Raw genomic sequence first — 72,089 nt, 5'->3', positions numbered from 1 at the left:
AAGTACATAACCTTCATCAAAAAAGCATTCTTATCCTCTGAATCATTATCACTTTCATCCTTAACCCCATTCTCACCACCTTCACTGATAGTAACATCAACCCCCTTCTCACCACCTCCACCACTTTCACCATCTTCACTGACATCAACATCATTACCCTCCCCGCCTAAACCTTCAGCATCCTCACCACCCTCCCCAACACCCTGACCCTCAACCCCCTCACCATATTTACTACTAGCAACCTTACCACCCTTTCCCTCACCCTCACCACATTTATTGCCAACAACCTCACCACCTTTACCACCCTCGCCACTTTCATTACCATCACCATCAAATTGCAAACATGCTACAACTAAATTGATTCATTATCGATAAAAAAAAACAACGTTAATCCCATGCTCTACATATAAGTCTTTCTCTCCAAGCTTAACCCAGTAGTTTACCATGTCAATAGTGCTACTGTCATTCCACAAAACTTTAAGGTTGTCCTGTAAAGTCCTACTATCAGGTGAAAGGAAATAAATTTGTTGTATTGAATTAAACCCTAAACCATCTTTAACTATTTTACACAACTCAAAATACGATATCATATCTGGATCCTCTTTAAGCCTCACCACCTAAATACCTAACATGGGGACCACGTACAAATTTACCCCTAACATTCAAGTTGATGTAGTATTCCTCCTCTACAGATATCTATAGTTTAAAGAATAATAAGAAAAAAACATAAGCATAATGACAAACAATGTGCAGCCAAAAAATGTATATACAAACAAATTATTAAATAATATAAATCACAAAAATTTCATATAAAGTTAAATGATTTAATAATTATATATATGTCATAACAACACAACAATAAAACATGGAGGGACCACTTCTATTTCTCGTACAATGAAAAATTAGAATAAACGGAGTAAGCTTATATAGAGCTTAGTAAGTTCATAGATGAAATTCAAATCAACTTACCTCAATTAATAATGTAAAAACTAATATAGCTTAGGTTAATTTAACTTGATAGTCATGTATGAGAATTCACACAATTAGTACAGAGTTAGTTCCTCAAATAATTCATGCTTATTAACGGTGTAACCAAAACCTTCTTATACATAACATAGGCATTTCATTTCATCAGTACCAAATGAAATATTCAAACATGATATTACTTTAATACAAACCTTTTAATGGATATTCATTGGAAATAACAAGTCATTTTAAGATTAACCATAGTTTTCATAGCCCTATGAATTATAGCAACATGACTTGGATACACGGGATTTCCTGAAACACTCTAGAGAGCATCGAAATGCTAATAGAGGCACTAAAGTGTAATCTCGTACAAGCACGAGTTTTAACCCTATAGGCATGCCAATCGTATCCTAATCATTTACTACGTTCAAATGGGCACTTTTAATCGTATCATCACATTTAAAATTCGGAGGCACTTCTCAAAATACTTTCATACACATGCTATCAATCAATCATATCCATTTCAATATCACATAACCCTATTTTCCAAATATTTAATAATAACCAAACACTCACTTTCTCACATGTATTTAATTGTAAACATTTTATATTTTTAATTTAATATCAACATTCAACCCAATCATTATTAAAACAAATTATAATAGAAAAAGTTATAAATATATAGACATATATTCATCTATACTATGAACTTACATAGGATATCCTATCGGTTGACACTATTTTCCTTTTTCCCCGATTATCCTTCGGACGGTTCTATCCTTGATCTATATAATGATTAAATTTAATTGACCAAATTCAAAAACATTATCAAACTCATTTCTATGCATGTGAACTTTAAATTTTATTTTACAATTTTTTTGAACTTTTACACTTTGTTCAATTTAGTGCCTAAAATCATAACTATTACAATTTTCACATTTAACCCTTAATACCCAAAACCAAATTTAATAGAATCTCTATACAACCTTTAATCATTAAAAATTTATAAGTTAGTATGCTAAAGTTTTACAAAATTTTATATTGGTCCTGAAGTTTAAAACTATAAAAAAATTCATTTACAAAATAGTCCTAAACAACAACGAAGATTACAAATATTTCAATTAAGTTCAAGAAAAACTAAAATTCATCAATGAAAAGTTTCAAAATCTTTAACATTTTTATGAAATAGTCCCTGAGTTTGCTAGATTAAGTTACAACGATCTCAAAAACAAAAATTTTACAAGAAACAGGAGGAAAATTCACTTACATGCACAAAAACAAGCTTGGTCGAATGTTGAATATGGCTATGATGGTTTTCTTTCTAATTTCTAGTGGAAACAAAGCCAAGGAAGATGATGATAGTGTTATTTTTATTTTGTTTAACTTTTGTTTACTTATTTACAAATTTACCCTTTAATAAAACATGCATCATAACTTAAACCCAATACCATCCATCTAAACTTGTTATGGTTTAAATGCCATATAAGTCCTCCCTCATTTAGTACTTAAGCCATTTAATCATTAAAATTAAGTAGCGATTAAGGTTTATGTCATTTACGATTTAATCCTTTTTCTTTAATTAACTAATCAAAAAATAAAATTTCGAGCCGAACCTTCATGTACCAGTATATAACTTTGTAAATATTTATAAACTTGGTTTATAGAAATGTGATCCTGATATTTCATTTTCCGAAACAACTTGACTTTCGAGACAAACCACTTATACTTAACTATTTGTTCAATTAGCAAAATTTAATCAAATTATAATTCATTATAAACTATATTTAAATGTAACACCCAAACCCGACCTAAACGTTATGGCCGAATCTAGTGATGTCGTAAGGAATGAGTTTTGAAAATGGTGTTGACTTGATAAACCATTTAATCTTTATACCTCGTGTTCGTCCATAATTACACTGAAAACATTATTTGTTTAATTTGTTTGCCAAAACACTTACTATAGTGGAATTTTAGTAAATGCAATAAATTTTAGAAACCCGGTTCGTGTTTTATAAAAAAACCTCTTTTTGCGTAAAAATCGTCAATTCCATAAAACAATTTAATCAAGCATGCAGAATATCAACAAACCAAAAATCAACAGTCCAAAACAATAAAGTCCAGAGAGTCCCAGAAATAACAACTCTTAGAATAAAACCAAAATCGTAAATAAAGCCAAAAATTAAAGACTTTAAATAGTTTACGGTTAAGTGGTCACCACTAAGTCTCTGCTGCACCGATCCACTTAAGTCTGTAAACTATCTGAAAAAACAAACAACAGATGTGAGTTTACGAAAACACAGTATGTAACCCAACAGAATTAAGCAAGTAAACATATAGAATTAAATACACAATCAGAAACAAATACAATTTTAGATTCAAAATCAGATCCAAATTCAGATTACAGAAGTATATATGCATAAATCCTACCCCCATCCTCTACACACCATTTCCGACGATCCCATCACACCATGTAGGGTTTAAAACACCCACCCATCCCTACACAATACATTGCGCCCTTAAGATACATATCAGAATATATATGTAGCTAAGCTGCCAAAATAGAGGCGATTAACGCTGAACAGAATACTTCCTCCCCATATACAAATTTCACCCCAATAACAGATGCAAAAATCAGATACAAATGTGACAGATTTAACATGCTCAACATGCATATATACAGATATCAGTTATACATATAGCAGTATAGTCAGGCATACATTCAGTATTCTACTCAGAGCAGACTATCAGAATATCAAAGCATACAAATTAGAGTTTAATTAGTCATTACCGACTGTATAGTAGGCCCATAGTCGATCAGAATGACCAGTGTAACCCTAGGGAAAATTTTAGAATTATGGGCCCAAATGCCTATATCCCAGAAACCTACACACCTATGTGGGCCTACATGCCCAACTTGGCCTGGCCTGTATGGCCCACACGACCGCACTACATCCACCACACGATCGTCTGCTGCACACGGTCATGCCTTCATCGACCACAAAGCCGTGTCTCGCACACGACTAACCACACAGGTGACAACATGCCCATGTGGCATCGACAGAACCATTTTTTGGCTTTTACCCAAGTCTTATTTTCTGCATTTAAGGTACACACTTGGTATTGTTTCGACGCACAAACTCTCTTGAGACCTTCAGAACCTAAAATCAATAAAATCATTCCCCCAAAATAGTATTAATCCTTAATTAAATTGACCTAATAACAAGCGACCACGAAGACACCAAGTGATCGATACTTACCCAACTTCTCGAACTAAGCCGACTACGATTCTGCAAGTGAAGAAATCCGTTCGTTACGATTCGCTGCCAACATCCCAAAACATATCACCAACAGAAAAGAGTTGAAGTGATTTAGAACAATTAAAAAGAGAAGAACAACTCCTTAACCTACAAACGAAAACTACACTTTACACTTACCAAAACGTCTCGCAACACCAAAAGAAAACCAAAACACCGAGGTAAAATGACAAAAATCGTGATAGAAAGTAGGAAGCAAGGGAAAGATGGGATTTTCCAATTGACAGAAAAGAAACGTCAATTTTTCTTAATAGAAATTTCTTAGAGGAGAGAGAAAAAAGAGATAACAACAAAATAAGATAAAATCAGGAAAAAATCCCACATATCTCTAAATTCACTCTCCCACAAGCCCACTAACCACTCAGAATTCCTGTTAAACCAAAACTCTAACCAATATCTAAGCAAAACTTAAAACCTACGTGCTCACACAAGGATTAAAACATATGGCCTCCAACACCCTAACTCCTTACCACTTGAACCAGCAGGCTCATTATGATATGAATTTACAGACAATTTAATATAAGTCTATTCAACAAGAGTAAGGCTTGGATCCAAAAATAACAAAATTGACAGAAATGGGTCTTGAACCCAAGACCTCACACACACTCCCAAAACACTCAGTCATTGAAGCAAATACACATTTATGTCAAATAGTTGCAAAATCATAAATAAATTATTCAGGGCATTACGTTAACCCATATAAATAAAATAATAAGAATTACGGACTCATTAGTCAGATTTGTGGTTTCGACACCATTGTTTCCTACATCACTGAAAATAGGTTGTTACCAAAATAACTAGGGTTAACTGCCCCTCTCTCTCCTAATTCAGTTAGAGGACTTTTTTCTGTTAAATAAATGTTATTTGTATTCTACTAGTTTAACTAGGGTTTCTTTTTCTCTTACTATAAATAGATGTTATCAATATAACTAAAAACACAACACAAGAACATATGTTATGCATAAGTTTTCAATATTGTTAATATTCGAAAATAGTTAGAATTTATTTCTAAGCATAAATTCTATTTTTGAGAATAGCAATTCTATTGATTTCTATAAGAGAGAGATCTGTTTTCCTGTTGAAAGTAATTTTTTTTGGGTTTTTTGTTTGATTCGAAATTGTTCAAGCTCACACTCTAAGTAGTTCATGGTATGAGAATAGCGAAAAATATCGTTTGGTTAAAAGTTAGGAAAGTATAGTATCCATTTCGCTCAAAGCACATTATTATTTCTGGAAAAAGTTTATTGTTACAAATATCATAAAACAACTTAATTTTCAAAATTTTTATTTTTTCATTGTGCTAGAAACCCATTTCTAAATCAAAATTTTCCAACATTTGGCATCAAAATCAATTTGTGCTATGTTTATAGTATAAACCTATACCGAAATTTTCTCTCTTCTTCATATGATTAATTTTTTTTGATAAAATGTGACATTCTTGTAATTATTAGCATATTTTTGGGTTATGTATATGAATGAATGTATTTTAATTATTCTATTATTTACATGATAAAATGATTTTGCAAAAATGTGATTCCTAAAAATTTGGTTGTAATTATTATTGATTTTTGGATATGTAATTAAACCATGGACTATCATCTCCACGTTGGAATTATTATTTATTTCTTTAGAATAATTCATGTGAGCCGGAAATGGACATAAGTATAATCAATTTTTTTGATGTATTCCAGATTGGTTGAGACAACACAAACCCGATCTAGCCAACCAACAAAAGACTGACAGAAGTCTAACAATGAAGGATACCAGTGGTTTAACGGTGGTGGTTGGTGGCGACCCAATAATGATCGACAGTGGTGATGATAGCGGTCCGACGAAAATGACGATGTCAACTGTGGCAATAATGAAAACCCGTGGTGGCAATAATAGTCCTTCAAGTCATTTATGATTTTGAGAAAAATCCCACAATTCAAGATATTTGGCTTTCAACCAGAAGTCTCAAAGTTTTGATTGGGGTAACCATTGTAATTTTATTTTTATTTTTTGTAGGATGAAATCATGAAAACTTTGGCTGGTCAGAGTAATTTAATATTATGTTTTTCTGTGATAGCTTGTTGATATTTAAATCGACTGCTAAAGTATGTTCATGTATATGTACAGTGATCATGTCATATAGTTTAGAAAAAGAATGCCACATGTACTTGTCATGCATTTATTAATCATTCATGATTGAAACCAAACTTAAAAACCTTGCTTGTTTTTAAAAGATTAAGTAGGAGAAAGTCTCTAAACAAGACCTACGGCTTCCATCAATAGTCTCTTGTAACGGTATGACAATTTAACTACCCCATGGTAGGATTGTCATGTGAATTTCACTGAGGAAATTTCCTAAAGGAGAGAAGAATTATTTTATAATTGTATGATAATTAGCTAGCCACGTTGTAGGTATTATCATGCGATATAACAAGAAGTTTTTTCTTTAAAGAGGATAACTAGTCACAGCATGTTACTCTGTGAGATTGTCCCATGATGACTCATTTGTGGTACATGATGTGATAGGTATTGTGTTGATGGTTATACACTTAAGATCTTCTAGTTAAGTAACTTTCCATAAAGCTCTACTTAAGTTAGAATGATGGTTAAAAGTTAAACAATTATTAGTACGTGTGAATGCTTAACGAATTAGGTTCATGTATAATTGGATGGAAATTCATGTTCTTACTAGTTGATTAATATTACCCCACAATGCAAACAAAATAACAAATATAGAAATCTCACCATGAATGACCACTACGACTTGGCACCATGTAAATTAAATAAGAAATAATACCAATGATTTGTTGATATAGTTCAGTTTCCTTACGTCTATAGAGCCTATATACGTGAGAAATTTCACTATCCTTTAGTCAACAATACAACAAGTTATTTACACTATATAACTCTCCAAGTATTGAGATCTCACTTTGTACCTAAAGACTAGAACACTCACCTCCAAATCCTTCCCCTAAGAACTTGGGTAGTAAACACTCAACAATGTTTATAATAATAGTTTTTACTTTCTCACGAAGTAGTTCCTCAACGACAAATTAGAATGCACTTAATAAGCTCTAGTTATATAACCTATACAAGCCTTGCAACATTTATTCATTTTGGCTTGCTAACATAGAATCTAAGTGAATACAAAGTAACACCTAGAAAATATCTATTACAATCACAATAATTAAAGTACAATCAATCGAAGATCTGATTTCCAAGATAGTTACATAGTCTTCATATATTTTTCATGTTTCAATGGTTGATTTGATTTATTCAAATCCAATACAATATTTAGATTATTAACGATGAGTTTCCTTAAATGGACCAAAGTATCTGCAATATAATAATACATAACTAGGTCCAAAGCTTTTCTTCATTAAATTGTCAAACCAAATATGAAAATTTTTTAACCACCTCAGTGGCAGTCTACAGTTGGCACTGCCAAGTGCCACTCAGCAACTCTCAACTCATTTTGCCTCAACACTTTTTATGATTTTCTAACCATATACTCTAATTTTTTTATTAAATAACTTTAATGTTTTTTTTTCTAAAAGATGATTTTATAGGTAATTGTTACGTGTAAATGTGTAATGCGAATGTTCAAGTATACATGTCAAATCAAGTAATAAAGTGATAGGTGAGTATTGTCTCCACAGCGATCGGAATTGATTAAAATAATCGATTATGCTATTATTATGAAATTGACTAATTAAACTGTGAAAGAAACATGTGACTAATTGATAAAGAAATGTAATGAATGAATTAATAAAATCAATTATGAATGAAAATATGCTGGGGCAATTAAAATCCTGTGGCAATTCTCAATGAATAAGTGGGAAAGAGTTTGTACTGTTGAATGATAAATATTGGAATTACTCGGACTTATTTTTATAACATAATAATGTCATGGCAAAATTTTGACCATTCTACTGCTCAGAGACTCACTACTGCAGTCTGCTTCTTTCGAAAGCCAGACCTTGAACTATCATTCAGAATTTTTGTATGTTTAAAGAACTCAAGAATGATATCCAGATTTTTTTCCCTGTCCCTGTACAAATTGCAACTTCTAAATCTAGAGTGCTTCAAATATTCTTTCGAATACTTACCTGTATCAACCGATTATAATCCAATCTAATTAATCTTTCTAGAATTAAATTAACATACCATACAGTTATCTACGTCTAGACCTTGCATGCATGCATTTAAAATAATCACAAATAGAATGAAACAGTATTCTACTCAAAATCAAACCATGGGCATTATAGATAAAAAAAAATTCACACAAATAATTCCAACCCAATGGGAATTAGCTCATAGATTGAACATTCAAATCCATAACAAAACCATTCAACATCATTGTTTAAATCCAGGAATCACAAAGTTCAAATTAGAAAATAAAGGCAAAACTGCAGGAAGCTTTCGCTACTCTAACTTTTACTCTAATAATGAGATTTGATACAAAACCCAAGGTAGATTTCTCTTCCCCTTTCTTGTGTCTGCAACTCTTCTGCTCTCTAAGCTGCTACCCTCTCCACTCTTTCTTTGAGATTTCGCAAGAACTTGATGCAGAGAGAAAAAACTATTTTCTAATTCTTCTCTTTCTCTAGATTTTTTTTCCTCTTTTCTTTTTCCTTCTTTATAGGGTAGGTCCGTCCCTCTCAGCACGCACATTTTCCTTCCTCTTTTTTAGGATGGTTTATCTAGTACAAGTACAGCTGGTTTAGGGTGATGTGGTCTGAGTGCTGTGTCATCTTCCTAGAATTGCCGTGGCATTCGTGTTGGCAATCTAACCAACATTTTGTCATGGCGATATTTCACTTCCTTCATTTTCCTACTCTTTTTTCTCTTCTCTTCTCTTTCTCTTCCTTGCACCTACTGCCAACCACAAACAACACCTTTCTTCTCCAATAATAGAAGTAAAAAATAATAAGATTTCTAGCACAATCCAAGCTTTGTTATGTAATGTTCGAAAAATATCTAAAATTGCAAACATATTTACTTAATTATAAACAATTAATTCAATCTAAATGCTTGAAGTATAACTCTTTTTACGAGTTATTAGTAATGATCACACCAAAAAGAAAGATCCATAAAGACTCCTACTTTCTTAATCAAAACCTCGTGTTTTGTCAAAAATAAAATTCTTGAGTTTCCCAATTTCTCAAGCTATTTTGTTTTTAAGAAATGGTTTTGACAAACATGTTTAAAATTTAATCACATGTTTTAGATATGCTCCACATCAAATTCAATCTAGCATTTAATGTCTCGATTAACGATTAACCTGATGAAAGCACTTGAATGATACAATGTTAATACTTTAAAGAGTCAATTAAAATATTTGAAGTTTAAAATTAAGGTATTGTATGATAAATTAGAATTTGAAGTGCTAAAAAAATTAAGTAAAAATTACATAATTTATATTACAAAATTGTTTGGCATATTAGTAAAAAATGTACTAAATATAATTTTTATTTGATAGTAAAAATTTGATCATTGAAATCCATTTTAAATAAGGTTAATCTTATTAATATAGTATTTTATATTAGTTTTGGATAAAAAGAAATCTAAAACTCAAGAAATAAAATAATTGTGGATCAAATTATAAGTTTACAAATAAAAATTGTAAGATAAAAATCTCATAGAATTCAGATAGTAAAGGATTGAATTTTAATGTATTCTTTTTAGTCATTAAAATTAATTTTTTTAAAAAGATAATGATGAGATATTCTAAATAATAACAAAAAAATTAATAATCCAAATTCAAATTTTATTATGAATTGTTTCTTCAAAATTGTTTGATTTCAAAAGTAGAAGATTAAGTTAATTAAAACAATTTCAACGAATATTAGAAGATTAAGTTAATAATTCAAATTTATTAAAGTATGAAATTTTAAATTTGGGATAAGTATTTGAATTTAAGTAGGTTTAAATATAAATTAGAAGTTTTAGATAATTATTTTAAAATAAATAAAAATCCACGTAGGCGTCAATACTAGTTTTGCTTATGAAGTCAGTATGTATTCCTTCTATGATTAATATATTTGATTTTTTTTTGACGAATAATACATAGATTTTAAATTTGTTAAAATTATAATTAGCATCTGATGTCCAAGTAAAAAATTATTAAAATAAAATAAAACAGTGGAAGAAATAGTTTAGTTGAAGTATTAAAATTTTAGTTCAAATTTTATTATAAATAATTATTTATTTATGTATAAAATATGAAAGATAACAATCATTTTTAATAATATAATTTATATTACAAAATGAATAATTTATTATTATTATTTTCCAATTAAATTGATGTCTAATTAATTTATTATGTCAACTCAATTAAAAACTTAAATAATAGTATAAGTTTTTATTATTATAATATTTAAACTTACATAATAAATTAACAATTTTAATTTTTATCACATGTATAGTTTCATTAAAAATATTATTTACGTGAAATAAAAATTCGGTAAAGTCTGTTGAATAGCACGTTTTCTCTGTTTGTTGAATTGCACAAAGTATCAAAATATTAGGGTTTTGTGGCGGCTTCAAATCCTGCAAAAGTTGAAGAAAAAACCGATAAGTGTTAAAAACGATGGATGAAGTGTTAGAATTTATAAAATAAATCTACAATATAACTTAATAAACCAGGATCTGTCATGTCAAATCATTAAGAATAAATCAAGAACAAAACTAGACGCGGAAGCGTACCTGAATCCATGGATTCCTTGAAACTTTCTGGAACTTGGGGATTTGATCTTCCAAATTAGCATACAAGAAACTCAGAGAATATCTGCTCTTTCTTTCCGAATGATGGGATATTAGAAAAGATATATTGTGTATAATTTGGGGGACCATAACCCTAATATTTATAACCTTAGCATATTAGTTCTAATCAAATTCTAATTAGCCCATCATTAATTAGAATTTGATTAGAAGAGTATCTACACATATTTGACCCATACTTTATTTATTTAATAATTAAAAGCCCAATAAAATTCTAACCAAATTAGATCACTTTTAATTTGGGCTAATCTATCATGATAGTAAATAATAACATGTAATTATCCTTATTATATATGTGATATCCAAATTTTCCAACAATCTCCCACTTGGACCACATATATATAATAATTACTTTATAATTACATGTCATTATATAACCTTATGAGCTCAAAATTTTTACTATCATATCCAAAAGGCATTCCGTACAATCTCGTCCATTAATTATGTTTACATAGAACCAAGGCGACTTTCGTTACAAATATCGTAACTAAATCCATCCATGATCACTTATATTAACACAACCAAATGACATAGATCAAGTATGGATGTGTAGCATGGAAATTGCATGCAATATGATCTAAACATGTCTATTTCCAACTGGTCCTTCCTTAAACTTAAGTGAGGTCAATTTCAAAATAATAAACAGAGTGAATAAACTGAATACTTTATTTCTGATCAGAAAATAACTAAATACATAAATGTTTGAAATATAAACTCCCACTAAATCATGATATCCTCAAACAATGTAACACCCATGTGAGCAGTGTGCTCATGAAAGACCTTGGGTGGTAAACCTTTTGTGAGCGGATCCACTATCATGGAGTTTGTCCCAATGTGCTCTATAGAGATTTGACCATTTTGCACTATTTCTTTTACAACTAGGAACTTTATGTCAATATGCTTTGACTTAGATGAACTCCTGTTGTTATTGGAATACAGCACTGCTGACTTATTGTCACAAAATAATTTGAGTAGTCTTTTTACATTCTCTAAAATACGCAGCCCTGTGACAAAGTTCCGCAACCATATTCCATGGTTTGATGCCTCATAGCATGCTACAAACTCTGCTGTCATAGTGGACGAAGCTACAAGTGTCTGTTTGACACTTTTCCAAGATATAGCACCTCCGGCTAACAGGTAAATATAGCCTGATGTAGATTTCCTACTATCTTGGCATCCAGCGAAATCAGGATCAGAATACCCTATGACCTCCAAAATATTTGATCTCTTATAAGTAAGCATGTAATATTTTGTTCTCTGAAGATATCCCATAACCCTTTTGGCTGCTATCCAATGGTCTATACCAAGGTTGCTTAAATATCTGCCTAACATCCCAACAATGTACGCAATGTCCGGATGCGTACATACTTAAGCATACATTAAACTCCCAACAGCTGATGCATAGGGAATCTTTTGCATTTCATGAATTTCAAGGTTACTTTTAGGGCATTGAGTAAGACTAAATTTGTCTCCTTTAGCGACAGGGGTGTCACCTGGTCTACAATTCTGCATGCCAAACCTTTTGAGTACTTTATCGATATAGCTCTTTTGTGATAATCCAAGAATACCTCGAGATCGATCTCGATGTATCTGAATTCCTAAAACAGAAGAGGCGTCCCCAAGATCTTTCATCTCAAAATGCTTGGATAAAAATCTCTTGGTTTCGTGCAATAAACCTATATCATTAGTGGTAAGCAAAATGTTATCAACATATAGAACCAGACATATGTACTTACTCCCATTGAATTTGTGATACACACAATCATCAACAATATTCATTTCAAAACCGAACGAAATAATTATTTGATGAAACTTGTGGTACCATTAACGGGAAGCTTGTTTGAGTCCATAGATGGATTTTGTCAATTTGCAAACCATATTCTTTGAGTCTTTCGACTCAAAATTTTCTGGTTGCACCATATAAATTGTTTCTTCAATGTCGCCATTAAGAAACGCAGTCTTAACATCCATCTAATGTAACTCAAGATCAAAATGAGCAACAAGTGCCATGATTATCCTAAAGGAGTCTTTCGATGAAACTGGAGAGAAGGTCTATGTAAAATCAATGCTTTTTTTCTGAGTATATCCTTTAGCTACAAGACGTGCCTTATACCTTTCCACATCACCATTTGCATCCCTCTTGGTTTTAAATATCCATTTACAACCAATTGGTTTTACACCTTCAGGTAATGGGACAAGTTCCCAAACTTTATTGTCTTACATAGATTTATACTCATCTTTCATGGCATCAATCCACTTTTGAGAATTAGAACTTTTCATGGCCTGATGAAAGTTGATTGGATCATCTTCCATCATTCCATTATCATCCTCATGTTCTTGGAGAAATACAATATAATCATCTGGAATAGCATTTCTCCTTTCTCTTCTGGACCTTCTTAATGGCACTTGTTCTTGAGGTTGTTGAGTTTGTTCTTCTGAAACAATTACCTCATTTTGAATGGGGAGTTGTTCAACATTGTCTTGTAGAGGTTCTAGATTCACTTCTTGATCAATGATAGGTATAAGAACCTGAACATCATCAAAAGTGATAGTAGGAATTGAGTTAGAATCTAATTCCTCCTCAAAAGCAATGTCTTTAACCTTATTTTGGTATCAGAGCAAAAATTGGGTGATTTTCATATTAAAATTGGGTAATATTATTTGATACCTACGTTTTTAAGTTTTATTTGAAAATATTACGATTCAGGTTCTGTGTATTTACAAGGCATGTGATTATTATTATTTTAATCCATATGACATTTAATATATATATATATATATATATATATAGAAATTGATTCATATCTATGTTTTGTTTGTTTATATAAATATATAAAATATGCATGCTTTGATTGGTTTAATGTTTTGGAAAATAATATAAATATATATTTATGTTTTATCTTTTAATTTGATTGAAAGATGAAATTAAGGTAAATATTTTGGAACAAATAAATTCAGATTTTGGCTTTTAATTAAGGATATCTAATATTTTAAATAAATTAGTTGAAACAAAATGCCGCCAAAGTGACCTCTTTTATGTAGATTAGTTTATTTGAAATATTAAGATGGTTATATGTTTTTGTGATTCATGCGTTTATTGATTGACCCAAAGGTAAGTTAATATTTGGCAGAATTACAACCACATCTGTGGTGATAAATGTGTGACAATTATAAGGTATAAGTAAGCAATAAGTTAGTCTAAAGATTAATTCATTGCTTGACATAATTTATTGTCACTGTTTGATTGCTACAACAAGAGTACCGTTTACTATTAATATTACTGTCCAAAGACTTGATATTAATGTAGTGTTTGGTATCTTGAGATGAGATTAGCCATTATATTGAATTTATTGTTTACTTATGAATATTGATTTAAGCTTGTTTTTGTTCTCTATTCAGCTAATTCATCTTCAGTTGCTACAATATCTGCTAATATAAATTCTATACCCATGCTTAATGGAACTAATTTTAAGGAATGGAAAAGACACTTACTTATAGTGCTTGGCTGTATGGACATAAACCTTGCACTAAGGGAAGAACAACCTGCACCTCTCACTGCAGAAAGCACCCCTGATATTAAGAGGGACTTTGAGAGGTGGGATCGTTCAAATCGCATGAGTATAATGATCATGAAACACAGCATTCCAGAAGCCTTTAGGGGCACAGAATCTGAAGAGATTACTCAGGCCAAAGGTTTCCTTGATGAAATTGAGAAACATTTTGCTAAAAACGATAAGGTTGAGATGACATCACTTCTGACTTCTTTGATGTCTATGAAGTATAAAAGTCAAGGAAACATAAGGGAGTACATTATGGAGATGTTCCATACTACTTCAAGACTTAAGGCACTTAAGATCGAGCTTTCTGAGGAATTGCTTGTTCTTACGGTTTTGGTATCGCTTCCTGCACAGTTTAACCAATTTAAAATTAGTTATAACTGTCAAAAAGAGAGATGGACCCTAAATGAGCTCATTTCTCATTATGTGTAAGAGGAAGAAAGGTTGAAGCGTGATAAGTCTAAAAGTGCTCATTTGGCCAATTCCCCTAAGGACAAGGGCAAGAAAAAAAATATCAGAATAAAGCTACTAAGGGTCCAGCCCAAAAGAAACAACAACAAGCTACAGAGAGTTGTTTTTTTTGTAATAAGTCTGAACACGTAAAGAAAGATTGTACCAAATATCATGCTTGGCGTGTAAAGAAAGGTATAATTCTTAATTTGGTCTGTTCTGAGATTAATTTAGCTTCAATACCTAGAAACACTTGGTGGATAGATTTCGGTGCTACTACTCACATAAGTGTTTCTATGCAGGGTTGCCTGAGTTACCGAAAGCCAAGTGATGGTGAAAGACACATCTTTGTGGGCTATGGAAAATCGGTAGAAGTGGAAGTAATTGGGCATTTTAGGTTGTTATTAGGAACTGGTTTTTATTTGGATTTAAAAGACACTTTTGTTGTACCGTCATTTAGACGGAATTTAGTTTCTGTTTCTTCGTTGGACAAATTTAGATAGTATTGTTCATTCGAAAACAATCAATTTAATTTGCCTTTAAATTCAAATGTTATTGGAATTGGTTATTTAAATACTTATGACAACCTTTATTTGCTAGAAACAGTTGTATCCTATAATGAAACCTTGCATGTGGAATCACGGGGTATTAAACGCCAATTAAATAAGAAAAATTCAGCATCATTATGGCATAGGCGCTTAGGTCATATCTCAAAAGTTAGAATTGAACGCCTTATGTCTGATGGTATTTTAAAGTCCCTTGACTTCACAAACTTTGATGTTTGTGTCGATTGTATCAAGGGAAAACAGACCAAAACCAAGAGATTGGGTGCCAATAGATCTTCAGACGTCTTAAAATTAATTCATACAGATATTTGTGGGCCATTCCCTACGGCATCATGGAATGGTCAACAATATTTCATAACATTTATAGACGATTACTTACGTTATGGGTACCTATATCTCATTCATGAGAAATCTCAGTCTTTGGACGTGTTCAAAACTCATAAAGCTGAAGTTGAGAATCAACTCAACAAAAGGATTAAAAACGTTAGATCTGATCATGGTGGTGAGTACTACGGTAGATATGATGGCTTAGGTGAACAATGTCCAGGACCATTTGCAAAATTCCTAGAGGAATGTGGTATTGTCCCACAGTACACCATGCCAGGATCACCTAGTATGAATGGTGTAGCTGAAAGACGAAACAAAACTCTTAAGGATATGGTAAGTAGCATGATTGCTCATTCTACCTTACCTGAGTCCCTCTGGGGAGAAGCATTAAAGACAACAGCTTACATTCTGAATAGAGTACCCAATAAAGCAGTTGCAAAAACACCTTATGAGCTATGGACAGGTCAAAAGCCTAGTCTAAAGCACTTTCACATTTAGGGATGTCCAGCTGAGGCAAGGCCTTATAGGCCTCATGAAAAGAAATTGGACTCCAAGAACATGAACATGAGGATGATAATGGAATGATAGAAGATGATCCAATCAACTTTCATCAGGCCATGAAAAGTTCTAATTCTCAAAAGTGGATTGATGCTATGAAAGATGAGTATAAATCTATGCAAGATAATAAAGTTTGGGAACTTGTCTCATTACCTGAAGGTGCAAAACCAATTGGTTGTAAATGGATATTTAAAACCAAGAGGGATGCAAATGGTAATGTGGAAAGGTATAAGGCACATCTTGTAGCTAAAGGATATACTCAGAAACAAGGCATTGATTTTACAAAGACCTTCTCTCCAGTTTCATCGAAAGACTCATTTAGGATAATTATGGCACTTGTTGCTCATTTTGATCTTGAGTTACATTAGATGGATGTTAAGACTGCGTTTCTTAATGGCGACATTGAAGAACCAATTTATATGGTGCAACCAGAAAATTTTGAGTCGAAAGACTCAAAGAATATGGTTTGCAAATTGACAAAATCCATCTATGGACTCAAACAAACTTCCCGTCAATGGTACCACAAGTTTCATCAAATAATTATTTCGTTCGGTTTTGAAATGAATATTGTTGATGATTGTGTGTATCACAAATTCAATGAGAGTAAGTACATATTTCTGGTTCTATATGTTGATGACATTTTGCTTACCACTAATGATATAGGCTTATTGCACGAAACCAAGAGATTTTTTTCCAAGCATTTTGAGATGAAAGATCTTGGGGACGCCTCTTTTGTTTTAGGAATTCAGATACATCGAGATCGATCTCGAGGTATTCTTGGATTATCACAAAAGAGCTATATCGATAAAGTACTCAAAAGGTTTGGCATGCAGAATTGTAGACCAGGTGACACCCTTGTCGCTAAAGGAGACAAATTTAGTCTTACTCAATGCCCTAAAAGTAACCTTGAAATTCATGAAATGCAAAAGATTCCCTATGCATCAGCTGTTGGGAGTTTAATGTATGCTCAAGTATGTACGCGTCCGGACATTGCGTACATTGTTGGGATGTTAGGCAGATATTTAAGCAACCCTGGTATAGACCATTGGACAACAGCCAAAAGGGTTATGAGATATCTTCAGAGAACAAAAGATTACATGTTTACTTATAAGAGATCAAATCTTTTGGAGGTCATAGGGTATTCTGATTCTGATTTCGCTGGATGCCAAGATAGTAGGAAATCTGCATCAGGCTATATTTACCTGTTAGTCGGAGGAGCTATATCTTAGAAAAGTGTCAAACAAACACTTGTAGCTTCGTCTACTATGGCAGAAGAGTTTGTAGCATGCTATGAGGCATCAAACCATGGAATATGGTTGCGGAACTTTGTCACAGGGCTGCGCATTTTGGAGAATGTAAAAAGACCACTCAAGTTATTTTGTGACAATAAGTCAGCAGTGCTGTATTCCAATAACAACAGGAGTTCATCTAAGTCAAAGCATATTGACATAAAGTTCCTAGTTGTAAAAAAAATAGTGCAAAATGGTCAAATATCCATAGAGCACATTGGGACAAACTCCATGATAGCGGATCCGCTCACAAAAGGTTTACCACCCAAGGTCTTTCATGAGCACACTTCTCACATGGGTGTTACATTGTTTGAGGATATCATGATTTAGTGGGAGTTTATATTTCAGACATTTATGTATTTAGTTATTTTCTGATTAGAAATAAAGTATTCAGTTTATTCACTCTGTTTATTATTTTGAAATTGACCTCACTTAAGTTTAAGGAAGGACCAGTTGGAAATAGACATGTTTAGATCATATTGCATGCAATTTCCATGCTACACATCCATACTTGATCTATGTCATTTGGTTGTGTTAATATACGTGATCATGAATGGATTTAGTTACAATATTTGTAACGAAAGTCGCCTTGGTTCTATGTTAACATAATTAATGGACGAGATTGTACGGAATGCCTTTTGGATATGATAGTAAAAATTTTGAGCTCATAAGGTTATATAATGACATGTAATTATAAAGTAATTAGTATATATATGTGGTCCAAGTGGGAGATTATTGGAAAATTTGGACATCACATATATAATAAGGATAATTACATGTTATTATTTACTATCATGATAGGTTAGCCCAAATTAAAAGTGATCTAATTTGGTTAGAATTTTATTGGGCTTTTAATTATTAAATAAATAAAGTATGGGTCAAATATGTGTAGATACTCTTCTAATCAAATTCTAATTAATGATGGGCTAATTAGAATTTGATTAGAATAATATCTTAAGGTTATAAATATTAGGGTTATGGTCCCTAAATTATACACAAGATATCTTTTCTAATATCCCATAATTAGGAAAGAAAGAGCAAATATTCTCTGAGTTTCTTGTGTGCTAATTTAGAAGATCAAATCCCTAAGTTCCAGAAAGTTTCAAGGAATCCATGGATTCAGATACGCTTCGCTTCCGCATCTAGTTTTGTTCTTGATTTATTCTTAATGATTTGACATGACAAATCCTGGTTTATTAAGTTATATTGTAGATTTATTTTATAAATTCTAACAAGTGATTCGATATGACGAGGCTCTGATACCACTTGTTAGAATTTATAAAATAAATTTACAATATAACTTAATAAACCAGGATCTGTCATGTCTAATCATTAAGAATAAATCAAGAACAAAACTAGATGCGGAAGCATACCTGAATCCATGGATTCCTTGAAACTTTCTAGAACTTGAGGATTTGATCTTCTAAATTCGCACACAAGAAACTCAGAGAATATCTACTCTTTTTTTCCTAATGATGGGATACTAGAAAAGATATCTTGTGTATAATTTGGGGACCATAACCCTAATATTTATAACCTTAGCATATTAGTTCTAATCAAATTCTAATTAGCCCATCATTAATTAGAATTTGATTAGAAGAGTATCTACAAATATTTGACCCATACTTTATTTAGTTAATAATTAAAAGCCTAATAAAATTCTAACCAATTAGATCACTTTTAATTTGGGCTAACCTATCATGATAGTAAATAATAACATGTAATTATCCTTATTATATATGTGATGTCCAAATTTTCCAACATGAAGAACTAGCAAATTTGAATATATCCAATGATGAAGAGGATACTATAGAAGGGCAACGAATCGAAGAAGAAGAGGATGAGGAATATGAATTATGCTTGGTTGGGAGGGTATTAACTAAAAGTGTGGTATACATTCCATCCTTGAGACAGGTGCTAGCAAAAGTATGGTATCCAGTGGACGGAATTTCTATTACAAACTTAGGGGAAAAAAGAACTTTTTTTAGGTTTTATCATTAGATCAATATTAAAAGGGTTATCAAGGGTACACCGTGGTTCTTCAACAGGCACCTAATTTTGTTTCAATGATTGAAGAATGGGGAACGCTCGCTGCAAGTACCATTATATTTTACAGAGTTGTGGGTACAAATACATTATCTACTGGGAGGTTTCATGTCTGAAAGAATGGCACGTCAACTTGGTAATTTTATTAAAAAATTCATGGAGTCTGATGTGGCTTTAGTAACCAGGGGAATTAAAAAATTTATGAGGGTAAGAGTTATGTTGGATATTCGAAAACCCCTAAAAAGAAAGAAAATGATAGCTATTGGTCAAAATGAAACAACATATGCTATGTTTCAATACGAAAAGCTTTCATTATTTTGCTATCTATGTGGCAAATTGAAGCATGGAGAAGGTTTCTGTCCAGTTAGATTAATGTTAGAATCATAAGAAGTTACTTTTAGATGGGATCTATCAATAGAGTGTTGATAAGAATAAGACAAATGGAAGATTACAAGTGGCTAAGAGAAGATAGATCGGATTCCAAATCGGTCGTTGGGGGAAAATTGGGAGAAAATGGAGAGAGATTGGCTTGAGTTAATCCAAACCTTAGCCCACATTAATGACAACACTAGGTTAGAAGGGATAACTTATGGAGGAGAGGATGTGAGTTATATGGAGCTTGGATCAAACCCAGAGGAAATTCCTATTAAAAAAGATAAAGGTTGTCTTCAATGAGTTCTATTGTTTCTCATTTAGTGGATTCAAAAAATTCTCCTATTATATCAGCAGATGCTGAAAAGTAGACCGACCGATCACAATGAAACTACTAAGTTTGAATGCCCATGGATTAGGGCACCCACGGGAAGTAAGGCATCTCAAAAACAAAGTGAGACATATTCAACCCCAGGTTTGGTTTCTCATGGAAACCAAAGTAAGTGTAAGAAAGATGGAACGAATTTGAAGAAAGTGTGGTTTGCAAAATGGCATTGATGCGGATGCCATTAAAGGGGGACTATAGTTGGGTTGGAAGCAAGAGTGTAACATTCAATTACGAAGCTTTTCATCGTCACATATTGATGTTAAAATAACAGAAGTGGAAGGTGCAAAAGTATGGAGATTTACGAGATTTTATGGATCACTAGAGGAACCCTGCAGGAGGGATTGTTGGAATATTCTATGACATTTAAATAATACCAACAACCTACCCTGGTTAGTGGTAGGAGACTTTGATGAAATTCTTTTCCTTTTTAAAAGAAAGGAGGGCGTCAACGAGAAGTGAATCAAATGTTGGCATTCTGCCAAGTCTTAGACGATTGTAATCTCATAGATATAGGATTTTTGGGTTAGTGGTTTACATGGGAGAAAGGGAAACTTCTGAATAATAACATATGTGAAAGGCATGATAAATGAGTGTGAACTCAGAATGGTGAACTATATTTCCAAATTTTTGTGTAAGACACCTTACACATTCTATGTCGTATCACTGCCCAATTCTTGTTAATACATTGGATAGTAGTTCAAAGCAGAAGGGACAATAACAACCAAAATTCAGATTCAATGCGTATTTGGTAATTGAAGAAGGCCTTGAAAGTGAAATACAAAAGTAGTGGGAAGAAGACAAAAAGGAGGTTCCTACTAAACTAGAAGCAATAGGAGCAAAACTAAACAATTGGGCTCAGGCGAATCAGTTGGGAAGGAAACGTCACGCAACCTATTGGAGTGTGAGATTAGAAGAATTAAATACGAATACTCCAGATGAAAAAAATTTGGCAGAATTAATAGAGATAAAGCTTGCACTAAACTTAGAAGCATACAATGAGGAGTTATTTTGGGAACAACGTGCACGAGCAAATTGGTTACGTTTTGGACATAGGAACACATCGTATTTCCATAACATTGTGTCAGCTAAAAAGAAAAAAAAACACAATTCAGGAGCTTAAGAACGATAGTGGGGAATAGGTTCAAGATGAGAAAAATATGGTAAACATTGCCACCGACTATTTCAAATAGTTGTTTATAGCTTTTTCTACAGGAGATAGCACTCGAGCGTTAATGGAAATTCAATCATGCATTAATGAAGTCAATAACGTAGAGTTGACAATGGAGTTTAAGAATGAGGAGATTGATGAGGAAGTTAAAATAATGTCGCCAATGAAAGCTTCTGGAGATGACGGTTTCCCAGCTTTATTTCATTAGAGATATTTGAGTATCTTAGGAAATGAGATCAACCATAAAAATATCGTGTTTATCCCAAAGACTAATTCACCAACAAGCATGACTTATTTCAGACCAATAATCCTTTGCAATGTGCTATATAGAATACTATCCACGGTTATTGTCAACAGGTTTAGAATAGTATTGGACAAATGTATTGATGAAGCTCAAGTAGCGTTTGTGCCTAGAATACAAATAAAGATAATATTCTTGTAGTTTATGAGATATTACATTCTTTCAAGAGGAGGAAATATGGATCTCAAGGTTGAGCAAAGCCTATGATAGGGTAGAGTGGTGCTTTTTGCAAAAAATAATTACTAAAATGGGCTTTTGCAATTAATGGATTGAATTAGTTATGACATGTGTGGCTACGACTTGGGGATCCATTAAGTCTGTATTTATTTCTATTATGTGCTGAAGGTTTTTCAAGTCTATTTAGGGAAGCTAAGTGAGAGAGCTTGATAAAAAGGGAAAAAGTTGGTAGAAGTAGTCCACATATCCAATAACCCAAAAAAATACCTTGGTTTGCCAACAATGGTGGGTAGAAAAAAGAAAGATGCACTCATTAACTTAAAGGAAAGATTTGTTAAGTGAATAGAGAGCTAGAACATGAGGCAACTGTTAATGGAAGGGAAAGAGGTATTCATCAAATCAATTTTATAGGCAATTCCTATTTATGCAATGCATAACTTCTTATTACCAAGTTCTGTATGCCGTGAATTAAATAGCATGATTGCAAAATTTTGGTGGTGTAATGCAAACACGAAGAAGGCTATACATTGGTGCCAAAGGAGAATGGTCTCTCAATCTAAAGGGAAAGGTAGGTTAGGATTTAAAGATTTGTCCAAATTTAATATAGTTTTGCTCATGAAGCAAGGGTGGAGATTAATGTCGAAGCCCGATTGTTTGTTAGCAAAGGTTATGAAAGAAAAATACTATTCGAACACAGATTTCATGAATGCAAGTATAAGCTCTTACCTATCATATACCTGGTGTAGTATATAGGCATCTAGAAGGTTTTTGGAATAGGGTTGTGGTTGGCGTGTGGGAAATGGTGCAAACATCAACATATGGACCGACGGTTGTTAGAGCCTCGACAAGAAAGAATTCAAAGACATGAAATTAATGCAAGATATACAAGGGTCGCTGATTTAATTGAAACAGGTTCGCCTTTATGGAAAGAAGAAATTATTGAAAATCTATTTTATGAGGAAACCGCACGAAGGATACTACATATACCTTTCTCAAGCTGTGATCAGAATGACCATTTGGTCTGGAAAGGTGACAATTTAGGGATTTACTCAGTCAAAAATGGGTACAGGTGGCTCAAAGCAACAGATACAACTGCCAATGATGATCCAAACAAGTTAAAAGAATTCCTCTTTACAAAAATATAGAGCCTAAGTCTAGCTAGAAAAATAAAAATTACATGTTGGAAAATAATTAGAATTACATCCCCACACTATTTAATTTACAACAAAGAAGAATTGGAGTACAAAACTTATGCCTAGTTTGTCGAAGTGATGGAGAATTTATTAAGCAAACCTTTCGTGAGTGTCCTTTCACGGAATAAGTACTGCAACGTATGGAAGTAACATAGTCGACCAACAATGAGAATCAAAATTGGAAAATTTGGTTAGATGCGGAGTTATTAATAGGAAATACACTATTACTAAGAAAAATTGTAGTTATATTCTAGGCCTTATGGTACAATCGTAATAGGGTCTATCATAATGGAACACGACAAAATGTTTTTGGAGTAGTTTCTTTCATAAATGCTTACATATTAGAGATTAATAGTGTGGGTATTATATCGAAAGGTATGCAAGAGGATTAGGAGACTGTTTGCCAACCAATGGAATGAGATAATGTCAAAATTAATGTTGATGCATGTTTTAATAATCACATAAACAATTCAGTTTCAGGGATTATTCTAAGAAACAATGGAAGTCATATAATGGCAACAAGAACTTATCCAAATATACATGTGATAGATGCGACAGTTGTAGAAGTATGAGCATGTGTTCAGGCTCTAATCTTTGCTGAAGAGATAGGAATTCAGAAAATAGTGGTTGAAAGGGATTTATTAACTGTAAAAAAAAGTGGTGGCTACAAAGGAAGATGAACTAGTCAATGCAGCTTTGATCAAAGAAAGTAACGAAAGAATAAATAATTTTGAATCAGTAAAGTTTAGATTCGTACCTCGTTTAGCAAATTGAGTAGCACATGAAATGGCACAAGAAGGAAAACTTTTCGACTCTTCGATGTTCTAGATTGAGGAAGCACTAAAAAAATTGGAAAGTATAGCAGATCTGGACAGAGGGAGAATGGGCAGAGAAGAATGTTCAAGAATATTTGAGTAAAATGACAAAAATGTGAGGTTAAGTGTGTTAAAATCAAAAAAATAAGGATGGAAGGATCAGAGAAAGGTTATTAGAAACAGTCTTACCAAAAAGAAGGTAGATCCACTCCTGTTGCAATCACTGATGAAGAGACGAATGGGAGATAGGAAGAAGGTAGACGATTTGGTTACCGACTGGATTTCTTTGCTTTCGTTTTGGATTAGGATTTTTAGGGTTTAAATTTTTTTTCTTTAGGGGTAACTTTAGTGGAGATTTAATTTTTCTTTATTAAGTTAGGGGACACCGACCTTAATGGCAATTTGTTTTGAGACAGCTGGTAATAAGTGGGTTTGTAACCCTTTTTTTCTTCCAATCAATGGATTAGTCAAATTTTCCTTCAAAAAAATATTATTTATGTGAAAAATAAATATATGAACTTTAATTAGCTTTAAACCTTTTGTAAGAAAAAAAAAAGACCATTTTACCAATAAACACCCATTTCCAACTTTATTTACGGAAATTGGCCAAGTTTTTTATCATTTATCGGGAAGGGCCAAAAACTACAAAACGCATCCATCTAGTAGCATTTTGGGGGGAAATTTCAGCAAATCGTGTCCCTAAGGGAGCGATTTTGTCATGTCAGCACAAAAAGCGCTAACGTGGACGCGTTTTGCTGAAAGCTCAAATTTCTCCCTAAATCTCTGAATGCTCTTTTTAATTAAATTATTTCCTTTAATTTTTTTTTAAATTAGTATTTTTTTTATAATTTCAAAAATATTTGATCGTGTTAGCAATGATCGAGAAATTAATTCGTCTCCTTCATAAACATATCTCTTTCGAACAAATTTTTGAATATTATTTAATTTTTTTTCATTTATGTAATTTTAGTTAATTTTTAATTTTTTATTTTTTATAAAAGTTTGTAGATCAGGTGTTACAATGTTATATTCGTAATATGTCTGGTCCTCCATTACCGTTGATAGAAATTTACTTAAGGGAAGCTGGTTTTTGGCACGTGGCTAATATAGGCCGAAGGTGCAAGTTAGACCTAAAACTCATCAGCGCGTTACTGGAGAGGTGGAGACCCGAGATGCACACATTCCATTTTCCATGCGAAGAGTGTACCATCACTTTGAAGGACGTGCAGTTACAATTGAGATTGTCGGTGGATGTGTCCCTACTCACCGGGTTCATTCAATTTGCTGATTGGGGCTCTAATTCGGTTGGTACAGACTCCGGTTTAGAAAATAATGCAACTTCTGCACCATCGTGGCCGGGCTCTCAAGGTGGATCCATATCGGACTCATCATCCAACCCACTATCATCTGTAACATACGAGGTCCATTCACCGATGGATGTCGGAGGGAGTAAATCATCCCTTCTTGTGGATGTTCCGTAACATCCCCAATTAGACGCGGATTGCCAACGACTAGAAGTTGATGTCATTCCTCAGTACATATTTCCAGCATCGAACATCGACCCACCGAGGTCCATGTCCCATCCACTAACCAAGTGTCGTGCAAGAGTTGTGTATTCCATACTACCACCAAAGACGGGCGCTTCTTTATTCTGCCTTCCACTAACGGAGTGTCGGGTAAGGGTCGTGTATTCCTTTCGAACAACAGTAGATGTTGAAGTCACAAATGCTTCATTTGGCGATGAAAATTGTACATATAACTCAAGATATAGTGATTCACTAGCGAGATGAGTCTGTACAATTGCCTCTAAGCTATGACCACCTTTAATATCAAATGAGTCATATGTCATGAGATCAACCAAAGCACAAAATCGATAATTAATAGATGAAACTCTCATTGGCGTCGTTCCGAAGATTTGGCGCCTAATTCTTTTACGAATTTCTGTCAAATCTATGTTCTGGTTAAAAACCAGTCGCGTTGTGTTCTCCGATAAAAAAACAATGTCGTTCTCGGTGTCATGGACCTTACCATTATAGTAAATAACAACACTAATACGTTCACTCATCTTCAATTTTTATTCTGTTTAGCCTCTTTGATTTTCTTACTGTAACTTATGCAATCTGAGAATGAAATTTGGCTCATTCATAGCCTAAGGCCAAATAGGAACTACTGTAGAAAAAGAGCGTCCACGTGGGAGCTTTTTTCAGTAATTTTTTCTGACAGTGCATCTTGCTTGAAACGTTTTTGACACTATTTTTTCATAATCGTCTTTTAAAAATTATTTTTTTAGGAACTACTGTAGAAAAAGAGCATCCACGTGGGAATTTTTTTCAGTAATTTTGTTGAGAGTGCATCCTGCTTGAAGCTTTTTTGAAATTATTTTTTTAGGAACTACTGTAGAAAAAAAGCGTCCATGTTGGAGCTTTTTTCAGTAAATTTGCTGACAGTGCATACTGCTTGAAGCATTTTTGACATTTTCTTTTTAGAACCGTCATCTCAAAATTAATTTTTTCTGAAACTACTGTAGAAGAAAACCAAAATCGTTATTGTCAATATAATTTTTTCTAAACCCTTAACTTAAACACAAAATTATTTTTTTAAAAAACTTAAACCCTAATTTAATTAAATTTTTTTAAAAAACTCTAAACTTTGATTTATTTTTTAAAACCCTTAAACCTTAATTAATTAAAACCTTAAATTATTTTAACAAAACCCTAACACTACAACCCTAAAACCCTAAACCCACAAACCTTAGGGACTAAACATGCAAATAGCCCTAACCCTAGAAAAATATGGGCTAAATTGTGTCCCTGAGGGAGCGATTTTGCCACATCAGCAATGCACGTCCACCTCAACGTGTTTTGTGCTGACATGGCAAAATCGCTCCCTTAGGGATGTGATTTGTTGAAATTTCCTCTAAAAGCGCTCCTACTTGGACGCATTTTGTAGTTTTTGGTCTTTTCTGGTAAATAATGAAAAATTGGCCCATTTCAATAAATAAAGTTAGAAATGGGCCTTTATTGATAAAATGGTAAAAAAAATGTTATTATATTTGAAATGGCACTTTTTTTCTTTTTGAATGAAGACACCCTACTCTAGTTTTCACTTTTTTAATTGAATAAAAAGAAAGAAGAAAAGCTTTGAATTCTAATAGAAAACGAATCTTTAAATCTGTATTTAAAATTATAAAATTAAAGTGGATAATGATAAAAGCAACTTAAAAGTTATTTCGTCCATGTCAACCATCTTTTCTTTTGAATTTTACATAAAGCATGTATTAATTAAAAGGTTTAATTCATAAATTGGTACTTAAATTATATCATTTTTCTTATCTTGATACTAAACTTTTTTTTTATTACCAAAAGTGATACATAAACTATTTTTTTCTCAAGTCGGTACCTCCATTAGTCAAACCATTAAGTCTATCTAAAATATAAGCTTAACCCATCAATTGGTACCTAAACTATGCATTTTTTGCATTTTGGTACCAAAATATTTTTTTGTTACAAAATGGTACCGAAACTACTTTTTTTCCAAGTTGTTACCTCTGTTAGTCCAATCATTAATCAAACAATTATGGGTTTCTTTGGATGGGCAGTGCGTTTACCTACGGTTAGTAGAAAAATAACGGTGGCGGTGAGATTACTGTAGTAATACTATAATGTAAGACAAAAAGAAAGCTTAACACACAACATTAGAAGTATATGCCCATCCAAAGGCGCCCTAAGTCTATTTTTTTAAAAGATAACCAACTAAAATTTAATAATTGACATATGAAAAAAAAGACAAAAATATTATTTTCTCTTATATATATTTTTAAGTGTATATGACGTATTATTTTCTCTTATATATTTTTTTTAAGTTTATATGACATGACAAATTATTATTGGTTGGATTTTTTAAACAAATATAACATTTTTGTGTGAAATGATACAGAAGAATAGTTTAGGTACTACTTGTAACAAAAAAATACCAAAATAGGAAAAATGCATAGTTACCAATTTATGAGTTAAGTTTTTCTATAAATAGATTTAACGGTTTAACTAATGGAGGTGTCAACTTGGGGAAAAAAATTTTGTTTGGATACCACTTAAGAAAAAAAATTTAAGTACCAAGATGAGAAAAATGATATAGTTTAGATTCCAAAATTTTGAATTAAACCCAATAAAAATATAATTTATTTTTAATTTAATGTTAAATTTTTTTAAAAAGAAATTATTCGACGTAGAAAAATTGAAAGTAATAACATACAATTAGATATGTCGTAGTTATCTTAAAGTTAAATTTAAATTAAATAATACATATTTTTATGATAAAATTTAAAATTAAATAAAAATAAATGTAAATGATAATGATAATTTTTAAAAATATAATTTAAGATAAATAATATTTATGTTTATGATAACTAAATAATATTTATATTTATAATAATAAATAATATTATTTATCTTTAAGATAATTTTATATATTTTATTTTCTTACATAAAATTTACGTAAATTTTTCAAAATTTATTTAACCTTTTCAAATTTCACTTAAGATTTTAAATTTTATTTATTCAAAATTGTTAAAAATAATAACTATTCTCGTATTAATTAAATAAACTATCCATATTAGCATTAGATCTTCGATCTTATAATATAATATAATATATATGATTAGAGGTGTGCATGGGCCAGTAGGGCCAGTTCGGCCGGGCCCAACTATAAATTTAGGCCCGCTTGCTAGGCCTAAGCCCAACTCGCCTGAAAAATGGGCCTAAAGTTTTGCCAAAGCCCAGCCGAATAAAAATGTTAAAACCGAACCCGACCGCCCGCCCATATTAATTTTATATTATTTTATATAATTTTAAAATATATATAAACCATCAAAATACTAAAACTTCAAAATAAATATTTCTCAACAAATTGAAAATAAATTTTAAAAATATGTATACTTAAATAACATTAAAATAGATGCAACTTAACAAGCAAATGCCTCTAAAATAATAACAAAATTAGCAAATGTCTTTAAAATAATAAAAATTTAATAATAAAATAAGTTTTATACAATATTCAAACAATAACAACAAAATAATAGTACATAATAGTAAAATAGTAGCAAAATAGGAAAAAATAATATTAAAAAATAATTTTTTGTCATTTAGTGAATTGGCCTGGCTCTGGCAAAAAATGGCTTACCCGAGGCCCGACCCATTTTTTAAACAGGCCTTATTTTTTTGCCCAAGCCCATTTTTCGGGCCTATATTTTTGCCCAAACCCTCCCATATTTCGGGCTGGCCTTCAACTCGGGCCGGGTGACCCGACCCATGCACACCTCTATATATGAGCTATGTCATACATTTCTTATGAAATATTTTAGATTCCACAAATAAATTTTGAATGTGACAAAGATTTTATAGAACGTAATATATATATATATATATATATATATATCACATATCACATATCACATCCTTAACTTGTTTGTAAAATTTTAAAAACTCCATAAATAATTTACACAAATATTAGGTTGCATTGTCTTTGGGTTCCCCTCTTCAACTTCAATATCCATTATTTCTATAATTTAGGGTTGCTGTCACTTCTTTTTTGTTTCCCCATTATTTCTATAATTTATGGTCCGTATCACTTCCTCTTTCATTTGTCAACTTCCAAAGCATTTTCCTTTTCCAAGTTCCAAGTCAGGAATGTAACTAAATGAGAATCGAGATAATAATTCTTTTATGAAATATATCAGTTTATAAGTAAAAAATATTTATTTAGATTTTAAGTTTGATTCTAGACTTTACTCAAATTTATTTTTCATTTAAAAACATTTTATTTATTCTTAATCATTAAATATCTTGTTAGGGATTTACCTGTATAAACAATGAAATAAAAAAGATAAAGAAGGTCGGACACAAATTTTAAGTGAAAAACTCCTCCGAATAGGATAAAAACAATGGGCAAAGGAGGTTTCGGCTTTTCACGAAATAAGTTCTCAAACAATAGTACAATATAGAGAAAATTGTACTAAACATACAAACTTAACCCCCAAAAATAAAGTCGTAATTCTCATAGAATTCTCTCAAAAGGGGTATAAAATTATTTTCATAGTTACTACAAAAACTCTTACCAAAATTCATATGCAGTTTTATCTTATCGCCCCTAAAAGAAAATCCTTAAGTACTACATCTTTAATTGTCTCTTAATTGGTCTCCCAAAATAATGATAAAAACTCCTTTAAATAGGCTAAGATTAAATGTCTAATCATACTAAGATATCTTTAAAGTAATCAGAGTTTAACCAGGAAAAATAACTGATGTGAGTCGTAATTAAATTAGAATTACAAGTCACTCGATTGCCTGACCATTTCTAAACAAGTACTTGTTGCGAAAGAAAAATAAGATAGGAATCCTTGAATCAATCCTTTGTACGAGAAAAGAACCAACGCTATTGAATGCGACCCATTTTCTATACGAAAAACAAATTGGAAACAAGAATTAGACTCGAACAAGCCCCGACCCATTGTTTATGTAAGAAACAAGAACCTAAGGTATAGAAAAGAAAGAAGAATGCCAAAAAGGAATAAGCCTTGATAAGTTTGTTTATATGTTCTTAAGTACTTAAAGAAAATCTCACAAAATGTATTATCATTCATCAATCTCCAAAGTACAAACTAAGCAATTATTTATAGTCTATTCTAAGACATACAAACAACCAAAATCAGCCATGAAGTTAAATGCTTAACTATGCATGAATGCGTGAAGCACACAAATAGTCACATGACTCCCAACAATATATGTAATCCTAAAAACTAAGGAGGATCCTCAAAATTCATAAGGTTGTTGAAAAGTCACTTGTATAAATATGATGCTGTTAGAATTCCTCCAAAGGTTATATTTAACTCCCATATTAAATGTGGGCAATTAAATGGGCTTTGGCTAGCCGAATGGTCATTTAAGATGAATATGAGCCTTTTGGTATTCCTTTCACAATCTAACCAATGAATATATGAATACTTAAATTTTCCTTCTACTAAATTTGGCCAATGAATACTTGTGTCTTTAAATCTCCCCTCCTTTGAATGTGTCTATTCAAGGCCGAAATTCTAAAAGTTCTTAAGTTACTAGCATTCTTAAATGTTGATTTGAAATATGAAAGATTTTCAACAAAAGTAACTTGCAAACCACTATAGATAAAACTTCAATTCACAACTCAAACAAAATAGATGCATGACCTAAAATATTATGAATGCAACAAAACAAACAATGAAACATAAGTTGGAAACAAAAATGAAATAGAGCATAAGATTTAAAATCTAAATGTTTCATCTTAAACTTGGGTTTCCCATGTTGGGTCTTAATAATTGGGTTGAGTCCATGATTGACTCCCTTAGGCCCAACGCCTCTAAAGTACGGTCCATTCAGTTCATTGCATTTAACAAAAGCCTCATTTGGCCTACTAAAACTTGGCACAATTAAAATGTAGAATTAGATCTTGGCCCAATCCAAAAACCACATGGTTACATAATTACATGATATGACCATGCTCACATCATACCCCACCTCTTGAAATCAATTTGTCCTCAAATCAAGCCATTTTCTCGAAAAAAATTAATCCAATCAAAGCCTTTTAAAGAACACTCCTTGAGAGCTATTTGAAAAGAGGAATGGTTAATTGAACACCCCTCTTTGTAAAAATGTACATTTATAAGGAGATTTATCGTTAGAGCCTTTTCAAACCCTTTCTCTTTAAAAGGTATGTCTTCGAGTTGTCACCTACACGAAAATGATATAGATCAAAGACATTACTCATTATGAACACAATATATTTTCCCGGACCCCCTTTCAAAAATTGAACACAAAAAACTCTGGGATCAAAAATTTGGTTTGCTTTTCCAACTCAACACAAACTAAATACTTTGTTTTTGGAGACAAAGAAGAAACATAGGTCAAAATAGAGCGATTCACACAAGCATGCAAAAAGAAAATCTGATACTCAAATCCTATCAACAATGATATAGGACAACAATCTCCGAGTTTGAAAATAAGATTTTGATCCCTTATTTCATCATGAAAAAAATATTTTGTACCAAAAAACAAACCACCAGTTTCAAACAAAGAAAAATTAGGTGGATGGATGTGTTTGTAAAAATCACTAACTAAATTTCCTTGAAAATGCATGTTCAGCCCTAAAAGCTTCTCACAACGAATAAGAGGTTTCACATAACAATTAAAATCAATATTTGTATGTGATGATTAATTTTTGAAAACGTTGGACCACGAAAATAATTTACCGTAAGGAAATATTTTTAAAACAAATTCAGAAACAAACTTATCATCAAATTTCAAAGAATGCCTTCTTAAATCAAATTTCATAGTTTCTTTACCTTCCTTACCTTTTTGTTCTTGTGGAGAAACTTCAGTTTCCCACTTACCTCTCTCACACAAATGGAATTGTCTTTCGAGAGTGGAGTATGTAATGAAAAATTCATCAATAGATTTTTGAAAACCTGTGGCAAAGAAACACAACTAGACAAAACTGAGTTATGATTGGTTAGTATAAAGTCACTCCTCACATTTGCTTGAATACTTTCTTTCTCTTCATTTTCTTCCCTCATTAAAGCTCTCTCCAATTTTACCTCAGATCTATTTTCACTCAACACACCATCAATTAAACTTTCTTTTCCTTCCACTTTCTCAAATTCTTTTTCGTGTTCTTCAATCTCTTTTTCTTTTCTCTGAAGCTCTTTCTTTCTTGATTTTGCAATTTCTCTCTCACTCGATTTTTCTTTTAATTTTTCATCATCTTTCTTTTTTCTCTCAAACTCTCTTGATTTTACATCATCACTCTCGTGATTTTCTCGTGCTTGTAACTTAGTTCGATCGTCAAGAATTTTTTGTGGTGTTAAAAATGCCAACGTAATGGTCCCTTCATGGAATCTAAATGACTACCTATTTGTAATTCTGTCATAGTTAGCTTGTCTCTCGAACTACCATGGTCTCCTCAACAAAATATGTCCGGCTTGCATTGGAACTATGTCACATAAAACTTTATCTTTGTACTTTATGTTTGAACTTTGTATATGGTTGTGGGTGCTTCAATGTGGGTAGGTTCAATTTTTCAACCATGGTAAAACTTGCAAGGTTGGTACAAATCTTGACATCGATGATTAAGCTACAAACTTTGTGCTTTACAAGAAATTGAGTTTGGAACAAGTTTTATTGTAGGAAGTCTTCATCGTCGATATGTGCACTCAAAATCGTTCTCGTAGTAATAATTTCTTTTGACATGATTTATTTTCTACAAAATATTAAAAAATGTTTAAAAATAAAATGAAATACCTCACCAAAATAAACAGTTTTCACTCAGAAAGACAAATCACTTCTCTCGTGTTTGTGCACAATTCAAGCTTTTACCGCTTGGTTGATCTCACACGCTTTTGCCTTTTTCCCCTCAAAATTCTTCTTAAGCTCTTCAAGAACGCTAGAAATGAGCTTATCAAAACTTGTAACCTTGTGGTTGTTGATAGGACGTGACAACTTGAAGGAAATAGAAACAAATAGGTGAAAATGAAACAAATGAATCAAATATGAAAAATAAAAAAAATTTATGAAAAGGCTTATACTAATTTGATAAAATAGATGCAACAGACTCAAAATGTTGAATGGAATGTACTATGGATGATTCAAATAAACTAAAATTTTTTTACTCAAAAATTTTTGCTATCATCAAAACCTACCAGAATATGAAAGATAAGCTCAAAAACACAAATTGATGAAGAAAACTTTTGATAAGCTTCCAGACTTTATTTTCTTTTTTTTCTAAATCTCATTTAGTTTTTTTTTTCTTTTACTTCCTCACTTCTTCTCTTTTTTGCTATGGATTTTTTTCTTTTTTTTATTTTGATTTTGAAGTTTCTCTCTTTTTTTTTTGAAACCGAGAAAGAAAAATAAAACGATACCTATGAAGAATAATAGCTCTAATACCAAATGATGTGAGCTCATAATCAATTTAGAATTACAAGTCACTCGATTGCCCGACAGTTTCTAAATAGGTACTTGTTATGAAAGAAAAATAAGATAGGAATCTTTGAATCAATCCTTTGTACGAGAAAAGAAGCAACGCTATTGAACGTGACCCATTTTCTATACGAAAAATAAATTGGAAACAAGAATTAGATTCGAACAAACCCCGACTTGTTGTTTATGTAAGAAACAATAAGCGAATGTATAAAAAAGAAAGAAGAACACCACAAAGTAATAAGCCTTGATAAGTTTAGTTTGTATGTTCTTAAGAACTCAAGAGAAAATCTCACAAAATGTATTATCATTCATCGATCTCCAAAGTACAAACTAAGCAATTATTTATAGTCTATTCTAAGGCATATGAACAACCAAAATCAGTCATGAAATTAAATGTCTTAACTATGCATGAATGTTTGAAGCACACGTGTAACAGCCCATTTCTATATGGTGTCAGAATAGTGGTTTTGGGACCACAAATGTGACGTGTGAGTTCGTAAATATTACTATTTAATATTTATGAGTCAAATATAGTGTAATAATAAATTTTGATTTAACGATTTATGTTAAATGAAAAAAATAATTAGGTGCAAGTGGTATGTCCTTAAAGTCAAGTGGTTTTAGAAGGTGAGGCATAGGGACCTCATTTCTATAAACCGATCCGTAAATATTTTATTAAGGTCTATTAAAATTTGGTTAAGAAATTTTAATGTTTAGATAGTTAATTAAGGAAAAATCACTAAATCGTACAGGATGCAAAAGTCAATCGCTGTTAGCTTAATTGTACTAAATGGCTAAAGAACCTTGAATTAAGTGTTTTAAAAGGTAAATATACCTTGTTTATTATTATTGGACTGTTTAAAGGTGAATATTTGAGAAATTTTAGTTAAATTAAAAGGGAATAATAGTAAATTAAAAAAAAATAAAAAGAAAAGTATCATCTTGTTCATTTGGTTTTCTCTCCACCTAATGTCCATGGCTATTAACCTCCAAGGTTCGGCCAAACTAATTTCAATGCATGTAAGTTCATTTGCACCTGTTTTTAATTATTTTTATGCTTTTGTTATCGTTTTAGCTTAATTTAGCTAACTTAGGGTCAATTTGTTAAATTGTTAAATGTTTAGAATTTTACTATAGATGAATTTGTGATGTTTTGAAATTTTATGATAGATTATTAAGCTTGGTTGTTAAATATAAGTATTTTGTTAAGTAATTTTGATGATTTTCAAGTTTAGGGACTTATTTATCAAAATGGTAAAATTTAAGGAAAATATTGTAAATTGTGGATAATTATGGGCTATTATAAGATTTGGTAAAATTTGGCTAGCATGATTTAGGGTTAAAAATAGTGAAATTGCAAGTTTCTTGTTTTGGGACTAAATTGTATAAATGTTAAAATATTAGGGGTAATTTTATAAATTTATCTTGAAATGAATTATAGGCTTGAATTAATTATGTTAAGTTATCTGAATGATTTAATTGAATAAAAATTATTATTTAGATCAAGAAACTAGCCAAACAGATCAAAATCGAGGAAAAGCTAAGTGTTGGATTAGTCTTCGGCTTCGTTTTTACAGTTGTATTTGTCGAGGTAAGTTCATATAGGGATTAAAAAAATTGTTATTATTATTTTGGATGGAATGTTAATTAATAATTGTGATATGCATAATTAGATGGATAGTTTTGTATTAATTTAGTATAATGGATTAAGTTGTGAAGCTAATTAAATTAAAGTCTATACATGAAAAAGATGAACGTGTAGTGGAATGATACAATGGAATGAAAGGAAAGCTTTTGCATGTGTAAAATTGAAAAATATGTATTTAATGAAGCATGTGTGAAATGGTATGATATAATGAAATTTAAAGAATTGGATATGTGAAAAGGTCTCTTTGAACCTTGTGAATACTTAGGATACAAATGACATGTCATTAGGGTTATACGGTTTTGGGTGCTAGTCTTAAATATCCTACCGTTGGCTGAGATCTTGTATTTGTTGCTGATAGTCTACAGCTCGTGCTTGCAGCATCGTGTAGCTAACATTTCGACCCATAGCTCGTGTGAGCAGACCCATTTCACAACTCGTGTAAGTATTAATGGAAAGGAAAGGTTACGGTTACATGAAAAGGTACACTATGTGTGAGCATTCTCGAGTATCAAATGCTATTCTAAATGGTTCAACATGTAAGTAAAGGTTAATGGAAGGACATATATGAAAATTAAATGTTACTAATTTTCATATGACAGGGAAAGATGAATATGCTTATACAATATGAAACAAAATTTAGTGTAGACTGAAACAAATTAAGTGTATACTGAAACAAATTAAGTGTTACTAATTTTCATATGACAGGGAAAGACTATGTGAAGTAACAAAATTAAGTGTATACTGAAACAAATGAATCATGCATTCCTGAGGTTATGTAAGGTAATAGGTACCTCCTAGAATAATTGCTAATTTTAATCCACTAATCCTTTAATCAATTGAACATACACAAGTTAAGTATTTTTCCAATTAGCAATCATCTTCCCAAATAAATTAATTAACTCAATTACTTATTAAACTCACGTAGAATTAATAAGCAAACATGATTTTTTCAGACTTCATTGAACATAAACAAAAGTTTCATAATAATTCTAGCATAACAAGATTAAAACATGGTAATTGATAAGAAAACATAAAAACACAAAGTAATCATATTTTCAATAAAAAAGAACACAACAAGAATTTTAAAGAGTAAAAGGAAACAAAGTTGTTTCATGGTGGATGCTGCAGTGGTGTGCATAACTTCTCCTCCTTGGGATGCCACAACCTATCTTAAAGGAAGCTTATTGCTTCTATTACCCACACTCAAGAAGCTTACTTATCTTGAAAAATAAAAGGAAACAATATCTCTTAAAGAGAGAATGAGAGAACATGAGAGAGAGAGAATAATGGTGACTTGGATGATCCAAATGAATGGGTGAAATGACCTATTTATACTCAAAGGGGGTAGCTGTAAGCTGCTAAATATTGCATTTAAAATCCATCTTTTACTTCCTCATATGGTCGGCCACTTGAAAGGTGGAAGAGAGGTTTGTTTTTTTTTCTTTGCTAAAAATAGAAAACTTAAATAGTGGAAGGGTTTGAAAGGGATTTTTGAGAAGTTAAGGGGCTGTTTGCAATTAATAAAATCAGTATTAAATAACTAATTTGGGCTACTAAAAAATGGGCTAATTTGGGTACAAATTTGGACCTTCATTGGCCTGTGAAGCTCCTCCTCTCGAGTGAATATTTTGGTCTTTCCTTCTTGCATTTAGTAGCTTGTGTGTTGTAATTCAACTCACCACACCACTAGGGTTGTAATGGCCTAAATTCAAGGTTATCGGAACAATGGTTTCGTAACCATAGATCCGATTTAAAGAGAAATTTATTTCAATATTTTTGCTTGAAAATTGATATGATAGGAAAATCGTATGAAAATATTGATAGAAAAATTTAACCGATTTAGTGATTAGATAGAAAAAGAAATTATTGAAGAAATTGGGTAAAAACAAGGTATCGAGACCTCTATCTCGTAAAAACGAGTCAAAAATAATTTTATAAATATTTATGAAATGTTATTAATGTGGTATTAAAATTTCGTTAGGAAATTTTAATGTTTGGGTGGTCAATTAAATGAAAAGGACTAAATTGTAATAGGTGTAAAAGTTGCTAGAATGATTAAATAGCTTAAAAGTCTAATGAGAAAGGATTTAAAAGGCAATTAGACCCAAAATTTATTTGGGCTGGACGGAAAGGGTATGAAATCAGCAGAAAAATTGATAAATTAAGGGTAAAATTGGAATATTGCAAAATTAACTAAATAAAACTAGGACTAAATAGGAAATATCTAGATTTCTCTTCATTTCTCTTCAATTACAACAGCTAAAAGCGCCATAGGAGGGTTATCTAAGCTGGTATTTCATAATTTTTTCACCAAGTGAGTTAATCCTTGCCTTTTTCTTGTAATTTTTGTGTTTCTAAGACTTTTACAACTAGGTCCTACTATTAAATTTATTAGTTTTTGATTTCATGGATGAAATTGAAAGTCACCATGGTTGAGTGCTGTAAGTTTATGATGAAATAGAATGAAATTAAAGCTTTAATTTGTTTATGAGATGATTTTATTAGGTAATTTCAAGAGAAACTTATTTTTAGGACCTAATTGTGAAAATGCTTGGAATTAAAGTCTATTGCTGAAATTCTGATTCCTAAAGGTTGTAAATTAGTTTAAGGTGATAGAATAAAATGTTAATTGAGAAAAATCAGCTCAATTGATAGGCTAATTGAGTAGGGACGAAATTATCATTTATTAAAAGCTTAGGGGAAAAATGGTAATAAACAGCTTGCACAAAAACAGTTTGGACAGCAGCAGTAGACTAACTTTGAAAAATCACCATAAATTGTAGAAATAGAATTAGAATATGAAAAAAATATGGAATTAAAGATTATTGAGTCTAGTTTCTCATAGAAGAAATAGTGTAAGCAATGGATTTGTAAATTTTGAGATATAATGAATTTTGTAAGACAAGGTCAGAATGAAGTCGGGTTCCCCTGTTCTGACTTTGAAAAATCATAAAAAATTGAATAAAAACAATTATGGGCTTAAATTTATATGTCTAGAATCCTTAATGAGTCTATTTTTAAGAAAAACAAATTATAATATTATTTGAATTCTGTATGAAGAGATAATTAATTTTTAGTGAAGAAGGGTCAGAACTGTCGACAGCAGAACAGGGGTGAATTTAAAGAATAAAATGTACTTATTGGATAAACCAAAATTCTGAAAATTTTATGATAAAAATATATATGAGTATAGTTTCAGAGAAAATTAACGGATATTAATTTGGAGTTCTGTAGCTCAAGTTATAAATAATTTAGTGACTATGACTCAAGTAGACAGCTTTGAATGAACTATAAATAATAGTTGAATTATAGAGAATGTTGCATATGAACATGAAATGTATTAAACTGATAATTAAATTTATTTATTTAGATCCAGAATATTCAAATACGAAGCTAGATCGAGGAAAGGAAAAAGTTCGGGATTAGTAGATTTTTACTGTTTACAAACAAGTATCAAGGTAAGTTCGTGTAACTTGAATTATATTCTTAAATGCTTGAGATTGTATGTTATTAATGTGAATATGATTTGAGTGTTCATTGTATGAAAATTAATGAAACATTGATATGTTTGATAAAATGGGAAGAAATCCTGGTTGAATGAAAGGAAAATTCGATGGATCTCTGAAAAGGAATTGACGGTAAAAAGGATCTAGCCCGGACGGGTGATCCTATCCTGATATAGCCCTCCAGAAGAATATGTGTAAAATGGATTTAGCCGGACGGGTAATCCGAATTAGGTCTGAATTTAGCCTCGACTGTAATTCAGATCCAAGCTCATTAGAGTAATTGTCGTTGCGGGATTTAGCTCGACCGGTAATCCCGACAATACTCTATGAGTTTATATTGCGGGATTTAGCTTTGACCGGTAATCCACTACAAGGTTGAGGTTCATGGAGTGTGCTCTCGAAATGGAAATGTATGCACATGAATATGAATTGACGGACCCGGAATTGTACACTAAAAGTGTACATCTGAAAATCCATCAAGTTCGATAAATTCAACGGGATAAGTATAAAAAAATAACAAGGAAATGGAAATTATGATATTGATGAGCTCATCAATCATAGTATATATTATTGGTACATGGAAATTATTGTACTAACTTGAATGTTGAGTTTGTGCATATTAGGGTAATAATGCATTGAATGGATATATGGATGTTTATTGTATTGTATTGAAAATATTAGGTAAGTATAATTCTTGTTACATGAGCTTACTAAGCACAAAGTGCTTACCCCGTTTCCTTTTTCCCTGTTTTGTAGTGTTAAGAGCTCGGAGGTCAAATTTGGTCGGAGACACATCACACTATCAACCTCAGGATTTCGGTATATAAAGAAACTTTATTTTGGAAATCAATGGCATGTATAAGCTAACAAAGTAAATGTTAACGTGAAATGAATGTAAAGTTAGCCATTAGTATGGTTAACAAACCTGGTTTTAGATATGTGATGACGTTATCTTATAAATATGCATGAATTTATCTTGAAAATATGTTGAATTGTTTTGGTTGATGTGGATTGGTCTCGATTTAATATTGCAGGGAAGGTTAGATATTTACAAAGGGAGTATATTGAATATAAAAAAAAATTTTAATTCGTAAACTCCGGTAATGCCTCGTACCCTATTCCGGCAATGAATACGGGTAGGGGTATTACAAGGGTTTTAACAGACAAGCTCCAAGACTGCCTTTTTTTCACTGATGGTTTTTAATTATAGATTGTAGTTGAATTTATTTGGACTTGTTGGGAAACTTTTCCTTATTGCTTTGGACGTGAAATATGCTCATCTTTCATGCATGGATTAATTCTCCCCTTGGTCAGTCATGTTTATCACATTTTTGGCCCAATTGATTTTAAAGTCATCCTTAACCTATATAATTTCGATCAACGAGCTCACTAAATTTTTAATAAATATTTATTTTGTGAAATTTAACATAATAATATAATTTAACTTCCAAGAGTCTAAATAAAAAATAAACGAATTTTTTTAATAAAAATTGGAAATTAATAATAAATCGCCTAGAATTAACATGAATTGTAGTTATAAAAGCTTAAGATAACTTTATACTTTTTAGAGTTATCAAACACATGCTCAAATCTTGGAGAAGACATTATTAGGAGGGGCAACCACGAACCTCGAGACTGTTAAATGGCATGAACAATACCAAATATATAATATATATTTGAAATAATCATTAAGTATTGAGTATAGTGACAAAACACGCTGCACACCTTAGAGAAGATATTATTGAGAAAGGAAGTCATAAATCCTTAACATAAACCGTAAAACAGACATGAATAATATAAAAATATATCTTTTGAAATGGGGAATTGAAAAAGCAAATTTTTTACTATTCAAGCTCGGTCTCTAACTCAGAGAACTTTAAACCAGTATAAATTCTCTTATAATAAAATAAAAATATTAATTTTCAAATATTATCATAATTAGTAACAATTAAAGTTTTAACTTTCACAATAAAAAATTATTCTAATTAGAATAGTTAAAATATGCATAAAACTAGAGGTGATCATGGGCGGGCCGGGCGGGTTCGGCTGGGCCCAAGTAAAATTTTAGGCCTGTCTACTAGGCCAGGCCCGGCCCTACCAAATATGGGCCTAAAATTTTACCCAAGCCCGCCCGAAATAAAATTACTAAGCCCGAGCCCGCCCTACCCGACCCATATTAATTTTTTTTCTTATTTTATTAAATAAAAAATTTAAAAATATAATAAATCAAATATATTTAAAAACATAAAATAAATATTAAAACAAATAAAAATAATACTAAAACAATTCTTAAAACAATACACAAATTAACAATATAATAAAAAATAGTTATATTAAAATTTAAAATAATTAAAATAAAAACAAAAATATATTAATATATAATTGGTAAGGGGCAATGCCCGCCAAAAACTCTTACTCGAGGTCTGCCCGCTTTTTAAACGGCCTCGTTTTTTGCCCAAGCCCATTTTTCGCCTATATTTTACCCAAACCTCCCATTTTTCTAGGCGGGCCTTGGTAGGGCCAGTCACCAAACCATGATCACTCTACATAAAACTATCTAATATTAGAAAATAAAATAAAAGATTATATATATGTTCAAAAAAAAGGTTGTATATGTTCAAATAAAAAGATTATGTTAAAAAGAAGTAAATTATGTTAATGTATATCTTGTATTTAAATGTGGGAATGTTTTAATTTTATTTTTCTATCTCATGAGTCATGCATTTGATTGATTGCAAAATGTAAGGGAATAATAGATTTTCTTTCTTTGTTGAAAATGTTCTCTTTGGGTGATAGTGGTCAAGTGGTGGAACCCTCGACTCTTAGGAATAGTAGTCGAGATACTAAGAAAGTAAGATGGTGTGATGGAAACCCCTTGATGATGATATTGAAATGCAATGGAATCTTGTGGAGAATACTCGTAAGTATTTCAAGGATATGTTACTAAATCGCGAAGAGTATGATCTAGGAAAGTATAAATCCATGGAGGAAGAGGATATTGTACTTTAAGAAGGAGATGTGATCATTGATACAGAAAATGGGTTCCTTGTATTTATCTTTATTTATCAAGTTCATTCATTAATCAAATAGACTATGATGCTAAATGTAACACCTGATACTCGACTCGGTCTCTGAGTTCGAGCTATTGGATGTCACATCCGTTTTCGGAGCAACAAAGATCAATTATACACAATGCAACCATTTACACATGTATATAAGTATATTACACATTTATCATATCTTACATAATCATTTGTGGGTCTTGTACGAGCTTACGAAAGCTCTTTTGCTAACCCGATGTCGAATTAGGACCAAATTGTAAAGTTTGTAAAATACCAAGTTGACATCACGACTTTGGGGGTTTCTTTTCATGACGCAACTCATTGACTTGATCTTGTTGCGATGTTAAGGGTCTGACATCACGATGTGACCCCTGTTTCCAAATGGTCGAAAAGGTACTAATTTGTAATACCTAAACAAAACGTTTCAATGTTTCCATTCACTTTTCCAATAAAGATATATCTCTAATAGGTTTACTTCTAAACATTAACACATTATATACATGTGCATTACATCAATTTCATCATTTCAATTCAAACACATAAATCAAATTTCATGATACTAACCATTTGGCCACTTGGTAGTAATTCACCTACATGCCATAATTGTTACATCTATTCATCCAATTCATAGCTATATACCATTCTCAAATATGAAAACTAACCATTTAACCATATCAAATTTACCATTTCTAGAATTACATATCAACAAAATCTCATATTATGCTAAACTAACTCAAACCTAGGTATATGCCATATATTAAACTAAAAGAGACTATACAAACATTGTTGATTCGATGATCATTGACTGGATGCTGAATCACACCTCAGGACTTCAAGATTTCCTAAACATGCACTCGGAGTAAATAAACCATAAGCTAAGCAATAAAGCTTAGTTGTACTTTCATGATTCAAGATACTAACACGTTGACATAATCAGCTCATCATAATAAGTATAAACATAATATCTACCTAATTTATACCCTATCATGCCAAGCAATTCCATTATCAATTACATATAGAAGTATACATGTAAAAATTAGTTCAATCCATTCATCATTGAAATAGAATTGACCAATTCATACTAGTTGTCAAGTGTCAAACTTTATATCATTTAAACATTTCATACCATTTATGAAACAAACATATAAACCTTTAACATTAAGCTATCCAATTCAATGATCAATTAACATCATTTAACCATTTAGCTTACCAATCAAATCTCTTCATAGAGTCTACTAATCTTTTATACACATTTGGCCCCTAGGGCTTAATTCTAATCAACTGACCTAATCTTTGATATATTTTCTTTTTTGAGAATAAAAAATATGCATATTACATAACGTCAAATCATTTCATATACATTTCCATTTCTACCTACTTCATACCATCTTGCATATACTTTTACATATGTAAAGATATTTATCAATTCACAAATTCATACAATTTCAACTCAAATCATACCTTATAATAGCTTACCACAAGTCAATTTATATCATTTTTAGATTTTCAGTATTGATTTCAATGTTTTGTCCAATGGAACCCTAGTAAAACGGACTCGATACACGGGTGAACTACATCACAGCAAGATACCCGTATGAGACAAACTACACTACACCAAAGCACAGAAGAGCCAAGCCCATAGACATCGAATGCAAATTTGATTTGACATAATTTGATATGTGACATTAGGCTCCCTAATACGCTTAACGATAGTGTTTCCGAGTAATTTAAGTATTTTTTATGTTTTTACTTAATTTCTATTTTTAGTTAATAAGTGAATTAGTGCATTTTTTTATTACTTTTGAGACCCAAAATGGTCAAATTCGCCATCAAGGACCTAATGGTTGGCGGAGTGTTGTAAGGAGTCATTAGAGGCCCGAATGTGAGCAAAAACATTACCTAGAAGGAAGGGTATCACGATATAAAAGCTTGGAAGTTGTGATACCTTTGACAGCATTGAATTGAAGAGGATCAAGGCTTTTCCTAGTGGTATCACGATACCAACTATGGGTATCGCGATACTCAGCTCCTAAGGACTTCCTCATTTCAAGATTGGAGCTGATATCGCGATGCCATACAATGGGTATCGCGATATCACTATTGAAGGGAGACAAAAAATGACTAGAAAGGTAGTCCTTATCCAACATGTACCCCAAAAAAAAAATACAGCCTTAGGGGCAAATTAGTCAACAAAATTGGGTCTGATATATACTAAAAAAAGCCAAAATATTGGCTGGAAAGAGAGAGAGCCACTTAGACACTAGACTTAGCTTAATTTTCTTAGTTTTCTCTACCTATTTTAGGGTTTAGTTTTCTCTCTTTTTCCATAGCTTAGGTTTAATTTTTCTGTACATTTTCTTATCTTTCTTAGTTCCATAGTTGGTAGTTAAGTTAATTATTACTACAGCTAAGTTTTATTTACTTAGTTAATCGTTCAAACTCTCTTTATTTATATTTTAATTCTAGTTTAATGTTAATCAACTTTCTTTAATTTCCTCTCTTAAAAATCAGCCCTTTAATGTTCCTGTTTGCTTTTCTTGCTGCCATTGTTGTTGTATCCGAGCTTTTGCAAGAAAGCTTGGGTTTTTATTGATTTTCTTAGGGTTTAAGTCAATGTTATTTTCATTTGATTTCTTATTTATTATGGGTTTTAATCTGAGTATAAGTAGCTAAATATTTAGGGTTTGGTTTATGGAAATGTTAGGTAACTGCTTTTTGGGTTCGAGGACTAAATTGCAAAACTAGACTAAATCAAATATATTTAAAAACTTAGGATTGACGCCCGTAGGGGAAAATCAAGATAAGTGAGGCCAAGAGGAGATCTTATTAGGCACTAATTTGATAAGTCCCGGGTAAGTCAATGAGGTTGAGAGATGAACCAGACTATTTCGTCTAATTTGGTAAAGTTGAGGCCGAGAGATGAAATGGAACCAATTTAATAGTAATAACAATTTATATCCCGAAATTAGAAGTCAAACAACCACATGAAAATCAGCCAATCACTCTCTGTCTAATTTGGGATTGATCTACGGAGTACTCCTATACCTCGTTGTACAAATATCACAATTGACCTATCACACTTGCAAACATTGCACTTAGTATTTGATTGCTTGTTTTTATTTGTGTTGATTTTTCTCGTGTTCCATAAGGACGACGAGAGGCGATCAACTTGTTGGAATCATTTACGGGGAGTTGTTGCTAGATTGAGTGATTTTAGTTTTATTGCATGCCTTCAGGGAGATAAGTGACCAATCCTTGAGTTATAGATATGGTTTTTTATATTGTTTCTTTATTTCTTATTTTAATTTAAATTTTTTATTAATTTTATGAATTTAGTTTTTTTTTTGCAGGAGGTAGTGTATGACTTGGATCGGTAATGGGGTCGTAACATTTGAACTGAAATCGAAAGGAATCTTGGCACACTCGACGAGAACAAGTTCCTTGAGAAGCCCACCTTCCAAAAATAGACCCACCAGTTGACAACCCTAGAGTAGAGGAATCACCACCACCACAACACCAAAAACTAATGGCGAGAAGGATGTTGAGAGATTACACCATGCCCAACCTCAATGTTGTCCGATGAAACATTAATCACCTGACGATTAATGCAAACTATTTTAAGATCAAGTTGACCATGATTCAAATGATCCAAGAGAATCTTCAATTCAATAGATCTATGAAGGAAAACCCAAACCAACACTTTAAGCGTTCCCTTACCATATTTGATATTTTCTGTAACACCCCAAAACGGCCTGGACGTTAAGGCCAAATCTGGTGAAGTCACATGAGAGTGTTTTAGAAAAATGTATTGACCTTCAAATCTTCGATTTATTAGCTTTTACTCGGTTTGGGAATCCGAGTTCTAATAAATTTGATTCAAACCATCTCTTTTACGCAGAAGCTTTTGAAACCCAAATAATTAGTTTTAAGTAAAATTATTTTTATTTACGAAAACTTTAGTTTTTAGGAAAACCATGTTTTGATGAGTTGCAGTTTAAATAATCACAAAACCGTAATAAGACCCGAATGAAAACCAAACAGTCCAAGCCTAGACTTACATCAAAACCCCAAATAATTAAAAATTGGATGTAATCGAAAAAATAGGCTAAATATTTACGTGTGGCCACCCACGAGTCCTCCACCTCACCGATTTGTCAAGTCTGGAGATTATATACACATATTAAACAAAAAAAATGGTGAGTTTTTGCAACTCAGTGTGTAATCCCCACAGAAAAACATGCATACAGGCGTATATTATCATAATCATAATCAGTCTGGAACGAAACCCCTTACAGAAATCAGTATAGGCCTTAGCCCATTCAGATGCAGAATAGACATATATATTAGGGTATTGGCCCATCTCAGATACAGTATGCAAAACAGAACAGATTAAACAGAGTCCTACCCACCAGCATTTACACACCAACTCCATCCAACCCTACGCACCATGTGGGGATAAAATCGACCCACCCTCCCCACACACCATGTTGTATCGAATGCGGCACATAATCAGATAATTGCAACTATGCTGCTAGATATCAGGCTTAGGAGCCTTTCAGAATACTTCCTCCATATACATTAACCCAACCCTGATGCAATGCAGCATACAATACATGGCATGCAGATATGCAATTATCATATCATACATACAAATTGGTGAGCACGCTAAAACACGTATAAATGTAGTCAAATCACAAAATCAGGGGTCAAGTAACTCTCACCGACCCTACAGTAGGTCCCAGTTGACTTGGGCGACCCGAGTAACCTTTCAGAGTGTTTCAGAAAATTAGGCTCACACACGGGTAGGCTCACACACCAGTGTAGCCCACACGGCCTAAATTGGCCTTGGCCGTGTGGATCACACAGCCTATTACAGAATTTTACACGCTCGTATGGTTCACCTGTATGGGCCCATACACCCGTTTGGCCCACATGGCCCAATTAGCTGAGCACATGTCTCACACACGGCCTCACTGACCATCACATGGCCGTGTCATGCGCCCGTGTCTTGCGCCCACGACTTGGATCGTCGATCATATGCCCGTGTACTGCCACACGGCCTACCACACGAGTGACCACACGCCCGTATGGCATCGATAGATTCGTTTTTTTGACTTTCATTGATTCTCATTTTTTATGTTGTCAGGTACATACCTGGTTCCGAAACGATGTTCAAGCAACCTAGATGCACTCCAAAACCTAAATATCCACCAATTTAACTTCATAATTAGTCCTGAATTTAAGATTAATCACGACCCAAAAATCAAAGCATTTCAAAACTCAAGATCATCACTTACCGACGATAAACCAATGTCCCTAATGCTCTACTCTCCACAGTAGCACAAAACGATTATTGTCCTTCGCCTAAACCAAAAGTACCAAAACGATTTCCTTAGAAACTAACCAAGAAACAATCGACAATAGGCAACAAAAATCATTCTTACCGAACACACACAATGGAACATGGCACAAAAGGAGATGATCTTGACTACAGAATTTGAAAAAGAAAAAGTGGAGGAGAAAGAAAATACAAATTCGGCAGAGGGAAAAAGAGATAAGCAAAATGTCAGAATTGGGGAAAGAGGAAAGAACCGAATAGAGTTCCAAATCAGATTTTCTGATAACCTCTCACTTTTCCCTCAACCCCCACATATCCACCACTTAGTTGTCTACTGAAACTCAAACTCTTAAATGCCACTGAGCAAAAATAATCCCATTTCCCATACCAAGAATTGAACATAGGACTTCTAGCACATTAATACCCCACCTAACCACCAGACTGTTAGGCCTATTCTGATATGTTTTTACAATTAAATGAATAAAAACCTACTGAATAGAGATAGGACTTAAATCGAAAAGAACCCAAAATTTTCCCAAGTCATGGCTTGAACTTGGAACCTTACACACACACCCAGAACACTTAACCACTGAAGTAGATACATAATCGTGTGTCAATTAATCGCAAAATTAGAAACATAAAATTTAAGGTGTTACATTTTCAAATATAATGGGGTATCCAATGACAGCATACATCTTTGGCTATTCCTTTTCTCGTTGAATGATGATGCTTTCATGTGGTTAAGTTTGTATTTGCTGGACTTAACCAACACTTAGGACGAGCTAGCTAGCCAGTTCTTGGCAAAATACTTCCTTCTGAGTAAGATTATGAAGCTCCGAATGGACATCACCAACTTTGGACTACTCAAGGGAGATTCGTTATATGAAGCGTTGGATCACTTCAAGTTAATGCTACATAAGTGCCATTACCATAGCTTGCAAGATTGGTTGCAATTACAAGTTTTTAATAATGGACTTGATCGGCATTTGTGATCAAGTCTTGACTGTAACACCCCAAACCCAGCCTAAACGTTATGGCCGCATATGAGATGTCACATTAAAGTAGGTTTTGAAAAACGTAGTTCTATTAGGGAATTCTATTTGGATTAAAAAAAAACTCATTTACGATCTTTATAAAAAACTAACTTATTTTATCCACTTGTAAAATTACAGGTTCGTTTAGCAAAACATGTTTCATAGTAAATCTTTATAATACTTTAAATCATTATTCGTTGCGGAAGCTTTCTAAAACATTGCATGATAGTTGAAAATTATTTGCCTTTTGAAAACCTGAGACCTAATGCTATCATATATAAGTTATTCAGATAAAGTCCCAATTAAGAATAAAAATAAAAATAAAAATAAAACTAAAACTCAAATGGCCTTATTACATAAAATTTACCCGATAACTTAAACAATGGTGTGGCCATCTTCGAGTCCCTCACAGCACCGACCCGCCTAATGGTTATCTGCAGAGATGAGCAGAAAATGTGAGTTTATGAAAACTCAGTGTACAACCATTAACAAGATCAGACAGAAATAGTTTGGGCCTAACCCTATTACAGTGACAGTCTAGTATTAATGTGGGCCTTAGCCCATAGTAGTAGCAGTATCAGTGTGAGCCTTAGCCCATCACAGTAACAACATTAGTAATGCAATAAAGGTCCTACCTATCCATCCGCTACACTCCACTCCGTCCAGCCCTACACTCCATGTGGGGATAAAATCGACCTACCCATCCCTACACTCCAAACATAGCACCGAAAGCGGCACTAACAGAATTTGCAGCTGAGCTGCCAGTACAGTACACTTCCTCCAAAATCATATATAAATATCCCACCCATGTAATGTAGCATAATATCATACATGTATGCAGAAATGTCATGCTCAAATACAATTAATTAAAGCATAGGGGCATATCAGTCATTTTACCTCTAAGGGTATAACAGTAATTTTACCAGTAAGGGTTCTAAGTATACTTACTAACCTATTAGTAGTCTCACAGTCGTCTCGTGCAACCCGTGCAACCTTAAATGGTCAAACAATAAAAACAGGCCCATAGCCCAAAGTACGGCCAATATGGGCCCACTCGCCTGTGTGGCCTAATGAGCCCAATGATGGCATTGGCCATGTGGTCAACCCAACCTGGCCCGATCTTCTCCTCATAACTGTATGGTTTTATCCATACGGGGCCCACAAACCTGTGGGGCCTACACGGTCTATTTCGGTTCAAAGCGGCCCAAGACGGTCTGAACCCATGAGTTCGCTCATGGTGGCCTCTACTGTGAAACGTACGTGTTTATGCACTCAATTCACCATACGAGCGAGCGCACACTCGTATAGTGCGTATGAACATACTATCCGGCTTTTGCCGATGAACAATAGTGCAATGTGATTACACACCTTTTTGCGATGAATGAGCAAATCTCCACAACGCCAACCTAGATCCAAGTATAATCCAAAGTTAGTTCTTAAATCATTAGGGTTAACACCCTCTTATTAACACTTAAATCCCCAATCGCACCATTCGCTTACCTTGATTAAGCAAGCAGGGTTTACTCCTCCCTTAAGCTAGCGATCACCCACTCATTGTCAAAGATCTGCATTAGAACCTAACCTTATTAAGTATCACCCTAAAAATAAACCACTTGAACCAAGTGAACCACTTACCAAGATACAGAACTACAAGTGGAGGGAAGCAATCGGTTCACAGTTTCCCCTAAAAGAACGCCAACACAAAAGGCAACATAAGCGTAAACGCTTCCCTAATAACCGCCGGCCAGAAAAGAAAGTGATAAAAAGATGATTATAGATTTGGTAGGATGGGAAAGGAGTGAACAAAACAAAATTAAGATAACAACTCTTACCCCCAAGATCAGCAGAGAAAACAGAAGAAGGATTCGGCGCTCAAAGGGTTAAGTGCAAGATCAATATTCGATGCCCTAGAGAGGTGAGGGAAGAAGAGAAGGAAATATTCGATTACTCTAGACTAAACTGAAAAGATTTGAAAGTTATAAAGGTACAAAATGATCGGCTAAACAGGGCAGCCACTTGAGACGAGATGTGAGGGAGAAGGAAGAAAGAAGAAGGAAAAAAACGCAAACTACAAAAATCAAAAGGCATTATCAACAATGCAACTCGTCTTTTGTAGCAAAAAAAAGAAACCACAACCATAAAAACCTGAAAGAGAGGGAAAAAGAGAGTAAAGTTGCAAAATAACAATAGCTATCAAAATGGGAAACCAAAAAGCACTCAATTTCGGTAATCCCCTAGCTAGAACCTAATTAGCATCAAGGGGACTCCCACATTCGGCCACTACCACCACACTCCCCTAACTTCCCCTAATTTTCTCCTTGAATCACTCCCCACATCACTCCCACTGAACACAATCCCAATCTCTTCCAAATCTCCTAACTTTTCTCCCCCCAACACTCCCAAAATCTCTCCATCCTTTCCATTACTCAGACTTTTACTGAAACACAATCTCTTGCTGCCTAACTCAGCAAAAATATTAATCTCTTTACGCATACAAGTACTCGAACTTAGGTTTCTTTGCAGAAGTAATCACGCCTCTAACCTCTTAACCAGTAAGCTTTTTATGACACATCTTTACCATATTTATTTAAGAAGCTCATCAACAGACGACAGTGTTTACTTAAGCCAAAAATCAAAATTTTGTACAAGCCTAGACTTGAAATCAGGACCTCTCCCACACTCATCAGGACACCCAACCACTGAAGCAAGCACGTATTAATGCAACACAACATATAGAGTTAAATACCCCAACTTTTGGGGCGTTACATTGACGGAGAGCCCGTGGAGGCATTCATGTCAAAGACGTATGTTGAAGGTTGCCAACTTATAAAGGATATGACAATGAATTCATATATGTGGCCAACTAAGTGGTTCATATACAGAAAAAAACAATCAACTGTGAACACGGTCGGTAGTGAAGATAAATTTTAGCACATTCTCGAAAGGTTAAACCACCTTGAAATAAGTTTAGAAAAATTAAAAAACCCGAATCAACCCCTTTTAACAAATTCAAATGTGAGAAATAAGGGTGAATACACTAATTGGGGAGGCCACAATGAGAGAAAACATGTGAAGACCAATTATTTAGGAAATGTGGGGTATAATTCATGCTCTAACACCTATAATTTAGGGTGGTGAGATCACACCAATCTTAGGTAGGGAGAGAATCAATGGAATCCCTCCAAAACAAATGAGTCACTTGTAACCATTTAGGGTAACCCAAGAGCCTGAAAGAAAACTTGCCTACAATAGGGATCCTCCAATACCCATTCTTATGAGTAAAATTGAAGAAAAATTGTATTCGGTGCAAGCGGAAATATGTATAATGTTAGGGCAATTAGACCAAATTATCCAAATGTTGCAAAACAACACTACCTCTAGTATACCAACTAATAATGAACTAAACTCGAAAAGGGAAGGGAAATAGCACGCTAAGGCCATTACCCTTAGGTGTGGAGTGGTATTTAAGGACCCTATTAGGTCATAGACTGGAGAAGTGGAAGTAGAGAAAGACAAGAGCACCCGCATTCTTAGTGTTGAAGATTGGGTGTATGAAATCAATGAGAAAGAATACAATCTGAAATTGATTGAGCCTGTGAAGAGGCCAACCCAACAAGCTAGTAAAAAACTCTTACGCTTCCCTACTCGTTTAAAGGAAGGAAAAACAAAGAGAATGAAGAATTTCTCAAATTCCTCAACATATTCAAAGAACTAAACTTTAACCTCCCTTTGCTTGAGTTATTAGAAGAAAATCCAAAATATGTTAAGTTCTTTTAGGGAGGTTATGTCTCGAAAGAAGAAGATTAGCTGTGGGGAAAAAATTCCCCTAAATGTTGAGTGTAATGCTATCATATCTAGAAAAGAACCCTTCAAATTAAAATACCCCGAGAGCTTTATTATCCCTATTAAAATAGGAAGGATGGATTTCAAGAAAGCCCTATGCGATCTAAGGGCTAGCATTAACCTAATGCTTCTTTAGATTTACTGAAGGCTAAGTTTAGGGGACCTTAAGGAGGCCTCAATGACATTACAGTTGTCTAATCGATCACTAGTCCATCCAAAAGGAACACTCGAGGATGTGCTAGTAAAGATTCGACAATTTATTCTTCCTGTCATTTTTATATTCGAGGATGTGCTTGATTTTGATGAGGATATTGAGATACCAATCTTGCTTGAGAGGTTATTCTTAGCAACTTTGAGAGCCACCATCGATGTAAGTAGAGGAGAGCTGACCATAGATATTAATTGGAAGGTCGAAGTTTTTAAGTGTGTTGAGCCCGATTTATATTCTAATGATAAGTCTCTATCTTTGTGGTATGATTGTCAGATGATTAATGTCTCTACTTGTGTTATTGACATTGAAGCTTGTCTAAAGTGGTGCGCTTTTTCAGAGACACGCACAAAGTCGAAAGGAGTTTGATTGAAGAGAAGAGCAACCATCTTGAAGCGATCGATGCATCACCTCACCCGGCATAAGAGATCAAAACATGTGCGAGTGGTGGGAAGAATTTGCCAGCATCATTATGGGGGCATGACTTATCACCTGGAAATTCAATTTTAATTTGCCAATTGTAATAATTCAAACTTAATTTGTAAATAATTAAATGATTTAAGCATGTAATCCATTTACTTCTCTTGTTTAGTTTAGGTTTAAATTCATGCATGTTTTAATTTTTTCATTTAGTAGGATAAATTTCGTGTGATTGGGAGTTAAAAATAAAAATTTTAAAAGTTTTTGGAGTGTCATACATTGGTATCGCAATATCTAAAGGGGCATATCGTGATATCCTGATATACAGGGTAGAATATGAAATATGGATAATTACACAGATGATACTAAAACATGTAAAATTTGATACCTGTATGAATTTATTAAAAGGTTAATATACAATTGGCATAGGGTCTTATACGTGCTTGTACAAAGATTATTACAGATTGTAATGAGGTCCAGCATTCGTTGCAGATTCTCAGGTATTTTGTTTCATAAGTTTAGCTCGGACGAGTAACCTGATGTGGCGTGATATAGGTTTAGCCCGAATGGGTAACTTGATATATATAAATATATTCAACTTGGACGAGCAACTAGGTGTGATGTAGTTCAGTCGTGTATCCAAGTCCGTTTTACTAGGGTTCCATTGAGCAAAACATTATAAATGGAATTGAAAACTTGAAAATGTGATGAATTGGAGTTAGGAATCAAACTGAAATGTCATGGAAACAATTTAATTGTAATGGATATATCTTATTGATTAATAATGAGAATGGTGAGTGTATTGAATCATGTTTACTTGGTATGAATCTATGATTTGTTGATGAAATGTGCCATTGTGATAAGTTTGTAAAAGTAATGAAAATTGGTAATGCTTAGATTACATATAACATCTAATCATTATGTATATTGTTATTTTCTCACCTTGATGATGTTTTGAGTGTCACGTTCTAGCCAACAATATGCCAAACTAAAGTTTGCACTTATACTTTCATAATACTATGGTAAGTATAGTATTTTTTTTTCATTTGAATTTACTAGGAATTCTTGAATTTTTAAAGCTTACCCTAGTTGTTTCCCTCCCTTGTTGATCATCACCTTGTGAAATTCACCAAGCCGGACCATTGCAAATCTCACACTATCATCGAATTGGTAGAAATATGTTTGTTTTGGTTTAAAGATTGTGGCATGTATATAAGGATAATGTGTTATGGAAATGGTCAATTGCTTGGTGAAATGGTGTGTTTGAATTTGCATTGAAGGTTAAGTTGCTTGTGGAAGTTAGCGCATATGTGTATATCAAATGATGTTATTTAGTTAGTGTTTTTTATTTTTTCAAATTTGCACATGACATATTTCTATGCTAGGATTTGAATATAGAAAGAAATCGTACATTATTTAATTGATGACTTGACTATGTTTAAGTTTTGAACGTAAATATTTAGGCCTTTTGAATGATTATTATCACAAGTGTTATAAACCTACTTTAGCTTGAAAATTACATGTTTTTAGCATAGGTGAAGATAATATGTGAGGTTGTGTGATGACATTGTTTTGGTTGAAGCAAATGAATAGGTACCAAAGTGTTAAGTTGCCAAAACAAGGGCAATGTCTCGACTTTAAGCCCCCAACAGCGCGACATGTTTTGACAAAAAGTGACATTGCAACGTAGAGGTGTTTGACGTTATGGTGTAACTCACTAAGTTGGCAACATCATGACATGAGAATATGAAGTCGTGACGCCGGTCTGAGAACTTTAAAACTTTATAACTTGGTCTTAAATCAAACTCGAGTTAGCAAAAGAGCTTTCATAAGCTCGTGTAGGATCCAGAAATGTTTGTATGGCATATTTTGAATGTGAATGATACATAACTACATGCGTGAAAGGTTAAATGTGGCAAAATTGTTTGTAGTTTCTCAGGCAACGAATGTAGCATTATGCAGCTCAGATTTAGCAGTCGGGTCGAACGAGGGATGTTACAGGTTAGGCAAGGCATGTTATGGAGACTACAAGGAGAACATATTATAGGTCTGAAAGAGACACTATGTAGGCTGGATGGATCAAGCTTAATACCAATGATATTGCGAAAAAGTTCAATGTAGTAGCAATTGCTTCTTCAAAAGGTTTGATATAGGATGAGAATGGTAAATGGTTGGTCATGTTTGTTCGAAATATTGGTACATATTCTATACTACAAGCAAAGCTTTCGATATTGCTTAATGGTCTTAGTTTGGCATGGGAAAGGGGCTACACATAGGTGGAAATCTAATATGATAATCTAAATGTGGTACGTTGGTTTCATAACATGGAGAATTAAGGAAGTTGTCCAACGCTAATGAGAAGCTTTAGTAAACTCTTCAAATGCCAATAGAGTATGTGAATGCACCATGCTTATAGAGAGACTAATTGTGCATCTGACTAAGTGGCCAGTATAGTTGTAAAAGAAGAGTCTAGATTAGTTCATTTTGAGAGTTTTCTTATTAGAGCATGGAAGTTTAGTGGTTTAGGAATTATGCAAGGTAGAAGTGTTCTTTTGTAAGGTCTTATAGCCAATTATAGGTTCCTTTTTCTATAAAAAAATTATAAGTATTAAATTAAGTTAATTAATGAGGTTTAAACCAAATTTATTACCAATTCTGTCATAGCAAACTATATATTTTATTAGGATCCAAACAAAATTTAGAGGGGCAAAAATAATTTTACGTTTATTTTAAAAAGTTGGGATGGTATAAGGAATTTAAAAAATCTTGAGGGTCAAATAAAAATATTATTTTTAGTAGTGACATTACAAGGTGAAAATAGCTTGAAAATTTTAGAGGGTCATGTAAGGGTTAACATAAAAAATTGTAATCGACTTAACAAATGATTGCTCTATTTGATTAAGTCGGTGTTTGTTATATCAGTTCTATTAGTTTAGTTGTTTATGATCTCAGCTAAAATGGGTAAGTCAATCGATTATCAGTTATTATAATTCATAATCAAATCAACTGAATTAATCAACTTAATATATATTATTTTTATTTGAAATTAATAAATTGTTACTTGCAAATTAGTCTAAGTGTTTCGAAAGAGTGGTAGGGAAGTGAGCACTTCTCTAGCACCAAAATGGGAAACTAAAAACACAAAGAACACACAAGAAATGTTTACGTGGTTCGATCTCCCTACATCTGCGGAGTCTAACTCAGTGAGAAATATTCACTCTCTTTAATAGTTAGAACAAGTGACCCTAACCTCTCACACACCCCGTGATGATTCTTCTCACTTTTGAATGTTGAACACAAATACACTCACCACTAAGTTCACGCATGTGAACTTTGCAAGTAAAACCTTAACACAAATGGTTTTATTAACAATTTCACTCAAAGAAACATTGCTTACTTTGAACGGAATAAGTGTGAAAAACTCTCGGTACCAAACAAACTATACAAAGTCTCTCCCTTAAATAGATTTTCATTTGAAACTTTCTAACATAGAAGGACTATCACAATCCCATAAAACAGTAATACAATAACTTGTTTACAATATAATAATAGAGAATAAATAAATTGTGGACTCTTAGCGACTAATCTTATTTACTTTCAATCCAATCCAAATGTCCATGTTGTAAGAGATTATCTAAAGTGTTTTAATTTGATTCAATCTTCCATGTGAGTTTCCCTATTAATATGATCTTCATTGTTGGGCTAAATATCCTCCAAATAATCAACCTCCATTCAAAGAATTGAATAAATTGCTAATATACAAATATGAAAATTGTCATTAAACAACTTTAATACTAAGGAAGTGAGTACTTCCTAACACTTAAAGGTTAGTTTAATATTTTTCAATATTATTTATTTTAAATATAATTATAATAAAACAGATAATTTAAATATATTTTAATATATATAAATAATTTAATTAACCGACTTAATTAATATTTAATTAGGTTGGTTAAACCTACTGCAATCTTTCGAATCAACTAAAATTGAAACTTGTCTATTAAGTTCAAAAGAACTGACGGAACCAATTGGCAAAGCCGAATTTAAATATTTATAAAAAAAATAAGTTTTAAGTTTGAGGCAAAATAAAGTTTTCTATATTTGGAAAAAAATCCATAAAATAATGTTAAAACATTGTAATTATGTATGTATAAGTGTCTGACGATAAATAATATTGTAAAAGTGGCTGAATTGACATAATATATTCTAAATAAAAATAAACAAAAATTATTGCAGGAAAAGGAAAATATTGTAATAAAGATTCCAACTTTTTGTAATACGAAAATTGGCTGAATTGACGCAATTTATTATTTAAAATGGTAACTAATTCCTTAATATACTAATCGAATAAACCTCACACCAACTTTTTATTTCACTACGCAATTGTAGCACTTCATATCACTTCATATGCAACGTCATTCAACTGCAATTTTACAAAAACTATTACAAGTCTATAGAGAAAATGATATGCAAGACTTCTTAAAACACATTTTTTAACAATTTCTTCACAAAGAACTACACCAAAATATATACTTGAACAAAATTTATGGTGCAGCATTTAATTACAATGTATATTTTGTCTAACTTCACATGGCTCCTCAAATAATCATTTCAAGTAAAAATTTTAAGTTATTTTATATAAATGATTTTTACATTTTTCATTTTGAGTAATTTAATTTTTTTTTATATTTTTTAACTTTTTTTATTTTCCATTATCTTGGACTTCTCACTTTATTTTCCCCTAAGTTCTAATACTCTTCGTGTAAAAGCATTTCTACATGGTCACTCCCAACAATCAATATCTCTATGGCATGTGCAACCATCCTAATGAAAAGAAAATACATATATATATATATATATATATAAGCTCTTATTGTTGTCAGCACAAAAATATATTGAAATAGCACCCCATACAAGGCTCCAAAATTGTACTACTAACAAATAGAAAAATATAAAGAGGGAAATATGACAATTCACCAAGGACCAAATCCTTTCAAGCATTCTGCTAATACAACCTGAGAAATACCCAAAGCACAAATTAATTTAAGGTTAAGAAATCAAAAAGAGAATTAACAGAGAATGCAAATTGATATTATATCCCCATATGTCACCTCAGTATTTTCCCCAAGAATTCCAATTATAAGCCCCATCAACCTATTTACAAAAGCCATTGGTTTCAATTGAATGCTTTTCTGTGCCAAGCTGTACATGCTTTCTAACCCCTAATAGAAGAAAATAAATCAAGTGATTATTTCAGGGTCCAGCTATCATGCATAAACTATCAACACTACGATATATGTTATACGTGGTAGGTACATACCACTGTGAATGGCCTCATGTATAGTTAGTGAGAAATATACAGCTCTATCCAATTATATGTTGTAAAGCAGAGACTATTAGCATTACCCAACATTTTTTGTAGCTTACTTCTCAAGCCGTCCCGAGTCTACTGGTGGGCACTCTAAAACCATAATGCACTTGAATCCACCTTATTTATATGACCCTGCCATTCCTCCCATGCCTATGCAAGAGAAAAACTCGAATTACTTATCTATAGTGATAGTGGATCTTGAAGCAGAATGAAAGAAAAAAACTAAGTTAAAAGAAATGAACAAGACAGAAAAATAGAGGGATAAGTTGAAGAGATTGGAAAATAAAGAAAGAAAAAAGGAAAAGTTAAAAAAATTAAAGTAAAAAATTAAATTGCTCAAAACGAAAAAATATGGAGGTCAATTGTATAAATTAACCTAAAATATTTGTTTGAAATGATTATTTAATGTATCACATCAGCTTACTTTTACACTGTTAACATTAATTAACGGCTTAGTGACTAAAATATTACAATGCGATAACGTAAGTGACTAAAACGTAACATTTCAAACATAAATGACTAAAATATAACTAGAGCTAAACAAAATTGACTATTTTAATAGTTTACCCTTTTAATCATTTTCTTTCTTTCTTTTAAAAAAATCTCATTATCCCTTTCGTTTATAATAATAATAAATGTGATAAAACAATCTTCAAAGGTGTTATATTATTAGAATTTACAAATGAAACAGATGAATTGTAAATACAAGTATTAAAAAGCCACCGATTGCAAATTATTGAAGCTACATTTTAAAGAATTTATTTAATTGTAGAAATACACCATTTATATTAACATATAATAATTTAATTAATTACAAAGACAAAATAACAACACTCTTCATATCTTTTACAGATATTTAATTAAAAATCACCTGTAAAATTCATTATACTGCTTATTTTAATTATAATTAAGCTATAAAAAATTCAAACTTTGAGCCTCCAACCCCGTTATATATCTCCTCATTAAACTTCCTACTCTTTAATTTTATATGTTACTCATTACCTTTTACTAAATATTTTATACCATATCTTCGTTTCATACAAGTAATCCCATTTTCTTTGTGACATTGTAAATCAAAGATTACTTATTTATATTTTACCTACCATAAAAGTTAAATTCACATTATCTTAACATTTTCTCTAATGTAAAATATCAAAATAAGTAAATAATATAAGCTTAAACAGTGTAAAAGTTTTCAAATTTTTTAAAAAAGTAATTAAGTTCTTATTTTTTCACTTAATTCGGTATTTGAACTTTTAAAATGCATCAAAAAGCTCTCAAGTTTTTTCAAAAAAAAATAATTAAGCCATTGCTTCTCTTTTTTTTTCTTTTTTTTTTACGCTTAATTTGGTACTTGAACTGTCAAAATACATCAAAAAAGCCCTCAAGCTTTTTCAAAAAAAAATTAAGCTCTTGCTTCTTCTCTTTTTTTTTTTTTTTTGCGCTCAATTGAACACTTAAAATGTCAAAAAGTTATTTGACTGTTAACTTTAACAATTGATCGTTAAAGTTAACTGCCGCTAAATTTTTTAGTTAAACCACCCTGTGTCACAACCACGGCGTGACATGTGATAAAAAATTATAAAAAAATAAAAAAATAAAAAAATATTAAATTTATTAAATTTTAACAAAGAATTGTAAAATTTTATAAAAATCATAAAAAATTATAAAATGCATCAAAAAGGTCTTTTAACCATTAATTTTAACTATTGAGTATCAAAATTAACGATCACCAGTTTTTTTTTTTTCTGTTAAAGCCATTATGTGTCACAACACAACGTGACATGTGGAAAAAATGATAAAAATAAAAATCAATAAAGTTAGAGAAAAATTATAAAATTTTCCTTTGGTACGATAATTTTATATTTTTTATGAATTTTATATTTCTTTACATTTGTTATAACTTTTTACAATTTTATGTTTTACAATTTTTATAATTTTTAAAATTTTAATAAATTTTAATTTTTTATTTTTATTAAAATTTAATAACTTTTATTAATTTTTATTTTTATATTTTTTGCCACTCACACTATGATTGTAAGACGGGTAGCTTTAATTGAAAAAACTAGGGTTGCTAACTTTAACAGTCAATTGATAAAATTAATGGTCGAAGAGTCTTTTGATACATTTTGATAGTTTAAGTATCCAATTGAATGAAAAAATAGAGACTTAATTACATTTTTTAAAAGATTTAAAACTTTTTACACCCTTAAACTAAAAATATATTTCATTACGATAACAATGTCTCTAATATATTTCATTAGGACCAACTCTTTATAAAAAGAAACAATATAAATAAATTACATAGATTTTAGAAATAATATTAAATATACTAAAATATTTAATTTATAAAAATTTTCATATTACCAAATCTAAATAAATATAAAATAAATAAATAAAAATTAACAAAGATTGTGGGATGTTACGCATAATTTTTATCAATCAAACTTTATGATTTCCACTATTTTATCAATCTTTAATTTAATTTTAATCCTTAACTACCCTCATATCATAATTACACTTTTCACTTTATTAACAATTAAATCCTCTGTGCAACTATTTTGGAAGTTGAACCTACTACTTATCCTATTCAAAAGGTTGTACAAGTTGAAAGCCACTATATTTGCAATGAGTGCTTTGATAATGCTCACCTCCCCATGCCACCTAAATATTACTATTATCTACTTTATATATACTACTCTCAAATGTTTTACTTTTTATACAAATTCCAAATTTTTGGACGATATTTTTATATCTTAATTTTGAATACCATTTCCGCATCTCACATTACAAATCATAATAAATGTTAACATTATTTCTTTTAAAATTTATATATAAATTCTGTAACAATTTATTTTTTAATGGTGTCGAAATTAAGATTTTAAATTTTATTTTCGATGTTCAAATATATTAATATTATTTTTAATATTTACGAGATTAGTATAAATATTTATTAAATTTATGTCCCTAAGTTTTATGAAATTTATAATTAATTAAGATATAATGACTAAATTGTATAAATTATAAAATTTATCGCTATAAATTTTAATTAACCGAAGATCAATTAAAACTTGGACCAATTTTATTATGACTTGCGATGGTGGATGAGCTAAAATCCACTATCTTAGTTTAATTTATTTAAAGTTTTAGTTAATAAAAGTTTAATTAATTAATTAACCTTAATATAGGTATAAATATATATATATATATATATATATATATATTAAAATTAAAGAAACAAAAGTAATTTCTTATGTTGATCTTATTCATCTTCACCAAAAAAAAAAAGAAAGAAAATACGGTTTGGAAGATCAAACTTTCCGCCTTCAATTTGGTATATTCAATTTAGTCTTTTTTTATAATTTTTATGTTTTTGAAGTTATGAGAGTTTAATTTAACTAAGCTCATTTATCAATTTGTAAAAATGTTAAAGTTTTTAAAAGTTTCCATTGATGAATCCTTGATGAAATTGGTGCTAAATTGTTAGATTTTAAGCTTAGAAGTGAAAAATGACTAGTTTGTAAAGTTTAATTGCTAGTTTTTGAACATAAAGACTAAAGTGTATAAATTTCAAATTTTATATAAAATTTCTACCAAAATATATTGGTCAAATTGTTCAATTGTTCAAGTGGTAGAGAGTCTTAAAATGATGTAACTGAGATCGGTTTCAAAATCAATATTCAAATTTGAAATATATTGCAAATTCAGTTTTAGGGACTAAATTAAATAAAATGCAAAAGTTTAGAGGAATTCAGAAAATGAAATTGAACTGATTCATGCATAAAATAGGATGCTATAAGCTGTTTAGAATTGATAAATTGAATTGAATTATCATATAGATCGTGAATTTGAACAAATCAAAGATAACTAGGAAAAAGGTAAAATTATCGATTAGTTTTTGCAATTCAACATGTTTGTTTAACCAAGTTCATATGGTATGTATTTAAATTTTTATATATTTTAATTATGAATCTGTATGTTAATAATAACTTGAATTGTTTGCAATCTGGTACAAAATGTGAGATATGTACTAAATCATAAAAAAATGATAAAGTGACTAAAAATTTGAATATGGTGAATTGCAAATTGAGATATTTAATGAATTAATACTTAATTATCCTATCAACTATTCGGATAGAGTCAAATATAGTTGGCATGTCATAGGGTTAGGTTATTATTTTGGAAACCATCATTGTCGGGCAATCTGGGGTGATAATTTGTATACTTTGAGTCATCATAGTCAAGCAATCAGAGGTGATGGTTTTACCATATCATTCTGTGGAAAAACCATCATTATCAGGCAAATCATTTTATTTTTAAATCATTTTTAATGTCACATAGGTTACATGTGATTTTACATGTTTAACTTTTAATTAATTTTTATAACTTGTTTTTAATTATTGTCACCTATCATTGATAATGATAATTTCTTTTAATTTTAAATAATATACAAATTTTGACTATATAAGAAACTAAATTATAATACTAATTTGAATGAATAAAAAAAATTAAAGTAACATGTAGCAAATAAATAATATTTCATCATAAATATAAAAGAAATTTACATTAAATTAATAAATACATTTAACAATAATAAATACAAGTTAATTCTTAAAATTTGACTTTCTTTTCAAAAAAAATTTACAAAATATTTTTATTTGCACCAAACAAATAATAAATAAATTAAAAAAATAGTTTTTAGAGTGTCTAAAAGAGGCATAAATGCTGATTTTAAAACTTAATTGAGTGATTAGGCCGATTTTTACCATATTTATTGAAATAGGTCAGTTTTGAAGAGAGAGGAAAACACGTCCAATTGAACGCGTTTTCCTCTCTCTCCGGCCAGATTTTTGTTTTTAGGGTTCAAAGGTTTAGGTTAAGTTTTTTTTAAGATTTAGGATATTTTCAAGGTAATAATTGGATTTTATGGTGTTGTTAGCGTTTTAAGGATTTAGGGTTTAGGAATAGAAATAATAAGAGGTTGATTTAGGGCAAGTTTAGCATTTTTGTTAATAAGTGCTTTTAAAAAGTTTTGTGGAAAAGTGGTTATCAAAAGTGATTTTGAAAATTTTGGTTTAAGATTTAAGTGTTTAGCATTGTTGTGAAAAAGTGTTTTTAAAAAGATAAAAGTCTATTTTAGACATTATGATGTTTAAGGAAAAAAGATGTATTTAAATTTTGTTAATGTTATTGTATATGAAATACATGAATTAGAAATGTTAAATATATTTAAATTAACTTGTATTATTTTTTTGTAAAATATAATTTGAATATTTAAATCATTTTAAATATTAAGATAACGTAGAAAATACAAACCTAACAAATTCAAATATTCTATATATTTGAATTAAGTTTCAAAAGGAGTAATAATTGTATACCCAATATAAATATTAAAAATTTTACATTAGCATTTCCAATTTAAAGTGAATTCATTAAACCACAAGCTATCACATTTCTTGTTAATTTCATTTTGTAATTACTTTAATTGTTTGATTCACTATCAGCTTCATCACTTTCTCCATCATGCACATCTTCTAGATCAATAATATTCTCATATACTCTGTCAATATTTTCTATTCCATTAGACCTGCATCATTTCGACTGACATGTTTTCGAATAAAATTGTGTATTGTCATTGTAACAACAACAATCATTGTTTGTTTTTCAAAACTAGAACTTGACATATCCTTTAAAATGACCCTTTTTTTTCAAAACACTAAAAGTTCATTCAATCACACTACATAATGATAAATGTGAATGATTGAATATCTCTTATTTACCAGATATAGGACTACTTCTACAAAATTTAGGTAAATGATATTGATATCCTCTATATGGTCCGAGATAACATTTCATTTGAGGATATCCAGAATCAGCAAAAAAATATTTTCCTGCATGTTATAATATAATAAACAATTAATTCAAGAGTTGTTTCTTTTTTTTAATTATCAATTAAAGAACTTATACTTTATTATTTTAAAAAAGAAACAAATGAAATATCTTACCATTTGGTGGGTGCGGAAATTTGTATTTTGAATCTCAAATTGCATTAAGAAATATTCTAGTGTCATGCGTTGATCCTTCACATCCAAGACATAACAAATGTGAAACAAATATTAAAATCACATACTGCCATAATATTCTGAGTTGAGACACATTTTCTTTTAATTTGGGGAATTTGTTCATTTAGTGGAAGAATAGCAGCAAATGTGTACCATCAATTTACCTATGCAATCTTAAACAAATAATCATTAGTCTCATGCATATTTTTAGTTAAAAAATATTAAAATATAATAATATAATTTGAAATTTTTACCTTAAAATGTGACATATATCTAGAATCATTATGTATTTGTTCGGGTATTGAGCTAAAATAACGATCATTTGGTAAAATTATATCAACGACCATCCGTGAAACTTTCTTAAGTACAATTGCAAAGTATTGAGTTATTGTTACTCCAAACCTTTATATTGGTGCCCAAGATTTACAAAAAAAAAAAAAATTCCAACATTTCATGAGAAAATATGTGTCTTAAAGTTTGCAAATTGTATCTTATTTCTAAAACTCTCAACAAGCTTGTGAATACATTTTTTGACATTTTAAAATTAATCATACAACGTGATTCATGATTGTCAAGGGATTCATGATCGTCAAGGGATTCATGATCGTCAACGATTTATGTTTCACTTGATTGTTTTGAATCCATGCATGGTTACTTCAATATATACTTCTCATAATATAATTGCACAGAAGAAGATGCAACATGAAATAACTAGTTAAAACTTTCCATGTGTTGTAAAATATTTCTTTTCTCTTTTATCATTACTTCTATCACCACTGGAATTGTTAACCATACTCATCACCTGTGAACAAATTCTATATATAAAAACCAAACATAAAACCCCAGACCCTAAATCAAGATATTGGTAGAATGGGATATCCTTCAATTGGGATATAAGTGGAATGGGATATCTCGAATTGGGATATCTTTTGAATGGGATATCCCTTATCAGAATAAGTATGACATATAGCTCGGTTCAATAACGTAAAAAATTTGAACCAGATACTAAAACAATTGAACCAGACTGTAGAAATTTTCAATCAGGAATAACACAGTCAGGATATCCGCAGAATAGTTTATCCCATGAAGGAATATGACTAGGATATCCTTGGAGTAGAATAAGAAGAAAAATTAACTATAGCAGGACAGTTAAAAATTTTGCACCGAATATAAGATAAGCCCAATAACCTAGTAATCCAAAACATAAACAAGACAAGTCACCTAACATTGAATCGAAAGCCCAATAACCCCTAGCTCCAACAATATTCTGCTAAGCATGAAATAAAACGAAAGATCCGTAAAGAGAAACAAAAAAATAAAACAAAGGGAAACAAAGAATTCAAAAATAAAAAACACCCACCGAAAATTGATGTTTAAAGACAAAGACAAAGGATTTATATTGCTAAAAACCAAAATCTCATACCAAAATCAACTGAAAATAGAAGTATAAGGAAACATATATATTTAACAAAAAAATAGAGATGAAAACGCAATTAAAATAAGATTTAGAAAATTGAACTAAAATCCATAACAAAACCCCCTAATGTAGCATTGGAACTCGACTAATTTCTCATACTAGTATTATTTTTCCTAAGAAAAGCATTTATAATTATTTTTATAGCTTATATCTTTAATTAGCTTTAAAATATATTATGTTTATCTGAATGTTCTGTATTGTTGTATTTCAAATAAATAGGCAAATCGATACAATTGTTGGTTTTGTTTAGAACCCTTCATTCATTAGCTTAACAGATTATTAACTTGAAAGCTTCAAAAGCTTGGTTATTCACCAAGAAGGTAAATGTATCATCATATTCAATGAACATACCATCTCATGGAACGTGACAAATATCAATTTGAAAATTAACAAAAAGAAAAATAATAGATAAATGAACACTTACAATTTTGACCTAGTAGAATCTTGCTTCTCACTTCAGTCTCTGAAGTATCCATTGTTGTATACAAACCAAAATTTACATAAAATACAAAATAACAAAAGCAAATATCACTTACAAATATAATTATAATTGTATAAATTTCATCCAATAAAAAAGATATAACATATTCTTGGAAATACCAACAAAACACAAAGAACTTAATAGAACATAAAAAATATCACTCTTTAAATGACAAACTTAGCTAATACAAACAACTCATGCAACAAGATTACAAGATGAAGAAACTTTACATTTGTTGTTTCCGACTTCAAATCTATGTTCAATCACTCAAATTTTTTATGAACCAAAAAACAATAAAATAAACCCACTAACATAGAATTAAAAAAGGTATAGATCTGAAACTAAAATAAAAATGAAAAGGCAAAGGTTTGTTATGAAAGGAGAAGAAAGGAGGAAGATAGAAAAGAAAACAAAAAAGAAAGCAAGAGATAGAGATAAGAGAATCGACTAATAAATGGGGGAAAGAAAAATGATGTGAAAAGCCAATGGATTCTAAATGTTTGAATCCTCTCACGTATCACTTTCAATACCCCATTCACTTTAAACGGTAACATTTAATTCTTTCATTAAATCACTAATTCTTTATTCGGGAGGATTAACAGAAAAGAAACGTTAGAAAAAAAAAAGGGAAATAGGAAATAATAAATAATAGATAATAAAAGGGAAATGGGGGAATTAACAGAAAAGAAATGTTAGAAAGAAAAGGGAAATAAGAGATAATAAAGGGAAATAAATATGAAAGATGCTTTCATTTATTATTTGTTCATGTATATATCATGTTTCTATAGATATATTTTTTTACACTATTATTCAAATTTACGGTCTCAATGTTATTTCAATTTTTTTATTTAAAAAAAGTAAAAAAAAATATTTATATGTTTAATAAACTCTTTTACATTTTTCAAACCATAACCCTAAAAGCACAAGGGATACCCTTGGAAAGAGATACACCCAAATCAGGATATCCCTAAATGGTATACCCAAGAACTGAGATATCCTTGGAATGAGATATCCCTGATTGGAATAAGTATGATAGGTAGCCCGATCCAAACACATAAAAAATCTAAACCGAACACTAAAACAACCGAATCGGGTACTAAAAATCCTGAATTGGGATGGAATATGACAGGGATATCCTCTGAATAGCTTATCCAGAAATGGGATGTGACGGGGATATTTCTGGATTAGAACCTTAACACAAAAAAAAACATATTTAAAATAAATAGGTAAACCAAATAAAATTGTTGGCATTTTTTAAAGACCTCCATTCATTAGCCCAACAGATTATTAACTTGAAAGCTTCAAAAGCTTGGTCATTCGAGGTACTTTCTTAGTAAAATTCCATGCTAGGTTATTGATATTCAAAGGAGGTGACAAAAGAAAATAAATGTAGATGGTCCATTAATTTTTGGGAAATGTTTGTACCAAAACGGCCTGTAACACCCCTCACCCGTATCTGACGTCGGGATAGGGCTCGAGGCGTTACTGAGATTTCACGTTCATAAACATATTAAATCAAGTCACTAATTTGAACTCTAATTTAAAACTTTTCAAATATATATATCATTTCCCTTAACTAGGTCTTCGAGACCTAAAACATGTCTAGAGGCGGCGCAGGACAAAACCGAGAACGTTTGATAAACTTTGGGTACCTTGGAAAATTTCTTTTAACTTGAAGTGTCACATGCCCGTGTAACTTGGGACATGCACGTGCAATCACCCTGTGTCCAAGACTTGAGCGTTCTGTTAAATTCACATGGCCAAGACACACGCCCATGTGTCTAGCCCATGTTCATTTAACAGACTTACCATTTTAGATGCAGGGGACACACGACCATGCCACACGCCCACGGGTGTGGCTCGTGTGTCACACACGGCCTAGGCACACGCCCGTGTACCCAACTGTGTAAATACTATTAGGCTATTTTCCAAGCCTATGGTCACCACCTTTTAACACTTATACTTAATGAATATTAAAAACAAAGTAAAACATAATTATGCTATCATAAATGGTCTTTGCAAAAACTCATTGCATGGAAACCTCATATCATTGGTTTCGTACATGCTAGGTTATTTCCCATCTTGTATTTATGTGTTGTCATACCGCTTTAATACATTCAAGATTGGCTTATTCTTATGACTCATTGCCAATTGGAATCCAACCATCGCACATAGTTACAAACTTGCATGGAAATTTTGTAGGTCATAGCCTACTTCAAAACAAGCTGATCTCTATGGCCATAAACAAAAAGATAGATTTATCTTTACAAGCCTTCATTTGGCAAATCAAATGACACATATAACAAAATACTCAAAAGATCCATAAATTCCATTGAACAATTTAGAAATGTCTTTATGCCAAAGCTGGTTTATTTGATAGTATGCTGACTCTCTAATCGTCTTCCAATCTTTACAAGTCTTCGAGCTCTGTGAAAGACAGGAAAAAGAAAGGGGTAAGCATTTTCATGCTTAGTAAGCTTGAATAACCAGAAAGTAAACTTACCAAGTAATTAGCATGCAATCAAATTGGGCAATAAATTCAATGAGCATAGGATGGCTTCCCTATCACTTACACTCAATCAATGAGTTAGCCACATAACAATGCACTATAAAAGTTATCTTAGATGAGCTCATCATTCAACATCTCATTTGTATATATATATCACATTAATCTCGGTGAGTTTCTAGGAAATCTCGATGGAATACCCATTTACCGTCAATTTATACAATGATCATTTCAGATATGCACTCCCGAGAACCTCATATCTTATGGCGGGATTACCAGTCCAGGCAAAATCCCTCATTTTATAAACTCATAAGGTGATACTGGAATTACCAGTCCAGGCTAAATCTCTTATAACGACAAACACCTTTATTGAGCTCGGATCTGAATTAACAGTCCAGGCTAAATTCAGATCCTAATTGGATTACCCGTTCGGGCTAAATCCATAATGCACACATATTCTTCGGGAGGCTCGACCATTCAAAAGAACACCCGTCCGGCCTAGATCCTTTTATAAATGAGATCAACAGATTACCCGTCCAGGCTAAATCCTTACTGCAACACATGCAGGACCTCATTACACATGTCAATAATGGTTTATCCATCGAATTCCCTTTTTAACCTCAACCGAGACATTTATCACAATTTATACTTAAACATGCATTTCATAGAATTTCATGTTATTAATAAATGCAATCATCATGCATTCATAAATCATATAATTAGGCACATTGAGTGTTTACTTTAAGTTATCCGAACTTACCTGATATTCGTTTCAGTGTCGTGTTTCGATTATTCCGAAACCTTTCGTTTTCCTCGATCAACCTCCGGAATTTGTTCCTTATGGTCTATAACAATAAAAATAGATCATTAACACTCCACATTATAGATTTCAAGTCTAAATTCCACCCTCGGTCCAAATGACCGTTTTGCCCCTAACCTTTCACATTTTTACGATTTAGTCACTAGGCTCGTACAATGAGACGCATGCAATTTCTACCTTACTCAAGCCTAGCCAAACACTTCTCCCTCTTATGGTAACTCACATTTTCCATTATTTTCACATTTCTACGACACATTTTACAACTTTTGCAAAAAGGTCCCTTTAGGGATTTTTCATGAAAATCACTTAGGAAAAGTTGTTTAACACACTTCAAACTTTCATATTCCTCCATAAAACATCAAAATACAAGTAACTCATGCATGGGTAAATTTTTAAGCATGAACCCTAGCATGAAATATGGGTAGAAATAGAGAGAGCAAGCTACCGGGATTTCAAAATTACAAAGAACATTAAAAACGAGGCTTGGGAACACTTACTATTGAGCTTGGAAAGGTTAAAAACCTTAGCTATGGAAACCCTAGAAATTTCGGTAGCATGGAGAAGAAGAATGGCTGATTTTTGGTTCATTTTTCCCATTTTAATTCACTTAAATGTCAAATGACCAAAATACCCTTAAACCCTTTCTTTGAAATTTCATCCATGCAAGCCCATTTTTGTCCAAAAATTTAGAAATACTGCAAATTTCTCCCCAAGACCTTCTATTTTATAATCTAAAGCAATTTCATGCAATTTGCTTCTAGAATCCAAGTTTTGCAATTTATTCAATTTAGTCCCTAATTTTTCAATTGGGCACTTACTCAAAGAATTCCTTCATGAAACTTTAACACATGCATATTCTCATATTCTAAGCCTTGTAATAATTATAAAATACATATTTTGATGTCAGATTTGTGGTCCCAAAACCACTATTCTGACTAAGCCCTATTTTGGGATGTTACACGGCCTATCACCAAAGTGGCTTATTCTAGAACTGAAATTTCTTGAAATGTAATAATTGTAATGCCCCAATTTTCGGAAATCCTGTGAATGTTGGCATAGGTTTAATTATGTTAGTGGGCCTCTAAAAGGCCCAAGCTTAAGATAGAACCCGGTAATTTTAGTTAATTTTTGTTCCATAAGAAAAAGGGAGTGAAATTATGAAATAGGACCTATGTGAAAATGTTTGAAAATGCTATAGGCTAAATTGAAGTGGCCAAATAAATAGGAGTGCAAAATAGGAGGATTTGCATGACAAACCTCCCATTTTACATGAAGTGGCCAGCCATCATGTTGTTGTAGACAAAATGTGCACTTGATATCCATAATTTATGGTACAAATTGATACAAATTGATAATGGGTTAGGTAAATGTTCCATGATAATGGGTTAGGTAAATGTTTCATGATAATGGGTTAGGTAAATGTTTCATGATAAGAATTTCATGTCTTTTGTATTAAAGAATTAAATGGATGAAATATGAAGTTTTATTAAAAGAAAAAGGGGTGAAAAGAACAAATTTTTGTCCATCTTTGTTCATCATAGCTGAAAGTTAGAGAAGAGAAAGGAGAAGAGAAAGCTCTTGAGTATTCGGTCATTAGGAGGAGGAAAATTGAAGGTAAGTTCTTGGTACCTTGCTTTTACTTTGAGGTTCATGAGTTCTTCTTGATTCTACCTTAACTCTTGAAGTATATTTTGATTTTTGGTTGTGTTGTGAGCATTTGGTCATGAATTAAAATGAAGGAAAAGGTTGTTGTTTCATGTTCTTTTGATGAAAAATGGAAGATATGTGAAGTTGAGCCAAACAAATGAGCATGCATGTGCCTTAGATGCTAAAGGAAAAAATCGGCTAACATGTTGTGCTTTAAAATGATGAAATGGAGATTATGCTTAAGTAAAAATCATAGATATGTGATGATTGATTGGTGATATACATGTTTAAATAACATGCATGCAAGATAGGTGTATGAAAGAGTGATTTGGTAATAAATCTGCTTGGGACAGCAGCAGTAACGTGACTTTGGAAAATCACCATAAATTGTGGGAGAT

The sequence above is a fragment of the Gossypium arboreum genome, chromosome 11, assembly GCF_025698485.1.
Source record: "Gossypium arboreum isolate Shixiya-1 chromosome 11, ASM2569848v2, whole genome shotgun sequence".
NCBI classification, from domain to species: domain Eukaryota; kingdom Viridiplantae; phylum Streptophyta; class Magnoliopsida; order Malvales; family Malvaceae; genus Gossypium; species Gossypium arboreum.
This window is presented reverse-complemented; position numbering follows the sequence as displayed.